We start from the raw sequence: 72,089 nt of genomic DNA, 5'->3' as shown, positions 1-72,089 counted from the left end.
TCTTCTGACGTACGCACTGGCTTTGTATGACAGTGGTGCTTTATTTCCGTTTGATCTTTCTCTTTTGCGAAGTATTATGGATTTGCTTTAAAGATAGGTGTTATTAGGTTTGCTATTGGAAAAAACTGTTTTTTTAAAAAGCAAATATTCATGCTTTTGTAAAATGCAAACATAATGTCACTAACCAAACACCTAAAACTCTTTATTAAAAAAAAACAAACATGAACATAAAAATAAGCAATCAAACACCTCCTTAATCTACTTAATTAATATCATTTAATACTATTGTAATTTATTGATATATAAATGTGCAATATTTAGAATGGCGAAGACAGCGAAAGAGCGAGAGAGAGGGCGAGATCGGGCTTCTGCGGCGCTGGTCGGTTTGGGCGGCGGATCGGAGCGTGGGCGGGTGGATCGATTGGATGGTAGGGTGCTGGTTGCAGATCTAAGGCCGGAAGGGGCTTTGGCGGAAGGCATCGGAAATTGTGAGGGCGTGGAGAAGGGAAGGCGTGGGAGCGGTGAAAGGCTCCGGGGCCGGTCAAGAGAGCGGATCCGGCCAGCTGTGTTGGGAGGTGTGGTGCCGGATCCGGCAGAGGGTATGGTGGGCGCCGGGGTTGCCTTAGCGGCTAGACCTAGGGGACGAGAATTAGGTGCTGTGGATGAGGGGGTTGTTGGGGGCGGGTTGGCGCTGCCTGGATCTCTTAGGAAGCCGGCGCCTGCGGTGAAAGGGCCGGAGGGGGATTCTGGATCCGGGGATTTGGGCGATATGGGGCCTGATCCTGGCGAAGCGCTGGCCTGTGCTGCGATAGGCAGCGCGCAGGCAGGGGAGCGCGGTAGTTGGGTGCCTCCTGGTGAGGCATTGGCCTGTGCTGGGAGGGGCAGCGCACAGGCAGGGGAGCCGGGCAGGAGGATGACTAGTGCTAGTGTAGCGGTGGGAGGCAACGCCTATGGTATACCGGCAGTGGTGGAGACTGATCCGTCTAAGGATCTGGCGGTATTCCCGGGCTTTAGGGAAATAAAGAAGGCCGAGGCGGCCCAGATGAGCGGGGCGGTGGCTTTGGACGCTACAGGCCAAAATGTTATCGGTTCTGCTAGAGGTCAGAGCCCGCTACAAGCAGGGGATAAAGTTGATAGTTTCGAAATAGAGCAAGGCTTGGGGCGATCTTCCTAGAGAGATAAAGTGTCGGGGATTGTTGAGGAGGAGCCCATGATGGAGGAGGATATTATCGAGGAGGAGTCGGAGGAGTTCTTTTCAGACTCTGATGTTGAGGATGGTGATCAAGAGGACTCACTGTGTCCTACGATCCATCTCTCCTCTGAAGACAAACGCGTCCGCAGATCGAAATGAAAATTAGCCTTAATTGTCACTGTTCTTGGGAAAAGGATTAGCTTTAACTACTTTGCGCAAAGGATCCAGGCACAATGGGCTAAGAAAGGGAAGGTTACCATTATGGACCTTGAAAATGACTATTATGTCATCAAGTTTACACGGGCATAAGATTTTAATGCTGTTGTTAATGGTGGACCTTATATCATCTCTAACCATGTTTTGGCGCTGAGGCCATGGGTCCCAAATTTTGATCCTCATGATTGCTCTGTTAATAGGATCCTTACTTGGGTTAGATTCCCAGGTTTGCCCATTGAATACTATAACGAAAGATTTCTGAATAAGATTGGTGGCTTGGTTGGGAAAGTTCACCATGTTGACAAAACTACCGTTGGGGCAGTAAGAGGCAAGTTTGCCAGGGTTTGTATTGACATTGATCTTGCTAAGCCGCTTCTGTCTAAATTCTCCGTTAAGAATAAGGTCTTTCATATTGAATACGAATGTATTCATAATATCTGCTACGAATGCGGTATGTTTGGCCATACCTATGATGGCTGCCCCAGAAGAAGGAAAGTGGTTGAGGAGGTGGTGGTGCCTATCATAGGCAGAGACGAAGGTAGCAAAGTTGAGGAGAAGAATTTTGGGCCATGGATGTTGGCCAAGAGGTCAGCCCGAAGGAAGCCACGTGCTTTTGCTACTCGGAATCAAGTTTCAGACATCAGCAATGAGATGACCTCTCTCCAAATAGCTCCTGAGATCAAGGATAGGCCTCCTGATACTAAGAGTGGTGTTGGTAGGGACTCAGCTTCCGATTTAGGATCTAGATTCGGAGCCCTGTCTGTTGAGGATGGTCAGGATTTGGAGTTACCAGCTGATCACTTGGAGTTGAGTATGCCAAGCCTGGAATCTGCTGAGCCAGCTACCATCCTTGGTGACTCTATTAATCCTTTCTTCGATCCCAAAGCTTATGCCAAAGGGAAATCCCAGATCACTGGCTCGTCAGGGAAAGCAAAGCTTAATGAGGTTAGTGTCCTGAATTCCCTTATAGACCCCCTAATTGGGAAGTCTATAGGAGTGAATAAGTCTCATTTGAAGAAACCTAAGGCTATCCTTAAAAAGAACCTTGGTTCTTTGGATTCTTGGGATAAAAGAGGGCCGGCTGGCACCTCTTCTAGGCTCTCAGGAGCCCCGAATAAATACCTGCTCTAGGGTGTGTGCCTGTGATCAGTTGTCGTCCTTCTGATGGACTTCTTTGTTTGGAATGTTAGAGGTGCGGCTAGCAAGGAAACCCGCATCCATGTTAATGATCTTATTAAGCAATTTAACCCTTCTTGTTTTGCTCTTCTTGAAACCAAGGTTAGTGGTTCTAAAGCAGATGAGGTGGTTAAAAAGTTTAAGAATTGGAAGTGTGTCAGGTCGGAGGCGACTGGTCGAGCAGGGGGGATCTGGCTTTTTTGGAAGCCAGGTCACGTGAGTATTGATATTATTACTATTGATAACCAATTCATTCATTGCAAGGTGTGTTATCCTGGCAACAAACCTTTCTTTATATCCTTTGTCTATGCCGATCCGATCCTGACGAACCGGAAGAGGCTTTGGGAGATCCTGTTCTCTATTAGTACGAATATGATGGATCCTTGGTTGGTCGCTGGTGATTTTAATGATATTGCCCGGATGAGTGATCAGAAAGGGGGGGGCAATCATTATATCAACCGGTGCCTTAACCATAAACAGAATATGGATCTTTGCGGGCTATCGGGCCTTGGTGCGGCTGGCCACAAGTTCACCTGGAAAAGGAACAACGTGTTTGTTCGGTTGGATAAAATGTATGCGAATGTAGTGGCGATCTATAGATTTCTTGAGGTAAACGTACTGAACCTCCCTTTTCGCCACTCGGACTATTGTCCTATCCTCGTTAAGCTGGTTAAAGGTCATCGGCCCAAAGGGAAAAGACCGTTTAGGTACCTTGTTGCTTGGGACACCCACCCTGAGTTCAGGAACTTTGTTAAGGATAATTGGCAACCCCATTCTAATGTTCTCCTTGCTGCTGAGGAGTTTAGAAGGAATGTGGTGGGATGGAATAAAAACATCTTTGGCCATATTATTCGAAGGAAAAATAAACTCTTAAGGAGGATGGAAGGCATTCAACGCAGTTTGGAGATCCGTTTTGACCACAGTATGAATTGTCATCTTAGATCTCTGATAGGGGTCAAAAACCCCTATCTTTGGGTACGGTTTTAGGACGGGTTTTAGAGTTATTTAGTTAATAAGCGAGCAATTCTCGCATTTAAATGCTTTTGTGTGAGTTAGTTACAAATTGGAAACGTTCTATTTACTTTTCGTCGTTTAGGCTCGTTTTGTGATCAATTTAGGCAAATACGGCCGAAATAGCATGCATAGTACAATTCCGTTATCTTTTGGAGCTAATTGGTCCGTCAAAAGTCGCACCAAACGAAGCGTTTGCTCAAAATAAGCGATTGACGGATCAATTTAGCTTTTGGACTAATGTTATCTGGAGTTTCTATACGTGCGCAGGTGTAATTTCGGGCGAAAAAGGACATCGAGGTTATTCGGCACGCTTCGAGAGCATGCCGGGCGAAAACGCTCGACGAGCAGGGCCCCGTGGGCCATTTCTGCTCGCCGAGCAGGCCGCCAGGCGCCTGCTCGTCGCGAGCAGCTCGCCCTGCTCGGCGAGCAGCCCTGCGGGAATTGGTCAAAAAGACCAATTCCGCCCCCACGAAGCCACGATTGGCCCCACGTCTTCCTACACCAACAAGGACACGAAAATAGGTCAAAACGAGGCCCGAGCCGCGTCTATAAATAGGATTTTTCCATTGTAATTCAGGATCTTTTTCCTTTGTAATTTTTTTAGCTTTTCACCTTGAGAAATCCTCTCCACCTCCTCCATATCCTTCAAACCTCCATTGAAGACACCTCCGAAGCTCCATTCACCGAGGATTGCTCAAGCTTCATCCTTAAATCCTAGAAAGACGCCTGCATTGGTAGACAGGTTCCCTGAAAGGGATTTTTCTTCTTTTACATTTTGTCTAGCCTCTGATACATGCTATGAATTCTAGGTTTATTGTAACTTCGTGACAATGTTTCCATCTTTGATATATATTATAGTTCCTGTTTATTCAATTGTTTTGATGTTTTAATCTTTGTCTTACGCTTTGTCTGATTGGTTTAACTCATTCGAAAATCCCAAAATTAGGTTGGCACATATTGCGAGCTGAATCTGACCTAGTCAGTGCCTATAGGATTGACGACCCTATAGAAGATTAAGCCCAAATTACTGAGCCTTAGAGCTAGTTTCGGCCTTACAAGGGAATCACGAACTAGGGACTTTAGGAGGATAGGTCGGGTTAATCGCCTTGGACACAAGTGACTTAGGTTCCAATTCAATTGTTTAAACATCCTATTTTCATATCATCGTATCCCTTCATGTTCCTTCGGTTAATTGCATTGGTAAAAGATCACTTAGGAGTAGTTTAACTTAATTAGGGGTAGAGTAACTTAGTTAGGCGTAGAATAACTTAGTTAGGCGTAGAATAACTTAGTTAGAATTAGATAACTTAGCTAGGATTAGCATAATTCAACCTAGGAGTAGATTAATTTAATCAAACAAACTCAAAACCCCCTAAGCCTAGATAACATCCGAGATCGAGTAGCTCGGTACTTGCAGAAATAAATCCTGTGGACGATAACCTGGACTTAAACCAGAAATTTATTACTTGATAACGACGGGGTACACTTATCCCTTAGTGAGTTCTCATCTAACCTTAGGTGGGGACGCATCAATCTCTCCAGAACGAGCTGGAAGCGGTCCTTAGACAGGTAGAGCTCCTCTGGTTCCAGAAATCTAGGAAGGCTTGGATTAAGGATGGTGACCGGAACACCAGATTCTTCCACCTTTCTACTATAATTAGAAGACAAAGGAACCATATCGATGCTATTAAAAATTCTAATGGTGACTGGATTTATGAGGAAGAAGATATTCGTCGCCTTGCTCTTGAGTTCTATAAAAACCTCTTTAAAGAGGAAGTTGTGGATCTGGACACTGCCCACTCTGGGGTCACCTTTCCTAGGCTGGAGGAGGAGGTTATTGTTGATGCCTTTCATCCCATCGACCGGAAAGAAATTAACCTTGCCTTCACCAGTATTGGAGCTACTAAAGCTCTAGGGATCGATGGTATTCCTGCTAGTTTCTACCATAAACACTGGGACTCGGTGAAGGAAGGTGTCTATAATTTTATCTTTGGAGTCTTCTGCGGTTCCAACGAGATTAGCCTGGTTAATAAAACCCTCCTGGTTCTGATCCCTAAGGTTGAAAAGCCCTCCTCCTTTTTATAAATGAGACCGATCAGCCTTTGTAATGTGTTATACAAAGCTATCATTAAGATTGTGGCTAATAGGATCCGACGGATCCTTCCTGAGATTATTAGCCAAAATTAAGGTAGCTTTGTTCCTGATAGGCAGATGATGGACAATGTGGTAATTGCCCAGGAGATGGTCCATTCCATGAAAATGAGGAAGGGTAAAAAAGGGATCGTGGCTCTCAAGCTTGATCTAGAGAAAGCTTATGATCGTTTAAACTGTAGCTTTCTTATGGATAGCTTAAGTAAAGCTGGTATTCCTGAGAACTGGAGGAATTTGATTAAGGATTGCGTGTCTTCTCCTGTTTTCTAGGTTCTGATCAATGGAGATATGTCTGATGAATTTTCTCCTTCTAGGGGTGTCCGTCAAGGAGATCCTATGAGCCCTTTCCTTTTTGTGATAGCAATGGAAAGGCTGGCTCACCTTATTCAAGAAGCTGTGAATAAGGGGAGTCTCCATCCTGTGTCCATTAACAGATTTTGCCCTCCTATTTCCCACTTGTTCTTCGCTGACGATGTGATGATCTTTGTAGAAGGGAATGAGGAGCAAATTAGTGTGGTCATGAATATCCTTGAGTGCTTTTGTGCTGCTTCTGGCCAGAAGATCAATGTCCATAAGTCCCGGATGCTTTGCTTTAAGAACATGGATAGGAGCCTCTGTAGTAAGCTTAGCGATCTTTCGGGTATTCCTCTTACCCAATCCTTGGGAAAGTATCTTGGGATCCCCCTCCATAGTGACAGAGTTTCCAAAGCCTCCTTTAAGGAGACTCTGGATAAAACTAATGGGTTGTGTGCTAGTTGGAAGGCCAATTCTCTTTCCTTGGCTGGCCGTCTAACCTTAATTCAGTCTGTCAACTGCGCAGCTCCCAATCATATCATGCAAGCTTGCAAGTTGCCTGAGCTGGTTCTCAATGAGCTTGATAAAATCAACCGACGTTTTCTTTGGGGTGAGTCTGGAGAGGGTAGGAAGATTCACCTTGTCCCTTGGAAGGAGGTCTGCCAGCCTAAAAGCATGGGGGCTTGGCATCAGACAAGCTAAAGATAACAATAAGGTCTTGTTGATGAAGCTCCTCTGGAGAATGTGGCAGAACCCTTCTTCTCTTTGGGCTCGCCTGCTTTGTGGCAAGTATCGAAAGGACAAAATCTTTGGGGGCCCTAAAGAGAGAATTGGCAATTGTTCTTTCCTTTGGAAAGGGCTCAGTGCTGTGTTTGCTGAGTTCCGCACGGGGGTTGGCCTGGAGGTGGGTAATGGTAAATCCATAAGCTTCTGGTATGACACCTGGATCGGAGATAAACCACTTATAGAGGTTTGCTGCTCTCCCCCGCCTAGCAATTTCCACAACTGGAGGATTGCTGATGTGGTGGACTCTGATGGGGAGTGGATTTGGTCTATGTTTGATTCCTTCTTGAGCCTTGACTCTCTCCTCAGAATCAGGGGAGTTAAGATTAGTAACCTTGAGGAGGACAAGGATAGGCATTGCTGGGCCCTGACAAACAATGGAGCTTACTCTTGCAAGTCTGCCTTTGAAGCCTTTACTCTTGATTGATCCGACCCTCTTTCGGACACTGGGAAATCCATTTAGGCTCTGAAAATCCCTTACCGAATGAGGAGCTTCCTGTGGCTTGGTGTCAAGGACAGGTTGTTGACTAATTCGGATAGACATAGACGACACTTGGCGGATTCAGGAGCTTGTAGTAGATGCAAAGGCCAAGTTGAATCTTTGTGCCACGCCCTTAGGGACTGCCCTAAGAGTAAGGAGGTTTGGCAGAAAGTTCTTCCGCACCACATTCTCCCCTCCTTCTTTGCCTATCCTGAGAATGACTGGTTCTCCAATGGGGTTAAAGGTAGGTTACTGGCTAGCATGGAGCAGGGAGACATTTTATTTGCTATTATCTGCCACCACCTTTGGAAGTGGAGGAACGAGGAGATCTTTGGTGAGAAGACTGTTTTTATTCAGAACTTATCCAAGTTCTTCTCTAAAAAGCTCCTTACCATTACGGGGAGCTTCAAAGGGGAGACCCTTGTCAATTCTACCCGAAATAAAGAGGTTCACCTCGTCGGTTGGTGTAGGCCGAAGGATGGTGTTAGATGAGGTGCCGCGGCCTAATCTCCCGGGCGGACCGGGGGGTGGACACCTCATGGCGACGTAAGCGGTGATTGGCGCCGAAAGCAAACAATCGTGGAATCAAGCTGCTCGGCAAGACCGGAGCTCGGAGTATGGAAGAGTCGCCACCCACGAATGGGAAAATGAACACAGATCCCTTGCGGGAGACCGGTGAGGGTTCGGGAAACTTAGGTACGAGCTGAGAAGGCTAGCTCCTTTCCGGAGAAAGGATACTAAGCACCCCGACATCGCCCGGTTATGAACCACCGGCCTCCTACTCAACGTGTTAGGCGATAACGGACTAATCGCATATTTCTTTAAGTTTAAAATTCATTTGAAACCTTTTCTTTCTCGTTTTGAAAACCATTTTGAGCATATATTATTGAAAGCCACTTTGGTAAAGAATCACCCATTTACATTGCTGCTAAATATATAAAAGAGAGAGGGGGAGAAGGAAGAATTAATTTATTTACAGTGTGCCTTATGCTTCGATTCGTATGTTAACTTTACACTAAACTCACTCCCTGAAAACGAGTTTATTTACATGGTTCGTACCTTAATCGCCGTTGGAACGATTTAGGTACGCTTCAAAACCCCGTTGATTTACATGACATCTACTCGAATCGCCGTTGGAACGATTCAAGTGTTTGAAAATGTGGAATAAAGAATTTCAATCCAAAAACGTGGTTAGGCATACAAGTCAATTTATTTTGTACAAACCGTTTAAGAAAACGATTCAAAAACTCTATTATTTACAATTAAAAACGATTTTAACTACAAGGTTCGCCTAATCCGTCGTTGGAACGGATTAAAGTTTCAACACGTGATATTTTGGAAATGGCTTAAAAGAGACAAGAAAACGTTTTATTTACATTAGAAATCTCTAAAAATCAAGTTTAAATAAACAAATTAAATTCTCTTTTTTGTGGTTTATCTTCCCCTTTTTCACTCAATTAACCCTTACTTGAACATAATTACACTAATGATCCAATTAAACCAAAATTCACCAAGTAAAATCCTTTTGGAATATATACATATATACAAGAATAAAATAGAAATACATATATGCATAGTTTTATCTAAAAATAGGGATATATCTATAGATGAAAATAAGTAAGAGATATTATACGATATAACAAAGAAAGTGAAAAAGAATACTAAATATAATATCTTTTTATTCTAATTCAAAACATGTAAAATTAAAGAACCAAATTCATAAATGGGAAGAATAACATTTAATATCTAAAATAGTTTTACCCAATGATAGCCAACATAATTCAAAGGAGCCAAAAACTATATATATATATACATATATACTACTTTATAATATTAAAATCCAAATGAATTAAATTTCAACATGAAATAAACAACTATATTGTACCTGATAAATAGTTATAGGACTTAAAAATAATTTTTATCAACATATTACATAATAATATACATATATATACAAGTAGAAATGTCAAAAAATTAAGAAAGAAGGGTAAAAATGGTGATTTTCTGTTTCCAGCAGATTACTGACGGAAAATCCGTCGCCAATCTGCTGTTAGTGACAGAAAAGGCAGAATTACAGCAGCACTTCAAGACTTTCCAGATTCGTTCAAAAGCTTTAAATTAAGTCTAATTCGATCGTTTTGGATCTCCGAACTACCAAAAATGGATCATAGTCTATAACGGAGTTTCCTAAAACGACGTTTTTATTTCAAAACGTTATTCGGAAATATCTTTTCAAAACTTATAATTACAACGTTCTTAATACCCGAACTACCTTTTAATCGGATCACGGTTCGTATTGGGATATTAAAACGAGGTTTTTTATTTTAAAACAAAACCAAATTTTTATTTAACACGGGATAAAAATAAATAAATACGAAGAATTAAATAAAACGTGATAAATAAATGAATAACTAGATAAATAAAATTATAACATAAAAATAAATAAAGAAAATAAAATAAATGAAATAAATAAAACGAGTATAGTCCTCGGATAATACCTCAAGATCGGTATCTGACAGTCGAAGCCGGTTGATTCCACGAGTCGTGATTTTCCGGTTTTTTTGTGTTTTTTAGTAAAAATTTAACTTTTGGGAAATTCGGAATTTTTGAGAAAAAAAATATTTTTCTCAAAAAAATCACTTTCTCTCTCTAAAAATGTCTAGAGTGAGAAAGGCTCCAAAAATCCTCCTCCTCTAAATGCATGAGGATCCGTGCCTTATATAGGCACCGGATCCCCGGAAACTTTGGGCGACGCCCGAATACAATTGGGGGTTGCCCAAAGTCGGTTGGGCGAACGCCCAACTTCAGTTGGGCGCGCGCCCAACTAACGTTGGGCGTCCGCCCAGCGGCTGCCGGGCGCGTCCGCCTAGCGGCTGCCGGGCGCGTTCGCCCAGCGGCCATCGGGAGTGCGCCATGAGCTGTCGGGCGCGCGCGCCCCACGGTCGTCGAGCGCGCGCTTCGCGTTGCCGGGTGGGCGCGCCTAATGGACGTCGAGCGTTCGCTTCGCGCTGCCGGGCGTGCGCGCCCAACTGTCGTCGGACACGCGTCGGCTGCCGCTAGGCACTCGCACCACGTCGCTGAGCACTCGCGAGCCGTCAACTTGACGATCGCGACTCACATTAATTTTTCTTCTCTTATTATATATTTTTGTTTTTAAAACTTCCGGAATCAACCACTTCGATCGTCTTGTTTATAGGTTTTCGTCACAGGTCCTCCGACTCGATGTCTACAGTTGCCCCTACTTTTCTATTTTGACAGTGATGTGTGTGTATTGAAAACGTTTTTTTGCTAACGCAACACATGCAATGTAAAACATATAAAAGTAAGAGACACGTAAAGAATAAGGGGAAGAATACCTGACCTTTGCGCTGCGCATTCCGATGTCGTTCTCGATTCTTTCCGTCCTCGCCTTTGAATCGGCTGTCGGCGGATGTTCTTCTTATGGACCCTAGCCTAAGTTGACTGCGGGTAAAAATGGCTCAAAAGCAACCTTGGTGCACGACCGTGAGTAAAAATGGCTCAAAAGCGACCCTAGTCTACGACTGTGGGTACAGTGGCTCAAAAGCGACCCCGGTCTACAACCGCGGGTAAAAATGGCTCAAAAGCAACCCTAGTCCACGACCGCAGGTAAAATGGCTCAAAAGCGACCCTGGTCCACGATCGGGGGGAAATGGCTCAAAAGCAACCCTGGTCTACGACCGTGGGTAAAATGGCTCAAAAGCAATCCCGATCTACGACCGGGGGTAGAATGGCTCAAAAGCGACCCCAGTTCACGACCGAGGTAAAATGGCTCAAAAGCAACCCTGGTCCACGACCGCGGGTAAAATGGCTCAAAAGCGACCCTAGTCTACAATTGTGGGTAAAATGGCTCAAAAGCGACCCTGGTTCACGACCGGGGTAAAATGGCTCAAAAGCAACCCTGGTCCACGACCGCGGGTAAAATGGCTCAAAAGCGACCCTAGTCTACGACTGCGGGTAAAAAGGCTCAAAAGCAACCCTGGTCCACGACCGCGGGTAAAACGGCTCAAAAGCAAAGGTTCTTTCTAACAATTCTGAATTCTTTTAAAATACCGTTGTCTGTATTTTCTTACTGGAGCTAGTGTCTTGGGGGTTTGAATGGTTCGATAGGAACGTCTTTTTAATCCGGAATGATTCAAACTAACAATTATTTTTCTGTTGACTGTCGTCTGTATTTTGACTGGTGCCGTTGTTCTGTAAAAATTGGCTGTCATCTGGAGTTCCATCTTGATATTATCGGTCACTGTCTGGCAGAAACATAGGCTGAAACGGATTGCAAATCGGAGGTCTGTGCACCTGGTAAATAATTATTTACTTTTTACCTTTATGTCACATCGTACCTTTTTCACTATTTACGGGAATGTCATTCCCTTTCCTTATATAAGGTGGTGGGGTTTCCTTTCAGCCCCACACCTTCTCTCTCTTCTCTCTCTCTCTAACTTTTTATTTGGATTATCCTCGGGATAGATTTGGATCAATATGATGGCACGAAGGGCATGGAGGAGGGTTTTGTGAACATTACTACAGTGGCCCCTTTCCAGGACCCCACCTCACATCTGAGCCGGACCCGCTGTAACCAGGTAAGTACTTTCTTACTTCCTCGTCTTTTGACTAAATTTCTAGGCTTTAGTATCCCTACTTTGAACATGATTTGCATGCTAACCTCTAGGTTGCAGAAAACTTTAGCTAGAAAACATGAATTTCTTTGCCCGCAAATAACACTTTATTTATCTTTTGAAAGAATGTGAATTATATGCATGTGAATAGTAAATATACGGACAATGCATGCCAACAGTAAAAACGTGAATAGCATATGAATAATGAAAACGTGAATAGTAAAAACGCGAATAGTGCACGTGAATAGTAAAAACATGAATAATGCATGTGAATAGTAAAACTTGACTAATGCACGGGAATAGTAAAAACTTGACTAATGCACGTGAATAGTAAAAACTTAACTAACGCACGTGAATAGTAAAAACTCGACTAATGCACGTGAATAGTAAAACTCGAATAATGCACGTGAATAGTAAAAACTTGACTAATGCACGTGAATAGTAAAAATTCGAATAATGCACGTGAATAGTAAAAACTTGACTAATGCACGTGAATAGTAAAACTTGACTAATGCGCGTGAATAGTAAAAACTTGAATAATTCTCTTTGCCAATGCGGACGAGAGTAAATCAAAGAATAATGAATTAATCAAATCCTATGCAAACAACCCTAAGGGAGAGATTTCACAAAATGACGGTCCAAATTGACAAGATATCTCTAGGTTAGATTTGACCGAAAGAACAGCTAGATTAACGTGCTTTCATGAGATGCGAGCCTAGGAACAACATTTAAACTTACCTGTTTCGTTCTTTCCAGTTCATCGACATTTCCGGGACTACGACAGATATTCATGTGTGGTATTCCATGCTAGGCGCCGCGACGAGAGCCCGTGTGCGAGAGTTGGGCTTCGAGCCCTTTATTTTAGCGCTACCCCGCGCCAACGGGTTGTGCGACCGTTTTGGCCTACGGGCCTTATGCGAGAGATGGGTAGACTCGACCCACACCTTCCACCTCCCGTTCGGGGAGATGATGATCTCGCCCCGCGACTTCTCTTTGCTAACTGGGCTGTGGGGGAGTGGTACTCCGATTCCCTTCTCCTTTGATACGATGCGTCCACGGGTTGACCGTGCTAGGTTGGCTGCTTTGATCGGGCCGGGAGTTTACACGGGTGTCAAATCCACCCCGGTGAAGTTCATCACTACTTCGAGGCTTTTGAGTCGTAGGGATTTTGTGGGACCGACGACACCGATCTGGCTGTCCGCAGCTTCCTAGTATATGCTTTAGGTGAGACGATCTTCTGCACCAAGAGCGGGATGATTCACGCGGGTCTTATTCAGGCCTTCAGTGATTTGGATACGGTGGCGTCCTATGATTGGGCAGGAGCGGGTCTAGCTTACCTGTACACTCGGCCCACGTATGTCAAGACGTTGCCGTTTTGAATGAAATTGCAACTCAGCAAACGGAAGGATCTAGAAGACCTTCGGGAACAACTTCAAGATGAAGCTGATGAGTAGTCTCGACAAAGCGTACAAGACAGCAGCTGGCAAAGGAAAACTTCCAGACAAAGTGTTTCCCCTTTTGGCAAAGTTCAGACGACACAGTATGTTGTCCAGTTGACCTTACCATAAAAGGAGAGACCATCTACTGAGCTGATCGAGGATAGAAGATACACAATTGTGATTGGCCGAGAGCTTTGTGCAAGTCAGGATGATAACGACACATAGGCGTTTCCCTCCAACGGTTATTTCGAAATTTGAAATGACTGACGACCCAGACGTCTCTATAAATAGTGTCATCACAAGCTTCACAACACACAGAACTTGATCAAGCAGTTACGCTGACCAAATTTCTACACAAGTTCTGCAAGCAAGAAGCAAAGCAAAATTCTTACACTACATTTCTCATATCTGTGTAAAAGTCTAGAGTGATTGTAAATCGTCTAAAGTGTCTTAGCACATCTTTGTATTAGGACAAAACACTTATCATTTCTAGAGATAGAAAGGAGAGACTGAGTACTCGGTTTTAAGTACTCAGCGAGAGATTAGGATTGAGTAGAAGTATAGAGGAGGGTACTCTTGTCATACTCAATTGCTGATATTGTAAAAGGTTTGAGGCTCTACCTTTAAAGAGCTCAGTAGAGTATTTGAAATCTCGGAACGTGTTCCGGGGACAGGACGTAGGCTTAGAAGAAGCCGAACCTGGATAAATCTGCTGAGTGAAGTATTTCTTACCTTAACACCTTATTTATATTGCTTGCTTTAAATAATCAAAACTGGCCAAGTAAAGAGGTCAAGTTGAGTTGTGCGCGTTGAACGTCTGAGCTCAGGAATAGACTCTAAGTGCTATCTCCTGACTCAAGCTAAGAAACTGACCTAGTTACCAGTTGACTAAGCCAGTATCTTGCTGTTTACTCAGCGCCGCTGTTCAAACCTTTTTCTTTAGAAAAAGAAGTCTGCCTTAATTGCAAAAAAGTTTAAATAGTTCCTAACCCCCCATTGGAACTATACTTGCAACTAAACAAGGGACCAACAAGTGGTATCAGAGCTTAAAAGCTCACTTTAAAAGGTCTAACAACCTTGAGCTGATCCCTACCATGGGCGAAAACAGCACTCGGTTTCTCCGTAGAAACCAAACAACTCAAATACTGCCTGAGGGGCTGTCCATTACTAGGCCCCCCTCTTCTTCGGGTCAAACTATACCTTCTGGAAGAATAGGATGAAAAACTTCATTCAGGCTACAAACATGAGTGCCTGGCTATCTATAGTCCAAGGCCCGTTTGTACCTGTCGAGGTTGTGGCTGGCCAAACAGTTATAAAAGCTGAGGCCAAATGGATAGAGGATGATCTTAAGAAGCTTCAAAACCATGCTTCGGCTATCAATATGCTTCACTGTGCACTCGATGCTGCAGAATATAACAAAATCTCAGGTTGTGAGTCGGCACAAGAGATCTGAAAAAAGCTGGAAGTCACCTACGAGGGAACAAACAAAGTAAAAGAATCCAAGGTGAATCAGCAGATGAGACTGTACGAGCTGTTCGAGATGAACAATGATGAGGGCATTTCAGACATGAACGCAAGGTTCACCAACATCATTAATGAGCTCAAGAGACTTGGGAAAATCTTCACTGAGGAAGAACAAGTCAAAAAGATACTCAGGAGTCTTCCGAAAGACTGGCAAGCAAAGAAGACAGCAGTTGAGGAAGCTCAGGATTTAACCACCTACAAATATAACGACCTCATCGGTTCATTGCTGACCCCTGAGATATCCATGAAAAACTTTGAGGTGAAGGAAAAATCTGATGACAAGAAGCAGAAGTCACTTGTCATGAAAGCTGACTCCACTGACGGGAGCTTAACTAATGATGAGGAGATGGCTATGTTCACAAGGAAGATGAAAAGGCTGTTCAGGAAGAACGAAAAATATTCTAAAAAGCCTTACAAAAAGTTTGATAAGTATAAGGCTGACTCAAGCGACAGCAAATACAGAAAGGACAGCTCAAAGCCCATTACATGCTTTGAGTTCCATCAAACTGGCCATATTAAGTCAAACTGCCCCACGCTGAGGAAAGACAAGAAGAGTGGAAAGAAGGCAATGGTGGCTACTTGGAGTGACAGTGATGAATCTTCATCAACAGAAACTGAGACCACCGAGTCAGCGAAGATATGCTTTATGGCTGACGAACTTGCTGAGCCATGCATCTCTGAGCATGCTGACCCATCCATCGCATCAGATGATGAAGAGCAATCAAATGAGGTAAGCCTGAGATGTGCCGAGAAGTCAAAAATATGGTATATTGACAGCGCATGCTCAAGGCATATGACGGGTGATGAAACTCAGTTCATCACGTTTGAGCATAAACGAGGAGGGAGCGTAAGTTTTGGAGACAACAAGAAGGGTAAGATAGTTGGGTCAGGAACCATCGGAGATACCAGCCGCTGACCGAAGATGATCCAAACTCAGTAACCATCGCTGACCCAAAACCAGCTACTGAGTCATTCACGAAAAGGCTGACCAAGAGTAAGAGTGAACCTAAGATTACTTTTACTGACCCATCTACTTCTGCAGAGATTGTTGAAACAGGAACAGCACAAGACATAAATCTACCCAAAGAAATAAGGATTTCAAGAGGGCACTCCGAAAGTGCAATCCTTGATTCTGCTGGGAATACCCTGATGACGAGGAATCAACTCAGCAAGTACCTCAGCAATGTTGCTTTCGTCTCAGTACAAGAACCGAAGAATTTCGCTGAAGCTGAGTATGATGAATTCTGGATGAACGCAATGCAAGAGGAGCTCGATCAATTTCGAAGAAATGATGTATGGGAGTTAGTGCCTCATCCAAAGAGTCAAAAGACCATCGGAACAAGATGGGTCTTCAGGAACAAGATGGACGAACAAGGAAACGTAGTCAGGAACAAAGCAAGGCTTGTAGCTCAGGGCTACAGTCAGCAAGAAGGTATAGACTACGGTGAGACCTTTGCCCCAGTGGCAAGGCTAGAGGCAATTAGAATACTATGTGCATATGCATCTTACATGAATTTTAAATTATTCCAAATTGATGTCAAAAGTGCATTTCTTAATGGAGTTATAAACGAGGAGATTTATGTAAATCAACCTCCAGGTTTTGAGGACCCTAAGTTCCCAAACCATGTTTACAAACTCAAAAAGGCTCTGTACGGCCTCAAGCAAGCACCACGTTCTTGGTATGAGAGGCTGACCAGTTTCCTGCTGACTAGAAATTACGTCAGGGGTAAAGCTGATACAACCTTATTCATTAAGAAAAAGGGTAAAGATACCCTGCTGGCCCAAATTTATGTTGATGATATAATATTTGGTGCAACTAACGAATCAATGTGCAAGGAGTTTAGCAAACAAATGCAGACTGAGTTTGAAATGTCTATGATGGGAGAACTCAATTTCTTCCTCGGTCTTCAAATTAAACAAGGAAAGAATGGCATCTTCATCAGTCAAGCCAAATATGCCAAGGAGATTTTAAAGAAATATGACTTGGAAAATTGCAAGCCAATATCCACTCCTATGGGCACTGACACTATCCTCTGTGCTGATGAGAATGGTAAGTCAGTAGACAGCAAGTTATATCGAGGTATGATAGGCTCTCTACTTTACTTAACAGCCAGTAGACCGGACATTGAGTTTTCAGTATGCTACTGTGCTAGATATCAATCTAACCCTAAGGAATCTCATTACATTGCTGTAAAAAGAATCCTTAGATATTTGCAAAGCTCAGTGAACGCAGGTTTGTGGTATCCAAATACTCATGATTTTACACTCATCGGATACACTGACGCTGACTATGGACGGGATAAGCTGGAACAAAAAAGCACCTCTGGAGGATGCCACTTCTTAGGAAGCTGTCTTGTATCCTGGTTCAGCAAAAAGCAGGCGTCAGTAGCCTTGTCTACCACTGAAGCTGAGTATATTGTTGCTGGTCATTGTGTTGCTCAAGTCCTATGGATCAAGCAACAACTTGAAGATTATGGTGTTCAAACGAAGACAATTGAAGTCAAATGTGACAACAGAAGTGCAATTGATCTTTCCAAAAACCCAATTCAACACAGCAGAATAAAGCATGTCAGCATCAGACATCACTTCATTAGAGACCATGTACTCAAGGGTGAGATCAAGCTGACCTTTGTCCCAACGGACGAACAGCTTGCGGATATCTTCACGAAGCCACTGGCCCGTGAGCAGTTCAGCATACTAAGAGAAGCAATTGGTATGTTTAATCCTCTTCAGTAAATTCCTATGCTAAATGAATATGAATGCTGAGTGAATTACATGCTTATTGATCTATTGTTTGCTGAGTAACTCATCGAAACTGATTGAATATACAATACTGAGTGAACTTGCACACTGAGTAAATTAGTTTAGAACTTGAACTTAAAATCATCCTTAAATACTACACTGACCACTCAGAATATCAAACGCTTGACATTCTAAATACTGAGTGATTGATCCGTTAGCATAAATGCAAAGCACACGTATAGCCTAGGATGACGTATTCGCCGTAATGTGTCATAAATGCCAGGATCGTTGTCGGTACATGATCCCAAGGCAAAACTGACACATGGATTCGATTAAGATCCACACCGTTCATTCCGTCCATAAATTATGGGTATTTCCCCATCTTTTATTCTTTACGCTTAATCAATTCTAAAGGCAAAGAAATCACTTAGAACTTCTTCTCTCTCAAATTTCTCTAAGTTTCCCATCTTCTAAAAATGACTAAGATATCCTACAATGTCTCCGGTGCCGGCCACCAAAAGTCCAGCTCCGATGAACCTTCACGAAACCCTCCTACACCGAGCAAGGGTAAAACTGGCCAAAGTTCTAGCCAAGGGAAAGCTGTTAAGATCAGGACCTACTCCAAGATCTTCAAAAATGTCCGTGATTGGAAGGTTGAGCCCTCCAGATGGGTCTCTAAGCATTTCGTGCAACATGAACAGCCATTTGCCGAATGGATTTCTAAGAACGAATGGACTGGGTTGTTCTCGGTCAGGGATGAGACATATCCTGACCTAGTGAGGGAGTTTTACCACAACCTCAAGGTTGCCAGTGACTCCGTCGACTACCTATGCACTGAAGTAAGAGGGAAAGCCATCTTCATCAACCCTCTGTACATAGGAAATCTCCTCCAGCTCAAAACTGAGGGAGTAAGGCTGAGGAAGTCAGGTGATCAGGAGAAATCCAACTATGTCCATACCTTCTGCAAGCCTGATGGTTACTCAGGAGAAGTCTCAGCTTCTTCAATGGGTCAGCATCAGAAAATGGCTCACTACCTGCTGAGCTATTTTATCTACCCGAAGATCAACTGCACTACATCAGCAACGAACTTCGAGCAGTGCTTCATATGGCACATGCTGACATACACCCCCATCAACATGCCCGTTTTCTTAGTTGCTAGGTTCCTACGCAGCACGGGTACACTGAGGTTAGGGTCAATTATCACCAGGATCCTCATCGATCACAAGATTGACCTCGAAGGTGAAGAATCCTTCAAAGGAACTGAAATCACAGCTGCCTCGCTGAGGGCACTAAAGTTTGGACAGCCTTTGAAGAAAGGAAAAGCTGCTGCTGCTGCCGCTGGCCAAGCTGATCAGACTGAGGAGACTGTTGCTGAGCCTAAGAAAGGGCGAAGAACTAAGGCCCCAGCTTCTCGCAAGAGAAAATCTGCTGAGTCACCAAATGCTGAGTCTCCTGCAAAGAGGCAGAGGTCAGCTGGAAAGTCAGCTGAGAAGAGAAGCAGGCAAGATGAGCCTGGCACTGAGGAAGCTGCTGAGCTACCTCAGAAGAAGCAAAAGCCTTCAACACTGGCACCTCTGGACGTCATGCCAACTGATTTTATTGTACCGAGTGATTCTCATTTCACTCAATGCCAAGGTACTGATGCTGAGGAACCTGAGGTCCAGTTAGATGACCACTTCATCGCCCAAGTTGAGGAAGAACTTGATGGAGATAATACTGAGGAGGATGAGGCAGATGATGAAACCAGTGGTCAGGATGACGCTGAGGATTCAGAAGAAACTGCCAGCGAAATTGAAGCTGAGGATGCTAACACTGGGTTAGCAAGTGGAGCTGTGCAGACTGACACTGAGTTGGCAGCTAGAGTTGAGCAAGTTGAGCAAGTTGATCAAGCTGACCAGACCCATACTGAGCAAAAGGAACCTACTCCTACTCACTCAGAAGAAGCTGCTCCTACTTTCACTCCACCACGTAGAAGGCGGAAGCTGGTTAAGGCCAGTGAGGTGATGGTCAGTGAACCTCCTGTGCAATCACCATCTATTCCTGAACTTGTCCTCTCCAAGACAACAAAGGATCCTTCTACTGTCAAACTGACGTTTTTCAAGCGGCAATCCACGACAACTACCTCCGCGTCGTTAAAAAAACAAGCCTCTATTTCTTCTCAACAGGAACATGCCGACCACAACACTTCCACTACTTCAACCAGTCAGGTTGAACCGTCTACTGTCCATGCAGTTTCCTCTAGCATGGTGCTGACTCCCCATCATTCTGCCGTCAGCACTGACAGTATTCGGATAATGACCTCCACAACTAAACTCTCTGCCGATCAACCAACATTACCTCCAACTTAAGTCCAGATTGAGCCAAGTCATCCAGTCACTGACCAGGGCACTCCCTTCACTCCACTTTCTTCTGGTCATACTAATATACATCGGGATGCCACTGAGTCTGGTAAGAAGCTCATTGACTCAGTGCAAGCACTCATCCACGATCTTCAACATTCCGCTTCGCCTGCTGCTGGATCTTCAATTCCTGAGACAACTCAGCTCTCCCAGGTCACTCTACTTCTAAACGAAGTCAAGGGACTCAAGGATCTGCTGAATGTAGTCTTATCCTTCCAAGCTTAGCAAGCTAAGCAGGATTCACTTGCCAAGTTGGCAGAGATACAGTTGACAACAATTCAACATCTGAACTCTCTCCATCAGCAAGTTCAGAAGTTGTTTGTTGTGAACACTGACTACGCCACTTCCTCAGAACTCAAAATGCTTTTTGCTCAGCTTCATACTGAGCAACTTAAGACAAATGAGCAAATGGTGTCCTATAGTCAGTGCTCCGTCGAGCAAATCGGTGAGGCCATCAGGCTACTTAACCTCAACAAATAAGAGATGGATACTGACGCGTTGAAGCAGAATGAGTTGCTGTCTCTCGCACAATAATCTTTCAACCACATCCGTCATAATAATATCCAGCGTCATCATTATGACTCAGCTCTCTTGAAAACATTCCACCAAGTCTTTGCTGGCCTCTCTGAAGGTCTCATCTGGCAAGCTAAAGCTCAAGCATTCAGCATTAATATGCTCAGTGCTGCTGATCTTCGAGTACCAGTAGAAGTATCAGCTGATGGAGTTGCCATTTTTTATGGCGTCAATGATAGTGCTGACAAGCTAAAAGAGCTTTCACAAGAACTGACTCGCGATGTCTTAACCGATGCGTTCAAGCTCCCTAAAGTTGACAAAACGGGGGAGAAAGCGCAAGCTGCTAGAGCTCAGCATGAGCGACGTCAGTACAAGCGAAGTCAGTCACAGGGCAAGAAAAAGAAATAGATAGGCTAGCTTAGCTTAGGCCATAACAGTTGTAATCTATTTGTCTAGTTTATTTCTTTTGTTGTGTAATTGCTGACTTCTATCAATATATATATCATACTTACTTTTCTTATTCATATCCTGAGTTATGACATATGTTATTTAGTATTAAGTCATTATGTATCTTCAATTAAATCAGCTATGTTTAACACTTAGAACATTTATTGACTAAATGATATGCTGATAACATGTTTGATATAAACCTATGTACCTATGAAACATTCTGATAAGAACTCATTGAACAACAAATTACTCAGCACGCTCTATATGTTTAAACCTTCCGCTTAACACTGAGTAAATAGAATATGTGATATAGCTGACCTATATCTGAAAACTGACCTTAGACTTACTCATTTAAACCCTTAAATGTTTTAAGTAAAACTAAGTCAGTAGCTCAACCCTTACGGGGGAGTTTGCTAAATTATACTAGGTCAACTATCATGGGGGAGCTCATACTAAGTTCCTTGCTGAATAGTTTTGCCAACATCAAAATGGGGGAGTTTGTTGAAACACATTTCCACATAATTTTGATTTGACAAAATTGTTTAAGTATAATTAAAATACATATTCTAAACACACTAAGTTTAAATGCTTTGATTTATTTCTACTAATGTGTTTGTTCAATGTTGAGTTAAAATGTTATAAGACATAAGAATCAAAAGGCCCAAGCCCAATACGGAATCCAAGGCCCATGTCAAATAACTCAGTACACTCGGCCCGTGTATGTCAAGACGTTGCCGTTTTGAATGAAATCGCAACTCAGCAAACGGAAGGATCTAGAAGACCTTCGGGAACAACTTCAAGATGAAGCTGCTGAGTAGTCTAGACAAAGCGTACAAGACAGCAGCTGGCAAAGGAAAACTTCCAGACAAAGTGTTTCCCCTTTTGGCAAAGTTCAGACGACACAGTATGCTGTCCAGTTGACCTTACCATAAAAGGAGAGACCATCTGCTGAGCTGACCGAGGACAGAAAATACACGATTGTGATTGGCCGAGAGCTCTGTGCAAGTCAGGATGACAACGACACATAGCCGTTTCCCTCCAACGGTTATTTCGAAATTCGAAATGACCGACGACCCAGACGTCTCTATAAATAGTGCCATCACAAGCTTCACAACACACAGAACTTGATCAAGCAGTTACGCTGACCAAATTTCTACACAAGTTCTGCAAGCAAGAAGCAAAGAAAAATTCTTACACTAAATTTCTCATATCTGTGTAAAAGTCTAGAGTGATTGTAAATCGTCTAAAGTGTCTTAGCACATCTTTGTATTAGGACAAAACACTTATCATTTCTAGAGATAGAAAGGAGAGGCTGAGTACTCGGTTTTAAGTACTCAGCGAGAGATTAGGATTGAGTAGAAGTATAGAGGAGGGTACTCTTGTCACACTCAATTGTTGATATTGTAAAAGGTTTGAGGCTCTACCTTTAAAGAGCTCAGTAGAGTATTTGAAATCTGGGAATGTGTTCCGGGGACAGGACATAGGCTTAGAAGAAGCCGAACCTGGATAAATCTGCTGAGTGAAGTATTTCTTACCTTAACTCCTTATTTATATTGCTTGCTTTAAATAATCAAAACTGACCAAGTAAAGAGGTCAAGTTGAGTTGTGCGCGTTGAACGTCTGAGCTCATGAATAGACTCTAAGTGCTATCTCCTGACTCAAGCTAAGAAACTGACCTAGTCATCAGTTGACTAAGCCAGTATCTTGCTGTTTACTCAGCGCCGCTGTTCAAACCTTTTTCTTTAGAAAAAGAAGTTTGCCTTAATTGCAAAAAAGTTTAAATAGTTCCTAACCCCCTTTGGAACTATACTTGCAACTAAACAAGGGACCAACAACCCTATCTGTGGAGCGGGCGTCATATCTAAGGGACTTTGAGGCCCACTGGGATGTCCCTCCTTATTAGGCTTATCATGTATAGCTTTATAGTTTTTATTAGAATTACCCCGATGTATAGCTGGTGTATAGGGAGTGGGGTGGATAATATGTAGGCTTTTTATTGTGAAAAGTAAGGTAAGAAATGTATAACTCATGATTCGTATTACCATGCATTCAGTAGATTATGATGATTCCAATCATTCTCTTCAAATATATTCATGCCTTTATTTATTTACAAACAACAGAAATACTTAACCGCTTACACATTACTTTTGTAATTGCTCAAGATATAACTATTGTTACCAGGACTCGCCTTTTTTCGGTTTTCAGATCCCATCTATTTTTCATCTCTCCTTTTACTATCCCGAAATTTTCAAATGAGTGCCCTTTCAGGTTTTCACCCATTGGGATGTCCCTGATTGTTGCATAGGTCGCCCTTTGCGGGTTTTCAACCTATTGGGAATTTTTTTTTCTTTTTTTTCACGAAAAGTATTTCTTAAGCCTATCCAGATTGGTAGGTTCGGAGAACTCCATGCCGTCCATGGTGGTAAGCTTCACCGCCCCTTTGCTTAGGATCTTCTTCACGAAGAACGGACCTTCCCAGTTAGGCTTAAACTTGCCCTTAGGGTCGGTGTGCGTCATTCGGATCTGTTTCAGCACCAAATCTCCCTCTTTGATAGGGCTGACCTTGACCTTTTTGTTGAAGGCTCGGGCCATCCTTCTTTGATATAACTGCACATGGTAAAGGGCTTCCATCCTTTTCTCGTCTACTAACGCTAACTGTTCACATCGCTTCTTCACCCATTCCGTCTCGGGAATCTCTGCTTCCACTGCGATTCTCAACGATCGCTTTTCGATCTCAATCGGGAGAACAGTTTCTGCACCGTATACCAAGGAGAACGGCGTTGCCCCAGTCGAGGTTCTAACTGTCGTGCGACAAGCCCATAACGCGAGTGGGAGCTGCTCATGCCAATTCCGATGTGATTCTACTGTTTTTACGAGAATCCTTTTAAGGTTCTTATTAGCTGCTTCTACTGCACCATTAGCTTGTGGTCGATAAGGAGAAGATATATGATGCTCAATCCCGTACTTCTGGAAGAGACTTCTTACCTCCCCCTGAAATTGGACCCCATTATCCGTAATCATGTGATGAGGCACTCCGAACCTGGTGATCAAGTGTTTTTCAATGAACTTTCTCATCTGCTTGGATCCCAATTTGCTAAACGACTCTGCCTCTACCCACTTGGTGAAGTAATCAATGGCGACTGCAATAAATTTGTGCCCATTTGAAGCATTAGGTCTTACCTCTCCGATGATATCAATGCCCCAAGCCGCAAATGGCCAGATAGGTGCCAATACATGCAATTCCATGGCTGGTAAATGACTACAATCTCCGTGGATTTGACAATCGTGGCATTTCTTCGCATATTCGTTACAATCTCTTTCCATGGTGAGCCAATAGAAGCCTTGCCTTATGATTTTCTTTGCTAACACCGCTCCTCCCATATGGGCCCCACAAATTCCCGAGTGTACTGATTCCATTGCCTCGCGGGCTTCTCCCGCATCCAAGCACCTCAGTTGTAACCCATCGATGTGCCTTTTGTAAAGCAAGTCGTTGTGGATGACGAACTGCTGAGCTAACCTTCTAATCACAGCTTGATCCCTAAGTTCCGACTCTGCCGGGTATGTTCCACTCTTCATGAAGTTTACGATATCGAAATACCACGGCTTTTCATCTGCCCCTAACAGTATTACATCTTCGTAGCATGGCTTGTGAGATCTCTTCAATACCAAAGGCTAAAAGGCCAGGTTCCGAGGGTTGTCCCAAACTGACACCAAAGTGGCCAAAGCATCCGCTGCCTGGTTCTATGCTCGAGGAATATGATAAAAATGACATTCCTTAAATCTTTGTGCCAACCCTTCTAGCTGGTCTAGGTATGGACGTAACCTTTCTTCCCTCACTTCCCAGTTTCCTTGTGCCTGTTCGATGATCAGCTTTGAGTCGCCCCAAATTGCAACATATGATGCTCCTAGTGCTGCTAATGACTCCAACCCATAGATGCACGCTTCGTATTCGGCCATATTATTGGTGAGAGGGAAGGATAACTTCTTCGCCATCGGGATCCTTTCTCCCTCTGGTGAGATAAGTAGCACTCCTACACCGGCTCCATTCGAATTAACTGCTCCGTCGAAGAACATTTTCCACGGTATAACCTCTATTGCGTTCAAGTTCTCATCGGGGAAATCGTAGTTTATCTCCTCCTCTTCTGCATTCAGAGGTTGGTTGGCCAGAAATTCTGCTATGGCCCTCCCTTTGATAACCTTCTTTGTTACATATTCAATATCAAACTTGGACAAAAGCAACAACCATCGGGCTAACTTCCCAGTTAAAGACGGATTTCGGTATAGATACTTCACGGGATCCATCCGGGAAATAATGATCACTTTATATGATTGAAAATAGTGTCGTAGTTTCTTTGTCAACCATACTATTGCCACGCACGTATTTTCGATCATATTATACTTAAGCTCGTATTCCAGGAACTTCTTACTCAGATAATACACCGCGTGCTCCACATCGGTGTCTCCTTCTTGGGCCAACATTGCCCCAATAGATCGCTCCTCGATCGCCACATAGAGGAGAAGCAGTTTTCCCAGTTTAGGCGGTCTCATAACTGGCGGATTAGACAAGTAGTTTCGGACGTTCTCCAAAGCTTGCTGACACTTATCATTCCAAATCGTGGGTTGATCTTTCCGCAGCAGCTTAAAGATCGGCTCGCAGATTGCAGTGAGTCTTGCTATGAACCGACTGATATACTGAACCTGCCCCAAAAATCCTCTCACCTCTTTCTCACTTTTTGGCATCGGCATTTCCCGTATGGCCTTCACTTTGTCGGGATCTACCTCAATTCCCTTATTTCTGATTACACAGCCTAAGATTTTCCCCGATGAAACGCCGAAGAAGCACTTCTTCGGATTCAACCTTAGTTTGAATTCCGCAATTCGGGCCAAAAACTTCTCGAGTGCAGCGAAATGCCCCTCTTTCGTTTCTGATTTGACCATCATGTCGTCCACATACACCTCTACTTCCTTGTGTATCATATCATGGAACAATGTCGTAGCCATTCGCTGGTAAGTTGCCCCAGCATTTTTCAAACCAAAAGGCATCACCCTATAGCAGTATGTTCCCCACTCAGTTGTGAACGAGGTTTTTGCTTTGTGTTTCTCAGCCATCTGAACTTGCATGTAGCCCATGAAACCATCCACATTCATGTGTAAGATGCTTGATGCTGCACTGTCGATCAACACGTCAATATGAGGCAACGCGAATTCATCTTTGGGGCACGCTTTGTTAAGATCTCTATAATCGACGCACATTCTCACTTTGCCGTCCTTCTTTGCGATTGGCACTACGTTTGCGACCCAAGGGGGATAGTCGATTACTTCGATGAACCCTGCTTCTAACTGCTTCTTCACTTCTTCTCTGATCTTATCTGCCCATTTCAGTCTCATGCGTCGGAGCTTCTGCTTTATGGGTTTAGCATCGGGGTATGTTGGAATACGGTGAGTTATAATTGATTGATCAATTCCTAGCATGTCTTCGTATGTCCAAGCAAACACTATTTCATATTTTTTAATTATTCTCTCAAATTCTTTCATCTCTTCAATAGTTAATTCTTGAGCAATTTGTATAAGTTTAGGATTTTCATCCGTGCCAAGATTGAAAGTTGACATTTCTATTGTATTGATTTCAAATGTAGGCATGTTATATGAATGAGAATGCATGGAATGATCACGATCAACATCAAGCAAGTAAGCAAAATCAGAATTCATTTTATTGATAGTGTTGGCGAGTACATCGTCAGATTCAAATAAAGCAGTAATACAATTTTCATCATCAGGGTTCTCGGGTTTCTCATAAGCTTTGGAGGTACTGGGCTCGTCCACCGCTCCTGCAGTTGCTTCAATAGTAACGACCTTCTCCTCAGCATTCAAATCTAACATCATGATCTCCTCGATGAAGCAGCTTGCCTTTCCTTTGCCCCAGTCAGTAACATCATTGAAGATCTCAAAACCTGGCAAAATCTTTCCTTCGATGCTAACAGCCACTTCCGACTCATCATCAGACTCATCCTAGATGTTGATTGGAACCCTCTGATTAATACCTTCCTCGTCGGAGGAACTTCTCCAAATGTCCACAACCATCATATCCATTATGTGAGGGACATTCGGATTTATGTAGGAAGGGTCCGACGATCCATACCGAGCCCAACCTATCAGTTCTTCATAGTCCTTGAGGAACACTCCCTTCATTCTTCTAGCCACAAGTGGAATAGCACCCTTTCGGATGAGCATGAGTTGCTCCTGATCACTCAGGGTGACCCGACATGAGGCATACTTGAACCTCCATCTCCTAGCATAATCCACGAATGCTTCCTCGGGAAATTGCTTGATCCTTTATAAATCTTCCAACGACCCAGTCCAGGGGATGTACATTTTATATCTCCGCACAAAAGCCTCCATGAGGGACCCCCAGTCCGTTTTTGCCTTTGCCGAGAGCATTCGATGCCACATCAAAGCTTCTCCTACGAGTGTCTTTGAAAAATGCTGAACCAGCTCACTTCGATAGAGTCCTGCGTCAAACATGTAAGCATGGAAACAGTTTACGTGGTCGATAGGGTTCTCACCTCCTTTGTACTTAGCCATGGTTAACACTGTCTCAGGTGTCTCCTCATCAGGTAACATCGGCACTTCCCCTGAGTATTCCACTGTGGTGTACTTCTTGATGAATCTCTTAGTTATTTCAGCCCAATTCACTTTAACGTTCATCGGAAGAGACATGTACCACACCAGTGACTCTCCTGCCAATGAGTTACAAAACAAGTTCGTAATCTCCTCCTCTTTGAAACCTAGAGGACCCATAGCCGACAGATAAAAATGCAGGTGCTCCATGGGGTCCTTCCCTTCATTATATTTGCTGACAGTCAGAAGCGGACGTTTGATAGGCCTAATTTGCATCGCGCTGTGTTCCCCTGCTTGTGTTTTATCTCTTCGATACTTTATCAAAAACAAGCTCGATATTAGTGACCAATCATGCTTAGTCGAGTCAGGTAGCGATTGAAACCACTTCAAAGGTTCGCCTACCAGCGAAAGATAGAACCATAGAGCGACTTTTTCCACTTCGTATGGCTACCCAAACATAGCACATACGTATCCATACAAATGAGCTTCGGGGTCTTCTACCCCACTAAACAATTTCAACACAGGCATGATCCTCCGAGATGATACTTCCTTGGTTTCCTCAGTTTTAGTTCTATCATCCATCACCTCCTCCATTGGCTCTTCCTCCAAAACCGACACGTATAAACCATTCCCCACATTGCTCTTCTCCTCGGAGTCCAACAACTCCTCTTCATTTTCCTCGAAGGATTCCATCACTACACTTTCTTTCAGACCGACTCCGATCATGCTCACTCTATGATTAGGCAATGGATCACGCCTAGTGGAAGGGTTCGCTGACGAAGGATCAGCTATCTTCTTCTCCTCGATCAAATCTTGGATCTCGTGCTTCAACCGCTCACAGTTCTCAATAGTATGCCAATAACTGCTGTGGAACTCGCAATATCCTCTAGCCTGTATCTGCGGAGTGGGCGAAGCCTTATTATAAGGAGTAAGGGCTTTCAATAATCCTTTCTTCTGCAATCATTCGAAAACTTTTGCGTAGGTCTGATCAAATTTGGCGAACCGCCTCTTTTCGATAGCATTAAGATCAAGCACTTTCACTGCTGCAGATTCTGTACTCGCACTTGGCCCTCTGGCACTATATCCAGACTTCGTCCACTTGGTATAAGCTTTCTTTGGTTCTCTGTCCCCCTCAACTGTCAAGGCACAACTATACATTTGATTGAAATCGGTGAAAGGCATATACCACATCTCATTCTTAATATACGGCAATGTGTTACCGACTACCATTCGGATCTGATCCTGCTCAAGCGGCTTCTGTTTCATGATCGAGGCCTTGGCCCTCCATCTTCTTACAAAATCGGAAAAAGATTCCCCAGTCTGCTGCTTAGTGCTCTCAAGCTCCTTCAAAGTGACCTCAAGCATGGTGTTGAAGCTATACTGAGCGATGAATGACTTCGCTAACTCTTTCCAATCCTTCTTTGTCACCATTGGCAACGCATGAAACCATGTGAGGGCAGCCCCCTCTAGATAAGTGTTAAACAGCCCCAGGACTTGATCCTCAGTCAGGATCGTGTGCTTCATCACAGCAACATACTGATTCATGTGGGCAGTGGGATCCCCAGTTCCATCGAACTTTTTCATGTCAGGGAGCCAGAATTTCAAAGGCAAAGCAGTTGCCGATAAACAATTCTTCAAGTTATAAAAGTCCTGACTCCCGGAACTTCCCCCACGTAGATCCTGCACCTCCTGAGTGATGTGTTGCTTCCACTCCTCTTCCTTAGCTTTCTCTTTCTCAAGCTGTTTCCGGATATAATCCTGATAGTCATCCTCATTCCCAAAGCGAGGACCATCGGTCACCTCATTCTCAGCGTGCTTACTGCCACTCTTGTCGTCCTTCATGGCCAGCTTAGCTATCTGGGCCACTATCGCAGCTAACTGCTCATTAATGTTGTTCACAGAGTTTTCCAATCCGGCCACTTTTTCGTCGGTCGCAGACATACTGACGGAAGAACGAGTATACCCGAATGAAGACGAATCAGAAGCCACAATTGCCGATTCGAAACTGTCAATCTGTAACTGATCAAACTGCCTAACTAGCCGACTGCTCTCGCGGAACCACAACCGCTTAATGATGACGTCTGCGCGAACAGTATCCATTAGTATGTATGCATGGTTTTATATGCATGATTTGTGGTGTGTGCATTTATTTACGGATATATAAGATAAGAAGAACAAACATCAGTCTAATTACATGTATCACAGCATCTCTCTTCCACCCTTATTCCTCCACACACTCGATGGTCTAAGTCTCTTTCCTAGGATTTTGGTTTGGGGCTCACATTGCGGTCCGGGGGACGCGTGATGCCGATGATTATTGCGGAAAAAGTAAATCATTCATCAGACAATACAGTTCGTTTTTGACGTATCAACGTCCAGTGACTAAGATATCGACCAAGTTGGATTGTCCGTTCGGAATAACTCGTCTTTTGTCATTTTGCGAGACGCATTAGTTCAGGTTTTGACTCCCTTCGAGCGCATCTCGTTTTTTTAGACGTGGTACGAGTTACTCTTTCAGTCCAATCATTCGTTATTGACAATGACTCGTTCCCTTTTATTCGTGTGGGTTCGTGTCTCGATTTTTGGATTATGACGGGATCTTTTGGATCTATCGAGAAACGTAACCACGTGTTCATTCAGTGATGGAATCACTTTTTATTTTAAGGAACGAACTCATCGCGTAACGTGTTTGTTTCTAGCGTTAAGAATCCGTTTGCTCGTTTTGGCTACGTAAAAAGACGGCTTGTCAAACCCGACCTAAAATAAGATCAGATAAGACGGTGAGACATTACCACTGACTTATTATATAAACCAGTAGCAGTATCTCTCAAATAAGAAGAAAAATCAAATCAAAAACCAAATTCTGGTTTTAAGCTAAAATGACCAACATATGTCATTTCCAGCATAACTTTTTCATACGGAGTCCGATTAAGTCGATTCAAAAACCCCTGGAAACGTAAGATAATAATAAAGAACTTTCATTTAGGACTCCATGACAGATTCGGCCTATATCTGGTCGAAAAATGCATTACAAGATTCTGATATGAATCTGATTTTTCCGCATCACCTATATAGATAATTCTTTATTATATCTAGCTCAAAGTTATGACTTAATCATAACCGATATCACACTATTCCACAAGTTCTCAACTTTTACTAATTATATATATACTTGTAGATAATACAAACCAAACAAAAGGACACTGCCAAAAACAAGTTCTTCAAGTGTCCGTATACTATCCACATATATGTACATGAACAAAATGGATGCAATACCCTAGAGACGACTTGCACCCCGTAGCTGTAACCGAACCTCGCCCTAGGATCGAGTACCCCTCTCGGTACCTTGCACTTCTTCGCCTAAAACAAAACATTAAAAACATTTGGAAAACATGAGATAAAAATCTCAATAATAAACTATCAGCTATAAAAATCATCTTTACTTAATATAACTACATATATATACATTTATAAAGGAGTTAATCAAAACCTTGTAAAATATACTAAAAAAAACTATATAATCTTGTATCCATTCTTGAGTTCATCCCCTTATAATTCAAATCACAATTCACAACATATACGAGACGTCTCTTAACATTGCCTATCCCATATGGTCTTACCCAACACTTCTCTGCCATACCCAATAGGTCTTCAGACTGTGTACACAGGCCATATTTCTCACTAAATATGGTCTTTGAAAATTAAATCCATCATACCGGACTACTCTCAAGGGATACCAAACATTTAATTCCATATATATATATAGATTGAAACCAAAAACATATACGTATATATGTATATACTTCACTTGATCATAATCAAGTTCACAAGTGTTCAATTCTCCAAAATATCAATCGTTAATCAAATAAAATTCTAAAATTTATCAACCAACGAAACCTCAAATCAATATAACCTCGTAAAATCTGTAATTCATATTTAAACATAGTCAATAGTTCATTTGAACTATAATTTCACAATAAAAAGCAAGATTGTGAAAAACCTCAATTTTACAAAATTCCAGCATAACCCTAAAATATCAATTTCTGGAAATTCTTTGATTATATATATATATATATCTATATACATAAAACTCAAAATATAGTTGATAGTGACTTACCTTGACTGCTAATTGAAGAAAACAACTCGTTCAATTCGCCTCTAAATCCTGTCTAAGACGTTTTCTCTCCAAACGCTTCCAAAATTCAAAAACTCTTCGGTTAGGATTTAGATCTATGCCTAAGGATGCTATAGTTTAAATTTCAAGTGATTTGGACGGTCGAATCTCCGTAAATCAAAGAAACGGTGGAGAAACGATCGATGAACGATTTGATAAGAAAAAGAAACAGAGGAGAAGAGAAAAGAATTAAAAGAAGAAGACGATGCAATGTCCTGGAAGATTCAGGATTGATATCCAAAATTTGACAAATATCCATTTTGGTCCTCCGTCTTTATATAATCTTTTAATAATTACCCTAAACTTTTAATTTGCACATCAACCCATCAAATTAACTCCAAATTTTTCCTATAACACCAAATAAAAATCACATACCCCATAATAAGAATATATATTAATATCTAGGTATAAATTCTAGAAATTTGGACACAGACGTGACAATCCTCCCCACCTTAAGAAATTTCGTCCACGAAATTATACTTACCCGTCTAGGTGAATAAATGGGGATATTGTTGTCTCATATCCTCCTCTCTTTCCCAGGTTGCTTCCTCACGAGAGTGTCTGTGCCACATAACTTTAACAAGTGGTATGGTTTTGTTCCTGAGGACTTTCTGTTCTCTAGCTAGGATAGCTACTGGTTCCTCTTTATAGGACAAGTCTTCAGACAATTCAATTGGCTGCTCTTGAATAATGTGATTCGGATCACTCCTATACCTCCGTAGCATTGAAACATGGAATACATCATGTATATTAGAGAGATTCTGAGGCAATTGTAATCGATATGCAACTGGCCCAACTCTTTCCACAACTTCATATGGACCAATGAACCTAGGACTCAACTTCCCTTTCTTGCCAAACCGAAGTAAACCCTTCCACGGTGATACTTTCAGAAATACTCTATCTCCCACATCATATTCAATTGGTCTTCGTTTCAGATCTGCATAACTCTTTTGTCTGTCTTGTGCTTCTTTTAACTTCTGTTGTATGATTTGCACCTTTTCTGTTGTCAACTGCACTATCTCAGGCCCTAATAACTGTCTCTCGCCTACTTCAGACCAACATAATGGAGTTCTACATCTTCTTCCATATAAGGCTTCATAAGGTGCCATATCAATACTAGATTGATAACTGTTATTATATGCAAACTCCATTAAAGGCAAATGTACATCCCAACTACTTTGAAAATTCAAAATGCTAGCTCTTAGCATATCTTCCAAAGTTTGAATGGTACGTTCACTTTGACCGTCAGTCTGTGGATGGAAAGTTGTACTGAAATTCAATCTTGTGCCTAATGCATCCTGAAAACTAGGCCAAAACCTTGATGTAAAGCGAGGATCCCTATCAGAAACAATAGAAACTGGTACACCATGAAGTCTAACAATCTCCTTGATATACAACTGTGCCAGCTTCTCTAAAGAAAAAGTCACTTTCACCGGAAGAAAGTGGGATGATTTTGTTAATCTATCCACAATTACCCATATAGAATCATTACCATGTTGTGTACGAGGTAATCCACTGACAAAATCCATTGTAATATGTTCCCACTTCCATTCAGGAATAGGAAGTGGTTGTAAAGTACCAGCAGGTCGTTGATGTTCTGCTTTGACTTGTTGACAACTTAAACATCTACCCACATATTCAGCTATCTCCCTTTTCATTCCTTTCCACCAGAAATGCTCTCGAAGATTTCTGTACATTTTAGTACTCCCAGGGTGCATTGCATATGATGAATCATGAGCTTCTTCTAATATCTCCTTCTTGATATCATTAACATTCGGAACACACATTCTGTCTCCAAACCTTAACATGCCATCTCCTATTACCTTATATTCAATCTTCTTCCCCTCGCTAACGTCTTTTCTGATTTGTTCTAAAAATTCATCTTGATTTTGAGCTTCTTTAATTCTGTCTCGAAGAATCGGTCTCACCTTTAGCATTGCACATAATACTGCCCCATCTCCACAAATCAGTTCAACATTCAAAGCTCTCATATCAAGCAATAAAGACATTCTCACTGATTGTATATAACTCAAACTTCCAACGTTTTTGCGACTCAAAGCATCAGCTACAACATTAGCTTTACCAGGATGATATTCAATAGTCAGGTCATAGTCTTTCAATAACTCAATCCATCTCCTTTGCCTCAAATTCAATTCCTTATGTGTCATTATATATTTCAGACTTTTATGATCAGTGAAAATTAGACACTTTTCACCATAAAGATAATGTCTCCAAATCTTTAAAGCAAACACCACGGCAGCTAATTCAAGATCATGTGTCGGGTAATTCAATTCGTGTGGCCTTAATTGTCGTGACGCATAAGCAATAACGTTATCATTCTGCATCAATACAATCCCGAGACCTTGCTTTGATGCATCACTGTACACTGTATAACCTTCACCCACTATAGGTAGTGCTAACACAGGAGCACTGATAAGTCTTGTCTTTAATATATCAAAACTTTCTTGACATTCAGGGGTCCACTCAAATTTAACACCCTTCCGCAGTAATCGTGTGATCGGACAAGCTATAAGTGAGAATCCTTTTACAAATCTTCTGTAATAACCCGCTAAACCAAAAAAACTACGTACTTCATGTACATTCGACGGTGCTTCCCAATTAGCTACAGCTTCAACTTTCTTAGGATCAACTAAAATTCCCCTAGCTGATACCACATGACCTAAGAACATCATTTCATCAAGCCAAAACTCACATTTGCTAAATTTTGCATACAATTGTTTCTCCATTAGAATCTGCAAAACTGTTCTCAAATGTTTACTGTGATTTTCCTTATCCTTAGAATACACAAGAATATCATCGATAAACACAATCACAAACGTATCTAAGTAAGGTTTAAAAATCCAATTCATAAGGTCCATAAAAGCAGTAGGTGCATTAGTTAATCCAAATGGCATAACCAAAAATTCATAATGCCCGTATCGAGTTCTAAAAGCTGTTTTCTGAACATCCTCTTCCCTGACCTTCAATTGATGATACCCAGTTCTCAAGTCAATTTTTGAAAATATGGCTGCTCCTTGCAATTGATCAAACAAATCGTCAATTCTAGGTAATGGATACTTGTTACGAATAGTAACCTTGTTTAGTTGACGATAATCAATGCATAACCGCATTGTACCATCCTTCTTTTTTACAAACAAAACTGGAGCTCCCCATGGTGATACACTAGGTCGAATATATCCCTTATCCAATAACTCTTGCAACTGCACTTTCAATTCATTCATTTCTGCTGGTGCCATTCTATATGGTGCAAGTGATATAGGAGCAGTACCAGGCTGCAAATCAATTGTAAACTCTACTTCTCTTACTGGTGGTAACCCTGGTATTTCATCTGGAAAGACATCTGGATATTCATTCACAATTGGCACATCTTCTAATTTAGGAGATTCTTTATTACTATCTACCATATATGCCAAGAAAGCGTCACATCCTTTCCTTAGCATTTTCATAGCTGTCATAACTGTGACTATACTTCTATGTACACCTCTCTCACCATGAAACACATATCCCTCTCCACTAGCTAATACTAGATTAACTTTCTTTTTCGAACAATCTACCATTGCTTGATATTTAGATAAGGAATCCATGCCTAAGATGACATCAAATGTTTGCACCATCAAAGGTATCAAATTCACATCTATAAAAGACTCTCCTAACTTCACTTCACAATTAGGATACACATGTGTACATACTAAAGATTCTCCCATAGGCATGCTAACAGTTAAACGTTCTGGCATAAGTTTTGACTCCCAAATTATATCAGACATAAATAATGGAGACACAAAAGAATGTGTAGCACCAGGATCAATAAGCAGATAAGCATCTTTTCCAAATAAAGAAATCGTACCAGTGATAACTTCTGCAGATGCAACAGCTTCTTATGGAGTCATAGCAAAAGCTCGAGGTTGAGTTGCAGCTCTATCTGACTGATTACCCTGATTCCTAGCTCCTTGAGAAGTATTACCAGCTCCTCTTCCCATATTAGTACCTCTACCATTACCCCGATTATTTCCTCTCCCAAACAAATTACCTCTACTTCCTCTGTCAGTCTGTAATCCTCTACCCCTTCCAGCTCTATTCAGTTTAGGACAACTAGTACGTACATGTCCTTCCTCACCACACTCATAACAAACAATTCGTCTCTGTGGTTCAGTTGTCCTCCCTGAAGGACAATCCCTCCTTAAGTGACCACTTCCGCCACACTGAAAACACTGTAATGTTCTCTTTCTGCATTCACCTGAATGAAATTGCCCACACTGACTACACTTTAAAACATTACCACTGCTAGCAATTGAAGGACTGTGTGAAGCTTGGCTAAAAGTATCAGGTGCTCGAAAAGTACTACGATTCACAAATGCTCCTCTTGAAGCCTGACTTTGTATCTGACTACCCCGAAACTGAGATGGTCCTCCTCTAGCAAACTTTGATCTCCCAAACTCCTCTGACTGCTTCTGACTAGTCTCAGATTCTAACTTCCCCTTTAACTTTTCTTTCTGTAATGCTTTCTCTACCCAGCCACGATAATGTACACCCTCGTATAAACTCAGTTCATTCTGATAAAATGCACTCAATCCGTCCTTAAATCTCTCACATTTCACTTCCTCGGTAGGAAACCACTGACTAGCATAACGATATAAATCATCAAACTTGTCCACATACTCTTTCACAGCCATAGTCCCCTGTTTCAAATTAAAGAACTCATTTCTCTTCGCCTTCTGGAATGTTTCAGTCAGATATTCTCTTATGAACTCACGTTTGAAAACTCCCCAATTCAAACCTTCAGGATACAAACCCCTGACTCGAGTTAACCATGCATCTGCTGGTCCATGTAATAAACCAAACACAACCCTGACTTTATCCTCATCACGTAACTGCATAGTACTAAAGGCCTTTTCTGTAGCTTTTAACCAATTATCAGCTTCCTCAGAGTCAATTGTACCTTTGAAATCAAATGCCCCACAATTTTTGGCATCCTCAATCAGCTCACTGGGCCTTCTATGTGCTTCCCGTGTTTCCATCATGGTAACAAAAGCTTCAACTAAAGCTCGGGGTTCAAGTTGTACTACTTGTGGCATTGCAGTTTGTGGAGCCATATACGGTGCAGGTTGTTCAGCTGGAAGATTAACAGGTCGACGTGGAGGCAATGGTTGTTGTTGTCTTTGAGGTTGGTTAATGGGTGGAACTCTTGCATCAGAGGCTTCACTATCCCCTATGCCCTCAAGACCCCATCCTAACTCTCTTCTTTCCTCATCTCTACCTCTACCTCTACCTCTACCTCTATTTAGAGGCGGTCGGCCACGCGGTCGTCTCGGATGCATCTATATGATAAAGACACAATTATAATTATATGTAGATATATGATATGCATGAATGTCATGTGTGCAACACAAGAAATAAAAGAATCACATTATATTACCTATATATCCACTCATAGATATGGATTAAACCTATTCTCTGATACCAAAATGTCAAACCCGACCTAAAATAAGATCAGATAAGACGGTGAGACATTACCACTGACTTATTATATAAACCAGTAGCAGTATCTCTCAAATAAGAAGAAAAATCAAATCAAAAACCAAATTCTGGTTTTAAGCTAAAATGATCAACATATGTCATTTCCAGCATAACTTTTTCATACGGAGTCCGATTAAGTCGATTCAAAAACCCCTGGAAACGTAAGATAATAATAAAGAACTTTCATTTAGGACTCCATGACAGATTCGGCCTATATCTGGTCGAAAAATGCATTACAAGATTCTGATATGAATCTGATTTTTCCGCATCACCTATATAGACAATTCTTTATTATATCTAGCTCAAAGTTATGACTTAATCATAACCGATATCACACTATTCCACAAGTTCTCAACTTTTACTAATTATATATATACCTGTAGATAATACAAACCAAACAAAAGGACACTGCCAAAAACAAGTTCTTCAAGTGTCCGTATACTATCCACATATATGTACATGAACAAAATGGATGCAATACCCTAGAGACGACTTGCACCCCGTAGCTGTAACCGAACCTCGCCCTAGGATCGAGTACCCCTCTCGGTACCTTGCACTTCTTCGCCTAAAACAAAACATTAAAAACATTTGGAAAACATGAGATAAAAATCTCAATAATAAACTATCAGCTATAAAAATCATCTTTACTTAATATAACTACATATATATACATTTATAAAGGAGTTAATCAAAACCTTGTAAAATATACTCAAAAAAACTATATAATCTTGTATCCATTCTTGAGTTCATCCCCTTATAATTCAAATCACAATTCACAACATATACGAGACGTCTCTTAACATTGCCTATCCCATATGATCTTACCCAACACTTCTCTGCCATACCCAATAGGTCTTCAGACTGTGTACACAGGCCATATTTCTCACTAAATATGGTATTTGAAAATTAAATCCATCATACCGGACTACTCTCAAGGGATACCAAACATTTAATTCCATATATATATATATAGATTGAAACCAAAAACATATACGTATATATGAATATACTTCACTTGATCATAATCAAGTTCACAAGTGTTCAATTCTCCAAAATATCAATCGTTAATCAAATAAAATTCCAAAATTTATCAACCAACGAAACCTCAAATCAATATAACCTCGTAAAATCTGTAATTCATATTTAAACATAGTCAATAGTTCATTTGAACTATAATTTCACAATAAAAAGCAAGATTGTGAAAAACCTCAATTTTATAAAATTCCAGCATAACCCTAAAATATCAATTTCTGAAAATTCTTTGATTATATATATATATCTATATACATAAAACTCAAAATATAGTTGATAGTGACTTACCTTGACTGCTAATTGAAGAAAACAACTCGTTCAATTCGCCTCTAAATCCTGTCTAAGACGTTTTCCCTCCAAACGCTTCCAAAACTCAAAAACTCTTCGGTTAGGATTTAGATCTATGCCTAAGGATGCTATAGTTTAAATTTCAAGTGATTTGGACAGTCGAATCTCCATAAATCAAAGAAACGGTGGAGAAACGGTCGATGAACGATTTGATAAGAAAAAGAAACAGAGGAGAAGAGAAAAGTATTAAAAGAAGAAGACGATGCAATGTCCTGGAAGATTCAGGATTTATATCCAAAATTTGACAAATATCCATTTTGATCCTCCGTCTTTATATAATATTTTAATAATTACCCTAAACTTTTAATTTGCACATCAACCCATCAAATTAACTCCAAATTTTTTCTATAACACCAAATAAAAATCACATACCCCATAATAAGAATATATATTAATATCTAGGTATAAATTCTAGAAATTTGGACACGGACGTGACACGACGAGTCTTATTTGAGCACACGGTAATCTTTCGGCTAGCTACAATTCTTTATTCCTTCCAATCTACGGGATATATCACCTTAGCGTGGTTATAGAAAATTAACGTTTCGTTGAATCGCATGTTTATTCGAAGCAGGGATATTACCGTTCTTTTTCAGTTAGGCACGAGTTAAGCAAAAGCGCATATCGGGCCATATTTCTTATAGTTTTGATAACGGTCGAAATGATCGAGTCGTTAGTCAAACCCACAGTCTCGTCCATATGGCACAATTATGTGGTTTAGCTTAATTTGGCTTTGTGATTTTAAACGGCGTATACACTCGTTCGAGGCACGTATTCAACGACATTGGTTCATTTTCTTTAACTACTCTTGGGATTAACATATATCGTAGATACGGAATGACTTTGATTGTTTGTTTATTTTTGCTTTTCTTTAACTTTCTTAGCCACTTTTGCGGACACGTCCATTTCTCTTAAGAACAACACAAGGCGTAACGTAAGAGTTCTTTTTTATTCAGAAGGGACGGGCCACGTTTATGAAACTCTTTACGTTACAACGAGGTCGTTCAAAGCAGAAATGTTCTTTGTTTTCGTTTCGTCATAATCTCGTTTCATCCCAACCTATTTAAAGAATATGAATAACGGCTACCGTTAATATAATCTTTTGAATCGAGATATAACTATCCTTGATGTCAAAGCGACTTGAACTAATACGTGCTTACGTCATAACACATTTCCTGAACACGTGCCTTCTTCGGGCCTTATGCATCCAAGCACTACCTAAAGCGATACCACATCATTAGAGAGATTGTGGCTAGAGGAGATGTGAGAATAGAAAGAGTACCTACAGAGGACAACGTTACAGATCCGTTAACAAAGCCTTTAACCCAGAAAGTACATGATCGTCATTTAACTTCTACTGGGATAACTTTTAGAAACAATTGGCTTTAGTCCAAGTGGGAGTATGTTGGGGTTTTGTGTCCTATAGTCAATTGTTGCAGGATACAAACTTATTGTAAATGAATTGTTCTTTATATCATTTGTTTTAATGAGATATATGTTTTATAACTATATAAAGGCAATCCCTTTTAAGCACTAAATAAAGTCTAATAAAAGGAAATCCGTAAGTTTGTTTAAAGTGATTATAAAGTGTTCATACAAGCATGAAGTGAGACAAAACTTTATAATAAACTAATAAACTTAAAACCACCCCAAGTCAAGTGATATATTTAGGATTGATATATCACAGTTGAGACTTGTATGTAACAATGTCTTCTGTCCGACAGAAAGCTGATCTCACAAGCTTCACATATATAGATATCTGGACAGTTACATAGATCCGATGAAACGTTGTTCATTAGGATTGGGGATCCGACTTGAGATAACAGGATGGGTAGATTCATCCTTGTCAACTGTTCATCTCATTGGTATTAATAGGTATAACTAATCCTCAGACTCAAAGGAATGTTAATTGGTCATCCTGAATTACTGAATGTGAGACTTTGATCGCGTGGTCCCACGATCCTTAACAGAGATGACTCTGGGGTGTGAACTGCAAAGGTTGTGTGTCACAGGAAGTAATTTCAGGGTAGTTATACATTGGATTGAGCATTTATCACTCCCGATTAATGGGAGATACATCCAAGGATCGCTTGTGGAAGACTCGACTCTAAACCCTTGCAAGGTGATAGCTTAAGAGTAGAAATTCGGATTTCACTTAACCTATCTTTTGAGTTGACTCGGCCAATAACAAGTAAAATGAACGTCTCGCTATATGTGACTTGACATTACCCATAGTCATAAGATTCAGTTCAAGGATGTAGTTGATAAAGGATCGTATTATACCGTAACTAATACGGAAGGGTTAACGACAGAATCAACCTGTCTTCTTAACGGACTCTGGGGGAATGATTACGGACTTGCCAATAACATACTCTGTACATCATTCTGTTATGCAAGGGATTAAATACAATTCTTGAAGAAATTAATTTAATAGGTTGCATACGGCCAGAAGTAGTAAGGACCTAATGGATCACACATAAGACTTGGAACCAAAAGAGAGATGGATATGATTAATAGATGGAAGCCCGATTAAGCCCAGTAAGGCCCAAATACTAGGAGGGGGCCGAAATTTATATATGTTAGGAAGGAATTAATTTTATTCCATTAATCCTAATTAGATTAGGATTGTGAATTAAATTAATTAAGAGATAATTTAATTAGGAGTTTTAATTAGATTAATACACTCCTATTATTATCCAATTAGGTTATTTATTATTATCCTAAATGTATTTGATATATTATAAGATAATAATTAGGAATCCTATTCCGAATGGAATTCCTATTAAGTAACCTATTCCTATCTAACTAGGGTTTAGATACAAGCTAATATATATACCCCCTATAGTGAATTTCGACCAAGCCTCTATCCTCCCCTATAGTGATTTTCGAAATTACTAATTAGAGAGAGAAAAGAATTCCCATCCCCTAGTTCGTGGACAAGAATTCATACGGCATTCCATCGATTGATTAATCTTATTCATCCCTCTTTCTCTTTGATCTTGTGTTGGTTTATTAGAGGCAATCTATTTTGGTTGCATCTCATAAGGGTTGATTCTAACTTAATCTCACCGTGTTCACGAAAGAAGGAAAAACAATCAAAAGGGAGAAATTCATTTTTCTTCGCCTACATCAGGTCAGTTCACTATTTCGAGGATTCCCGGAGATTGAATCGTCGGATCGTCGTGATTTTTGGACAGTAGCTTCTAGACATATTCTTCCACGGTTCCACCGAAGGGATTGTCGTTCGGAGGTCTGGAAGGTCTGTTTCAGATAGGGGCAGATTGGTAAACAGTTTACATCTCCTTTGAAGTTGTGGGCACTTCGTTTGCAACGGTAGATTGATCATCGAAAGGTATTTCTTCTTATCCCTCTTTATATGAAATAACGATTAACGGATCCTATGGTTAAAAGGAAGTAGGCTAAAATTTTTATATTTCCGCTGCTATACCTTAGCCTTAATTTCCATCAAGTGGCTCGACCTATTTACCTTTATTTACGAGATAGTTAGTGGTATTTATTGTGTCTCTATGTGCAGGAAGGTTCCTGGAGGAGTGCTCACCTGTCAGATTTATTCGATGGTGCCCGAGCTCAGACGTCTGTGAGCGAGCCGCCATATTATGTCGGTGAGTCCTCCAGCGTTGCCCGACCGGAGAGGTCCCCTCTAGGCGTACCCGTCCCGAATTTTGGGAGGGATTTCGCGACTGTTTGCTATGACGAGTCCGGGGTGGCCTATGCCGGTGTCGAGATGGCTCCTCCTATCTTTACGTCGAGGATACCGTTTGATCCCTCAGACGCTCTTCATACTTCGAGGGAGACATGCACCGACTATGTGGGGCTGTCTGGTTTCTTTAGAGATCGACTCAACTTGCGTTGCGCCGACCATCTGGTAAGTATCCTCATTTTATTTTAGTGTAGTGGAATGTATGCATATATGTATGTATGATTTCTGTTCTTGCCAGTATTTCTTCTCTTTTTTTTTAATCTGTTTTTTCTTTTTTTTCAGAGTGATCTTCACACACATGAGCAAAGACGGAGCGAGTCGGTGCGGGAGGCCGATGCCAGGGTGGGCCAGGTCTACCGGGAGAGGAACAACTACTGGTCAGGAGTGATGCGGACAGAGACCGCGGGACGTCTTGCTGTTGAGGAGAGGGCACAGGAGGAGACTACCGGATGCCTTGCCGTTGAGGAGAGAGCGCGAGTTGCCGAGGAGAGACTTCGAGTCGCCGAGGAGACCCTATCTGCGGAGCGGGCGTCATATCTGAGGGACTTTAAGGCCCACTGGGATGTCCCTCCTTATTAGGCTTATCATGTATAGCTTTGTAGTTTTTATTAGAATTACCCCGATGTATAGCTGGTGTATAGGGAGTGGGGTGGATAATATGTAGGCTTTTTATTGTGAAAAGTAAGGTAGGAAATGTATAACTCATGATTCGTATTACCATGTATTCAGTAAATTATGATGATTCCAATCATTCTCTTCAAATATATTCATGCCTTTATTTATTTACAAACAACAGAAATACTTAGCCGCTTACACATTACTTTTGTAATTGCTCAAGATATAACTATTGTTACCAGGACCCGCCTTTTTTCGGTTTTCAGATCCTATCTATTTTTCATCTCTCCTTTTACTATCCCAGAATTTTCAAATGAGTGCCCTTTCAGGTTTTCACCCATTGGGATGTCCCTGATTGTTGCATAGGTCGCCCTTTGCCGGTTTTCAACCTATCGGGAATTTTTCTTTTTTTTTTCACGAAAAGTATTTCTTAAGCCTATCCAGATTGGTAGGTTCGGAGAACTCCATGCCGTCCACGGTGGTAAGCTTCAGCGCCCCTTTGCTTAGGATCTTTTTCACGAAGAATGGTCCTTCCCAGTTAGGCTTAAACTTGCCCCTAGGGTCGGTGTGCGTCATTCGGATCTGTTTCAGCACCAAATCTCCCTCTTTGATAGGGCTGACCTTGACCTTTTTGTTGAAGGCTCGGGCCATCCTTCTTTGATATAACTGCATATGGTAAAGGGCTTCCATCCTTTTCTCGTCTACTAACGCTAACTGTTCACATCGCTTCTTCACCCATTCCGTCTCGGGAATCTCTGCTTCCACTGCGATTCTCAACGATCGCTTTTCGATCTCAATCGGGAGAATGGCTTCTGCACCGTATACCAAGGAGAACGGCGTTGCCCCAGTCGAGGTTCTAACTGTCGTGCGATAAGCCCATAACGCGAGTGGGAGCTGCTCATGCCAATTCCGATGTGATTCTACTGTTTTTACGAGAATCCTTTTAAGGTTCTTATTAGCTGCTTCTACTGCACCATTAGCTTGTGGTCAATAAGGAGAAGATCTATGATGCTCAATCTCGTACTCCTGGAAGAGACTTCTTACCTCCCCCTGAAACTGGACCCCGTTATCCATAATCATGTGATGAGGCACTCCGAACCTGGTGATCAAGTGTTTTTCAATGAACTTTCTCATCTGCTTGGATCCCAATTTGCTAAACGACTCTGCCTCTACCCACTTGGTGAAGTAATCAATGGCGACTGCAATAAATTTGTGCCCATTCGAAGCATTAGGCCTCACCTCTCCGATGATATCAATGCCCCAAGCCGCAAATGGCCAGATAGGTGCCAATACATGCAATTCCATGGCTGGTAAATGACTACAATCTCCGTGGATTTGACAATCGTGGCATTTCTTCGCATATTCGTTACAATCTCTTTCCATGGTGAGCCAATAGAAGCCTTGCCTTATGATTTTCTTTGCTAACACCGCTCCTCCCATATGGGCCCCACAAATTCCCGAGTGTACTGATTCCATTGCCTCGCGGGCTTCTCCTGCATCCAAGCACCTCAGTTGTAACCCATCGATGTGCCTTTTGTAAAGCAAGTCGTTGTGGATGACGAACTGCTGAGCTAACCTTCTAATCACAGCTTGATCCCTAAGTTCCGACTCTGCCGGGTATGTTCCACTCTTCATGAAGTTTACGATATCGAAATACCACGGCTTTTCATCTGCCCCTAACAGCATTACATCTTCGTAGCATGGCTTGTGAGATCTCTTCAATACCAAAGGCTTCGAGGCCAGGTTCCGAGGGTTGTCCCAAACTGACACCAAAGTGGCCAAAGCATCCGCTACCTGGTTCTGTGCTCGAGGAATATGATAAAAATGACATTCCTTGAATCTTTGTGCCAACCCTTCTAGCTGGTCTAGGTATGGACGTAACCTTTCTTCCCTCACTTCCCAGTTTCCTTGTGCCTGTTCGATGATCAGCTTTGAGTCGCCCTAAATTTCAACATATGATGCTCCTAGTGCTGCTAATGACTCCAACCCATAGATGCACGCTTCGTATTCGGCCATATTATTGGTGAGAGGGAAGGATAACTTCTTCGCCATCGGGATCCTTTCTCCCTCTGGTGAGATAAGTAGCACTCCTACACCGGCTCCATTCGAATTAACTGCTCCGTCGAAGAACATTTTCCACGGTATAACCTCTATTGCGTTCAAGTGCTCATCGGGGAAATCGTAGTTTATCTCCTCCTCTTCTGCATTTAGAGGTTGGTTGGCCAGAAATTCTGCTACGGCCCTCCCTTTGATAACCTTCTTTGTTACATATTCAATATCAAACTTGGACAAAAGCAACAACCATCGGGCTAACTTCCCTGTTAAAGACGGAGTTCGGTACAGATACTTCACGGGATCCATCCGGGAAATAATGATCACTTTATACGATTGAAAATAGTGCCGTAGTTTCTTTGTCAACCATACTACAGCCACACACGTCTTTTCGATCATATTATACTTAAGCTCGTATTCCAGGAACTTCTTACTCAGATAATACACCGCGTGCTCCACACCGGTGTCTCCTTCTTGGGCCAACATTGCCCCAATAGATCACTCCTCGATCGCCACATAGAGGAGAACCGGTTTTCCCAGTTTAGGCGGTCTCATAACTGGCGGATTAGACAAGTAGTTTTGGACGTTCTCCAAAGCTTGCTGACACTTATCATTCCAAATCGTGGGTTGATCTTTCCGCAGCAGCTTAAAGATCGGCTCGCAGATTGCAGTGAGTCTTGCTATGAACCGACTGATATACTGAACCTGCCCCAAAAATCCTCTCACCTCTTTCTCACTTCTTGGCATCGGCATTTCCCGTATGGCCTTCACTTTGTCGGGATCTACCTCAATTCCCTTATTTTCGATTACATAGCCTAAGATTTTCCCCGATGAAATGCCGAAGAAGCACTTCTTCGGATTCAACCTTAGTTTGAATTCCGCAATTCGGGCCAAAAACTTCTCGAGTGTAGCGAAATGCCCCTCTCTCGTTTCCGATTTGACCATCATGTCGTCCATATACACCTCTACTTCCTTGTGTATCATATCATGGAACAATGCCGTAACCATTCGCTGGTAAGTTGCCCTAGCATTTTTCAAACCAAACGGCATCACCCTATAGCAGTATGTTCCCCACTCAGTTGTGAACGAGGTTTTTGCTTTGTGTTTCTTAGCCATCTGAACTTGCATGTAGCCCATGAAACCGTCCACATTCGTGTGTAAGACGCTTGATGTTGCACTGTCGATTAACACGTCAATATGAGGCAACGCGAATTCATCTTTGGGGCACGCTTTGTTAAGATCTCTATAATCGACGCACATTCTCACTTTGCCGTCCTTCTTTGCGATTGGCACTACGTTTGCGACCCAAGGGGGATAGTCGATTACTTCGATGAACCCTGCTTCTAACTGCTTCTTCACTTCTTCTCTGATCTTATCTGCCCATTTCAGTCTCATGCGTCGGAGCTTCTGCTTTATGGGTTTAGCATCGGGGTATGTTGGAATACGGTGAGTTATAATTGATTGATCAATTCCTGGCATGTCTTCGTATGTCCAAGCAAACACTATTTCGTATTTTTTAATTATTCTCTCAAATTCTTTCCTCTCTTCAATAGTTAATTCTTGAGCAATTTGTATAAGTTTAGGATTTTCATCCATGCCAAGATTGAAAGTTGACATTTCTATTGTATTGATTTCAAATGTAGGCATGTTATATGAATGAGAATGCATGGAATGATCACGATCAACATCAAGCAAGTAAGCAAAATCAGAATTCATTTCATTGATAGTGTTGGCGAGTACATCGTCAGATTCAAATAAAGCAATAATACAATTTTCATCATCAGGGTTCTCAGGTTTCTCATAAGCTTTGGAGGTACTGGGCTTGTCCACCGCTCCTACAGTTGCTTCAATAGTAACGACCTGCTCCTCGGCATTCAAATCTAACATCATGATCTCCTCAACGAAGCAGCTTGCCTTTCCTTTGCCCCAGTCAGTAACATCATTGAAGATCTCAAAACCTGGTAAAATCTTTCCTTCGGTGCTAACAGCCACTTCCGACTCATCATCAGACTCATCCTAGATGTTGATTGGAACCCTCTGATTAATACCTTCCTCGTCGGAGGAACTTCCCCAAATGTCCACAACCATCAGATCCATTATGTGAGGGACATTCGGATTTATGTAGGAAGGGTCTGACGATCCATACCGAGCCCAACCTATCAGTTCTTCATAGTCCTTGAGGAACACTCCCTTCATTCTTCTAGCCACAAGTGGAATAGCACCCTTCCGGATGAGCATGAGTTGCTCCTGATCACTCAGGGTGACCCGACATGAGGCATACTTGAACCTCCATCTCCTAGCATAATCCACGAATGCTTCCTCGGGAAATTGCTTGATCCTTTCTAAATCTTCCAACGACCCAGTCCAGGGGATGTACATTTCATATCTCTACACAAAAGCCTCCATGAGGGACCCCCAGTCCATTTTTGCCTTTGCCGAGAGCATTCGGTGCCACATCAAAGCTTCTCCTACGAGTGTCTTTGAAAAATGCTGAACCAGCTCACTTCGATAGAGTCCTGCGTCAAACATGTAGGCACGGAAACAGTTTACGTGGTCGATAGGGTTCTCACCTCCTTTGTACTTAGCCATGGTTAACACTGCCTCAGGTGTCTCCTCATCAGGTAACATCGGCACTTCCCCTGAGTATTCCCCTGTGGTGTACTTCTTGATGAATCTCTTAGTCATTTCAGCCCAATTCACTTTAACGTTCATCGGAAGAGACATGTACCACACCAGTGACTCTCCTGCCGATGAGTTGCAAAACAAGCTCGTAATCTCCTCCTCTTTGAAACCTAGAGGACCCATAGCCGACAGATACAAATGCACGTGCTCCATGGGGTCCTTCCCTTCATTATATTTGTTGACAGTCGGAAGCGGACGTTTGATAGGCCCAATTTGCATCGCGCTGTGTTCCCCTGCTTGTGTTTTGTCTCTTCGATACTTTATCAAAAACAAGTTCGATATTAGTGACCAATCATGCTTAGTCGAGTCAGGTAGCGATTGAAACCACTTCAAAGGTTCGCCTACCAGTGAAAGATAGAACCATGGAGCGACTTTTTCCACTTCGTATGGCTCCCCAAACATAGCACATACGTATCTATACAAATGAGCTTCGGGGTCTTCTACCCCACTAAACAATTTCAACACAGGCATGATCCTCCGAGATGATACTTCCTTGGTTTCCTCAGTTTTAGTTCTATCGTCCATCACCTCCTCCGTTGGCTCTTCCTCCAAAACCGACACGTATAAACCATTCCCCACATTGCTCATCTCCTTGGAGTCCAACAACTCCTCTTCATTTTCCTCGAAGGATTCCATCACTACACTTTCTTTAAGACCGACTCCGATCATGCTTACTCTATGATTAGGCAATGGATCACGCCTAGTGGAAGGGTTCGCTGACGAAGGATCAGCTATCTTCTTCTCCTCGATCAAATCTTGGATCTCGTGCTTCAACCGCTCACAGTTCTCAATAGTATGCCCATAACTGCTGTGGAACTCGCAATATCCTCTAGCCTGAATCTGCAGAGTGGGCGAAGCCTTATTATAAGGAGTAAGGGCTTTCAACAATCCTTTCTTCTGTAATCGTTCGAAAACTTTTGCGTAGGTCTGATCAAATTTGGCGAACCGCCTCTTTTTGATAGCATTAAGATCAAGCACTTTCACTGCTGCAGATTCTGTACTCGCACTTGGCCCTCCGGCACTATATCCAGACTTCGTCCACTTGGTATAAGCTTTCTTTGGTTCTCCGTCCCCCTCAACTGTCAAGGCACAACTATACATTTGATTGAAATCGGTAAAAGGCATATACCGCAACTCATTCTTAATTTACGGCAATGTGTTACCGACTACCATTCGGATCTGATCCTGCTCAAGCGGCTTCTGTTTCATGATCGCGGCCTTGGCCCTCCATCTTCTTACAAAATCGGAAAAAGATTCCCCAGTCTGCTGCTTAGTGCTTTCAAGCTCCTTCAAAGTGACCTCAAGCATGTTGTTGAAGCTATACTGAGCGATGAATGACTTCGCTAACTCTTTCCAATCCTTCTTTGTCACCATTGGCAACGCATGAAACCATGTGAGGGCAACCCCCTCTAGATAAGTGTTAAACAGCCCCAGGACTTGATCCTCAGTCAGGATCGTATGCTTCATCACAGCAACATACTGATTCATGTAGGAAGTGGGATCCCCAGTTCCATCGAACTTTTTCATGTCAGGGAGCCAGAATTTCAAAGGCAAAGCAGTTGCCGATAAACAATTCTTCAAGTTATAAAAGTCCTGACTCCCGGAACTTCCCCCACGTAGATCCTGCACCTCCTGAGTGATGTGTTGCTTCCACTCCTCTTCCTTAGCTTTCTCTTTCTCAAGCTGTTTCCGGATATAATCCTGATAGTCATCCTCATTCCCAAAGCGAGGACCATCGGTCACCTCATTCTCAGCGTGCTTACTGCCACTCTTGTCGTCCTTCATGGCCAGCTTAGCTATCTGGGCCACTATCGCAGCTAACTGCTCATTAATGTTGTTCACAGAGTTTTCCAATCCGGCCACTTTTTCGTCGGTCGCAAACATACTGACGGAAGAAGGAGTATACCCGGATGAAGACGAATCAGAAGCCACAATTGCCGATTCGGAACTGTCAATCTGTAACTGATCAAACTGCCTAACTAGCCGACTGCTCTCGCAGAACCACAACCGCTTAATGATGACGTCTGCGCGAACAGTATCCATTAGTATGTATGAATGGTTTTATATGCATGATTTGTGGTGTGTGCGTTTATTTACGGATATATAAGATAAGAAGAACAAACATCAGTCTAATTACATGTATCACAGCATCTCTCTTCCGCCCTTATTCCTCCACACACTCGATGGTCTAAGTCTCTTTCCTAGGATTTTGGTTTGGGGCTCACATTGCGGTCCGGGGGACGCGTGATGCCGACGATTATTGCGGAAAAAGTAAATCATTCATCAGACAATACAGTTCGTTTTTGACGTATCAACGTCCAGTGACTAAGATATCGACCAAGTTGGATTGTCCGTTCGGAATAACTCGTCTTTTGTCATTTTGCGAGGCGCATTAGTTCAGGTTTTGACTCCCTTCGAGCACATCTCGGTTTTTTAGACGTGGTACGAGTTACTCTTTCAGTCCAATCATTCGTTATTGACAATGACTCGTTCCCTTTTATTCGTGTGGGTTCGTGTCTCGATTTTTGGATTACGACGGGATCTTTTGGATCTATCGAGAAACGTAACCACGTGTTCATTCAGTGATGGAATCACTTTTTATTTTAAGGAACAGACTCATCGCGTAACGTGTTTGTTTCTAGCATTAAGAATCCGTTTGCTCGTTTTGGCTACGTAAAAAGATGGCGACTCTTATTTGAGCGCACGGTAATCTTTCGGCTAGCTACAATTCTTTATTCCTTCCAATCTACGGGATATATCACCTTAGCGTGGTTATAGAAAATTAACGTTTCGTTGAATCGCATGTTTATTCGAAGCAGGGATATTACCTTTCTTTTTCAGTTAGGCACGAATTAAGCAAACGCGCATATCAGACCATATTTCTTGTAGTTTTGATAACGGTCAAAATGATCGAGTCGTTAGTCAAACCCACAGTCTCGTCCATATGGCGCAATTATGTGGTTTAGCTTAATTTGGCTTTGTGATTTTAAACGGCGTATACACTCGTTCGAGGCACGTATTCAACGATATTGGTTCATTTTCTTTAACTACTCTTGGGATTAACATATATCGTAGATATGGAATGACTTTGGTCGTTTGTTTATTTTTGCTTTTCTTTTACTTTCTTAGTCACTTTTGCGGACACGTCCATTTCTCTTAAGAACAACACAAGGCGTAACGTAAGAGTTATTTTTTATTCAGAAGGGACAAGCCACGTTTATGAAACTCTTTACGTTACAACGAGGTCGTTCAAAGCAGAAATGTTCTTTGTTTTCGTTTCGTCATAATCTCGTTTCATCCCAACCTATTTAAAGAATATGAATAACGGCTACCGTTAATATAATCTTTTGAATCGAGATATAACTATCCTTGATATCAAAGCGACTTGAACTAATACGTGCTTACGTCATAACGCATTTCCTGAACACGTGCCTTCTTCGGGACACGGAAAGGGACCAGTCGGGTCGCACGAGTTCATTCATACGAGATGACTAAGTCGTATTTAGTTCGAATCGTTTCGACGTTTTTGGGGTAGTTTGTATATCGGTTTAAGAGTATATATTAACGTATCGTTTCATTTTCTTTACATATTTTAGGATTAGACACGTATCATGGCAATTTGAAAACACGGACTGATTCATTTATCACATCAAAAATAGTAACGGGTAATCCTATGGCAACTTCTAAGGCTACTATATGCTGACACGGCTGATCGCGGGACCTCACAGGACCGCACAAATTCGCCCCTAACGAATGGATGGGGACCCTTTGGCGCCTTACTGTCAGGGGGAACTTACACTAGCCTCTTTCGAGCGACGAATGGACTCTCGCTAGAGGTTTCGCGGAAATTACCCAAAAGGTTTGCAATAATGCTTATGAATGCATACGAAAAGAAATAATACGATCCGTCCCCGTTAAGGGCTTAATACACGCCTTCCGGAATCAAATTTCTCGCTTCCCCAGCAGAGTCGCCACTTGTTAGACGAGGTGCCACGACCTAATCTCCCGGGCAGACCGGGGGGTGGACACCTCATGGCGACGTAAGCGGTGATTGGCGCCGAAAGCAACCAATCGTGGAATCAAGCTGCTCGGCAGGACCGGAGCTCGGAGTATGGAAGAGTCGCCACCCACGAATGGGAAAATGAACACCGATCCCTTGCGGGAGACCGATGAGGGTTCGAGAAACTTAGGTACGAGCCGAGAAGGCTAGCTCCTTTCCGGAGAAAGGCTACTAGGCACCCCGACATCGCCCGGTTATGAACCACCGGCCTCCTACTCAGCGTGTTAGGCGATAACAGACTAATCGCATATTTCTTTAAGTTTAAAATTCATTTGAAACCTTTTCTTTCTCGTTTTGAAAACCATTTTGAGCATATATTATTGAAAGCCACTTTGGTAAAGAATCACCCATTTACATTGATGCTAAATATATAAAAGAGAGAGGGGGAGAAGGAAGAATTAATTTATTTACAGTGTGCCTTATGCTTCGATTCGTATGTTAACTTTACACTAAACTCACTCCCCGAAAACGAGTTTATTTACATGGTTCGTACCTTAATCGCCGTTGGAACGATTTAGGTACGCTTCAAAACCCCGTTGATTTACATGACATCTACTCGAATCGTCGTTGGAACGATTCGAGTGTTTGAAAATGTGGAATAAAGAATTTCAATCCAAAAACGTGGTTAGGCATACAAGTCAATTTATTTTGTACAAACCGTTTAAGAAAACGATTCAAAAACTCTATTATTTACAATTAAAAACGATTTTAACTACAAGATTCGCCTAATCCGTCGTTGGAACGGATTAAGGTTTCAACACGTGATATTTTGGAAATGGCTTAAAAGAGACAAGAAAACGTTTTATTTATATTAGAAACCTCTAAAAATCAAGTTTAAATAAGCAAATTAAATTCTCTTTTTTGTGGTTTATCTTCCCCTTTTTCACTCAATTAACCCTTACTTGAACATAATTACACTAATGATCCAATTAAACCAAAATTCACCAAGTAAAATCCTTTTGGAATATATACATATATACAAGAATAAAATAGAAATACATATATGCATAGTTTTATCTAAAAATAGGGATATATCTATAGATGAAAATAAGTAAGAGATATTATACGATATAACAAAGAAAGTGAAAAAGAATACTAAATATAATATCTTTTTATTCTAATTCAAAACATGTAAAATTAAAGAACCAAATTCATAAATGGGAAGAATAACATTTAATATCTAAAATAGTTTTACCCAATGATAACCAACATAATTCAAAGGAGCCAAAAACTATATATATATATACATATATACTATTTTATAATATTAAATCCAAATGAATTAAATTTCAACATGAAATAAACAACTATATTGTACCTAATAAATAGTTATAGGACTTAAAAATAATTTTTATCAACATATTACATAATAATATACATATATATACAAGTAGAAATGTCAAAAAGTTGAGAAAGAAGGGTAAAAATGGTGATTTTCGGTTTCCAGCAGATTACCGACGGAAATTCGTCGCCAATCTGCTGTTAGTGACAGAAAAGGCAGAATTACAGCAGCACTCCAAAACTTTCCAGATTCGTTCAAAAGCTTTAAATTAAGTCTAATTCGATCGTTTTGGATCTCCGAACTACCAAAAATGGATCATAGTCTATAACGGAGTTTCCTAAAACGACGTTTTTATTTCAAAACGTTATTCGGAAATATCTTTTCAAAACTTATAATTACAACGTTCTTAATACCCGAACTACCTTTTAATCGGATCACGGTTCGTATTGGGATATTAAAACGAGGTTTTTTTATTTTAAAACAAAACCGAATTTTTATTTAACACGGGATAAAAATAAATAAATACGAAGAATTAAATAAAACGTGATAAATAAATGAATAACTAGATAAATAAAATTATAACATAAAAATAAATAAAGAAAATAAAATAAATGAAATAAATAAAACGAGTCTAGTCCTCGAATAATACCTCAAGATCGGTATCTGACAGTCGAAGCCGGTTGATTCCACGAGTCGTGATTTTCTGGTTTTTTTGTGTTTTTTAGTAAAAATTTAACTATTGGGAAATTCAGAATTTTTGAGAAAAAAAATATTTTTCTCAAAAAAATCACTTTCTCTCTCTAAAAATGTCTAGAGTGAGAAAGGCTCCAAAAATACTCCTCCTCTAAATGCATGGGGATCCGTGCCTTATATAGGCACCGGATCCCCGGAAACTTTGGGTGACGCCCGAAGACAATTGGGCGTCGCCCAAAGTCGGTTGGGCGAACGCCCAACTTTCGTTGGGCGAACGCCCAACTTCAGTTGGGCACGCGCGCCCAACAGACGTTGGGCGTTCGCCCAACGACCGTTGGGCGTCCGCCCAGCGGCTGCCGGACGCGTTCGCCCAGCGGCCATCGGGCGTGCGCCACGAGCTGTCGGGCGCGCGCGCCCCACGGTTGTCGAGCGCGCGCTTCGCGCTGCCGGGCGTGCGCGTCCAACGGACGTCGAGCGTGCGCTTCGCGCTGCCGGGCGTGCGCCCCGCGCTGCCGGTCGTGCGTCCAACTGTCGTCGGACACGCGTCGGCTGCCGCTAGGCGCTCGCACCACGTCGCTGAGCACTCGCGATCCGTCAACTTGACGATCGCGACTCACATTAATTTTTCTTCTCTTATTATATATTTTTGTTTTTAAAACTTCCGGAATCAACCGCTTCGATCGTCTTGTTTACAGGTTTTCGTCACAGGTCCTCCGACTCGGTGTCTATAGATGGGTTGGTTAAGTTGAACACGGATGACTCCTGTCTCAATAATGGAAAGATCGCGGCTGGGGGCGTGCTCAGGGACGCGGGAGGTGCCTGGTTGTCTGGATTCACCCATGACCTGGGTTTGGGCTCATCTTTTTCAGCGGAACTTTGGGGTATTCTTTCTGGAGTCAAGCTTGCCAGAAATCTGGGTATTAAAAGGCTTGCTGTGGAGTTTGATAATATGGAGGCTATTAGTATGATCTCTAATAATCATGTTATTTGTCTTAGTAGCCATAACCTTATCAAAGCAATAAGAAGTCTTGGATCCTCCTTTGAGTCCTTAGAGTTCAGCCACATCTACAGAGAGCAAAATCGAATTGCAGATCGCTTGGCGGCAGCTGGGCACGAGGGGATGTTAGGTGTTACCACCCTTTCTGATCCTCCTATCTATCTTTCTTCTCTCCTTTTAGAGGACAGAGTTGGGGTTAGCTTTCCTAGGCTGATCCCTGGTTAGCTTTTTGTTTCGGTGTTTGTTTGTTTTTTTCTTTCATGTTCTACCAAAAAAAAATAATTTATTAATATATTTTCTTCTTTTTAATCATTTTGCATGTATGAGTTTTATTCGTTTTTTTGGTTGTATTTAATATATGCTTTTATATAAAAAAACATTATTATATAATTTATTACAAATGCTTTTATATATATATATATATAGTTTGTTCTGATTTTTTTAGTTCGAGATTCATCAGGCTTAAGATCTAACTTAAGCAATTTGAAACCCTTAACCATTCAAACCAATCTTTATTCGTATGTATTACAAATTTTAATTGTTATTATTTTGACAAAACCCTATTAAGGCTCTGGTTGTCATTATTTTTCCAGACCTTAAAAACGGCGTTTATTAAATATAAAATTGATTTTCTTAAAAATTAAAAAAAGTTGGGAAAGTGTATAAAATTCTAGAAAAATAGCTTTCACAGTTTAACGAGAAAAATTAATATTAATTTTTTTTATAAAAATAGTTATAACTTTTAAGGTAACATAATATATATATATATATATATATATATTTTTTTATAATACCCTTATTAATGGCCCGTTTGATTTACCTACTGTTTGCTATTGCTGTTTGCTGTTACGGTTTACTGTTTGCTGTTGGAAAAAGCTGCTTTTCCAAAAAGCAGAGATTCTCTGCTTTTGTAAAAGGCTGCTTTTCAGGTGTGAAATGCAAACAGGAGGTCACTAACCAAACATCCAATGCTGTTTTTCAGATTTAAAATACAAACATGAGGTCACTAATCAAACACCTAAAACTCTTCCTTTCGAAATGAAAAGGCAAATATGAACATGAAAATGAGCAACCAAACGCACTCTAAATACTTATTAACTTTTTCTCACCCCACTTTTTTTCATAACGGGTGTTTTTTACCACAACAATGTCAAACTGGTGTTAATGGTATAGTTGATCTCTTGAATCCCCAATTGATTTATTTTCTTTGTATTTAGATTAAATTTAATTTGCGTCATAATATCTGTATCCAATAATTAAACTAACTGCAAAGGAATATTTGATGATTGGATTATGAGTTGGCTAAGCTGTATTCAGCTCAGCATTTACATTTGTTTCAATTAATTGTATATCTTATATATTTGTATCCAGTCCCTACTAACAACGAGATTTTTATTTTCTAATTTTAGTATTTCAATTATATAAATTTTACTATTTTTAAATTATTATTTTAACAAGATAAAACAATTTAAATGTATGAGTGTAACAACGAACAAAAAAAATGTTTAATTTAATGAAAAGATATTCTTTTATGCTAGTAGTAGTGGATTCCTAGTGAGCATTATTATGCTCCTTTAGGCATTGTTCATCGTGCATTCAATAATCCTCCGAGTATTATGATCCGTTTGTTTTATCTGTTGTTTGCTGTTTCCTGTTACGGTTTGCTGTTTGCTGTTTGCTATTTGAAAAGGCTGCTGTTCCAAAAAGCAGGGAGTCTCTGCTTTTATAAAAAGCTACTTTTCGGCTGCAAAAGGCAAACAGGAGGTGTCTAACCAAACACCTTAAACTCTCATTTTTAAAGTGAAAAGGCAAACATGAGATTGAAAAGCAGCTACCAAACACTCCCTTACACACATCAACCTTAATTCACTAAACTTGATATATTTATCCCTAAAATCCCGTGGAGTAAAAAAAATGTTTTTAACATCTATGCCCATTTAACTTTGGGCATTTTACTATTGAATTTTACAGTTATTATATTCATAACTACTGTTACCTTGACCCACCATTTTAACATTCGACTTTCTCTCTTTTTTCTGGTAGGATGACTTTCTCTTTAATAATGCTCATATTTGACAAATAATGTTAGTGGATTACCTTTTTTATTTGCAAATTATATAAACTTATTTGATAAAACTTAGTTAATTGCTAATAACTGAAGGATATGTATCGGTTTGGTTTAAATCGCATACTGAACCGATTGAATTCGATTTTTTAACACTTTGGTTCGGTGCTGGTTTTATTTTTCAATACATTACGGTTCGGTTTGATAAAAAAATGTAAAGAAACCTAACTGCACTGAATTACACATATTTTATATTATTTTATATATACACACATATATTTGATTTTACAAGTTTAATTTTCTTTATTATTGTGGTGCTAATAAGGTAATATAAATATATTTTGGAAGTATTTCAATTTCTTTTTTGTTCTTGAAGTAAATTTAATGATGAAATATAGTGACTTTTATTCGTTTTTTCATTTTTTTTTACTAAATTCGTGTTGTTCGGTTTAAAACCGAACCAAACTGAATATTTTGGTTTCACATGTTATTCGGTTTTTTCGGTTCGGTTTTGAACCGATGCACATCCCTAACTGTTTGTGTAAAATGACAAATAAAGAGGTTAAAAAGTAATAATCAGGGGTAAAAGTTTCATTCAAAAGAGATGAAGCAATAAGTTAATTGAAAAATAGCTTTTTCCAAATTAACTTTTTGGACCGAATAAGCTTTTTTAAGCATCTCTTCACCAAATACCATTATTAGAATTTTAAAGTGGTTCAAACCTATAATTTTAGCTCAAAAAACTCTTTACACTACTCAGGGTAAGAAAAGGACGAAGGGTGTGAAGAAGGTCTCTCAGGGAAAGGCGGCTAATGTGCTTAAAAAAACCCAAAGAATGGATGGATTGACTTGTTTTATGATGATGTGATGCTATATGAGACTTGGAAAAGTATAGTCGATCCAAAATCGACCAAAGTGTTGAGAGGGACAAGTTTTCTACAACCAGACATGGTGTGGTTTGTACAAGTTAAGACATCTAGGGCCTATTGGGACGGGGAGGTAAGATTGTTTTCAAATTAGATATCTTATTTATGTTTTTGTGAATAAGATCTATATTTATGTTTTTTTCTTGACCTAGCACATCCATGCATTCCTTTGGCTATTGAGGCGTCAGTTGATGGAATCTGAATTATCGTCGGATTGGACTATGTGTGATAGCCAATTCATCGGATGGCTGCAGCGTCCCGACGCTAATATGGGCTACTTTTTGACAACGATCAATGGAAATAGGGAAATGTATATACATCCTTGGAAGGAGGTAAAATTTGTATTCATGCCTATTTGTGTCAAAGGAAATCACTGGATATTAGGAATACTTGATACGACGAATATACATATACATCTGCACGATAGTTGTATTCTTAACGACAGTAAAGAGAAACTTAAATTCGTAGCCCAACTCATCTCTAACCTTACCAAGGCCGTTGCTAAGGCATTTTCTTGGAGTACTCACACATCATGAAACCCATCACTTGGTATAGGTTAGAGGATACTCCACAACAGTTGACAGGATCTAACGACTATAGGTTATTCGTATGCATTTTCAGTCAATTTTTATCTGCTAGTAGGCTATAGACAAAATTACGTCTAAATTATGGAGATTTCTATAGATATCATATTGTGTTAGAGATGTTTCATAAAAAAAACTATATCCATCATAAAAATTTTATGATTTTGTTATTCTGATGATTTTGTATGTATTGGTATTGGATTGTATATATTGTTTTTTTTTTTTTTTGTATTTGATGTATTTATTTTGTTATTGGATGTAGTGTTATTAGCATGGTTTTTAAAACTGGATCGGACCGACCGATTGAACCAGTTCGACTGTGAACCAGCCCAGCTTTCGGTCCGGTTATGATGCTTTGGGGTCACTACTAGTGACCCCAGATAAACCGGGGGAAACCGGTGAACCGGGAGCCACCCGGTGAAGGGGTTCACCCCGGTTTATATTAAAAAAAAAGTTTTACAATTTCAACCGGAAAAGAAGGAGACACGGCTATATCAACCGCCACCAAGATGGAAGAAAAACGCTATTAGAGCAGCATCAGAAGGGAAATGAAGTAGAACCAGACAAAGAAAAATCATCTCCGGCGACGTAGAAACCATCTCCGGCAACATATGATAAATCAATAAGTTAGTAGCATTTTGTGTGGAAAAATGTAGAAACACCTTTTTATTCCCTTTTGGAAGAGAGTTTGAATTAATGAATAGAGGTGAGGATTAAATGCACCTGTTCAAGAGACTGTCAGTGTAATGATTATAAAAAATTCAAAATTACCATCAAACCCTCTAATTGTCAATCGGTGGAATTTGAGGGGTTTGAAGGATTGAATTTTTTCAGCTAGTCTTGTGTTTGATAAGTGGGTAGAAAATGAAAAATGGGAATATATATGAGGGTATAATGTTAAAAAGACATTGATCTTGGTAGTTGTGATTCACAAATACTCTGTCTTATATACATTGATTTTTCTTTAAGGTTGCTTTACAATATAGAAAAGGGTAAATTATAAAAATGGGTAAAATGAGATGCTCATTTATATATTTAACCCATTTACTCGACCTATTACATATTTAGATTGATTTTGTGTGACTTTTCTATAATACCCTTAATATTTACGCGTGTCTGTCTCCCTCCCGTCTGACTTCGAAGACATTATCAAAATTTATAACAAGATTGCCACAATAAACTCCTAACAAATCACTTCATAATACATAGACTCCTATTCAATACCGATGGATGGATGTGTCTTACGGTGCAGAATAAGATTGCCACAATAAACTCCTAACAAATCATTTCATTATACATAGACTATTATTCACCACCGATGGATGGATGTCTCATGATACATAGGCTCTTATTCACCACAGGGATGGATGTGTCCCACGGTGTAAGCTCTTATTCACGACCGATTATTAGAAGTCCAGGTCTTTTGGAATGGATGTCTCTCATGGCACCCTAACACGCCGGCTTCTAGGAATGAATATTATGTATTCAACTACCTTTAGAAAAATTTAATCGTGTTAGTCAGAAAAAAGGAAGATTTGGCTTCGCGAAACGATGATTCTCTAAGTATACGAACATAAATGTGCAAGGAAGATGATGATTTTACTTAGCGAAACAATGATTTCGCGACGTCTGCGAGGAGGAATGCGATGCTCTGACTTCGTGAAACGATGATTTCACGGAGTCTGCAAGAGAAATTTATTGAATTACCTCACAAGCTTCGCGTAATCGATAAATTTCTCCCCACAGACCTCACGAAAATCGCACATGCTAAGTGGGTTTATGGGAAAAACGCAGATATACTTATATTTTTCGACGAAACCAATATGATAAACTGGGAAAAACGATGAAAATAACGTAGAATCACCATTTCTTCAAACGAGAAGGAAATGGAAGATGAAGAACCATGACTTCGTTTTCTAGGATTAGGAAGTTGCAAAATCAAGAGATGAAGAGAGGAAGAAGAGAAACACATTGTGATTTGGAGAAATGGTGCATATTTCGTGCAATTTAAAGGAAGATAGGAAGATCAAAAGTCTTGGAATCATTAATGAAGGAGCTGCCAACCGTTTCGCGCAACCAAGGAGAAGAGGGGAGAGACCGTTCACGTTTGGGGAAGTGAGAAGGTTAGAGGTATTATGGAAAAGTCATACAAAATCAGTCTAGATATGTAGTAGGTTGAGTAAATGAGTTAAATATGTAAATAGACCTCCCATTTGACATAGTTTTGTAATTTTCCCAATAAAAAATAAATTAGGAAATATTAGGTTGTGAATAAACCATTCTTGAATGATGCTTAGACATAAAAACTATGATAGAAATACAAACATGTAAATAGAAAAATTCAAAGTAATTTTTTATATTTGGATGTAATTTATTAGAATTTTATTATATATATGTTTAATATATATATATATAATTTGTTAATAATGTCATTCAGTTCAACCAATCCGAGTCAATTGGTTGAACCCATTAACCCCTGAACCTTTTATCACATCGGTTCAATGTCTGGTTCGGTTACATGTTTTTTGGTATTGGATGTATGTATGTATTTTGGATTGGATTGTATACATGTTTTTTGATGTATGTATTTTGGATTGGATTGTATACCCGTGCATACTATGTTTTTACGTACTTTTAGAGAGAGAAAATAGAAAGGGCGAGTGGGTGTGTTTAGAGAGAGAATGAATTAAAGAGGAAAAATTACAAAACTGGGTCAAATGGAAGACCCATTTACATATTTAGACCAATTACGTAAGTCATTACATATCTAAACTATATATTTGTGACTTTTTCAAAATACCTCAAACCTTTCATCTTCTCCATTCTTTTCTATCGGTTTCATCTCCCCCTTCCCGTCTATCGTGTCGTCTTTCCCTTTCATTTATATTGTGCGAATCACATCCATTTTTTCATCATCATGTCTCTTCTTTCTTTCATTGTCTCGCTGTTTTTGTGAAGGCATAGTTCTTCATCTTCCTGTTTCTTCTTCGTCTCTTTGTTTCTTTCTTATTGTGCGAATCAAAAGCATCGTTATTCGATGTTCTTCTGTATTTATCAAATGTTTATTATCGATTTCAATGGAAAAAGACAGAAATAAGGTAAGTATCTACTCTATTTCTCCTATTTCATCTTTCTCTCTTTCTAGAAAATGGGTTACAGGACGAGTTTGCTTCACATTTTGTGAAGCCTGCGAAGCAAAATCATTATCTAAAGTAGTATTTTCTCCAGAAAATAACTTCACAGAATGATTTTGCTTTATATTTTTATCGAAGCATGCGAAGCAAAATCATCATTTTTAGCTTGTTTTTCTTTTCACAGACTTTGCATATTCGCTTCCTACGAAGCAGAATCATCATTTTCAAGTGTATTTCTCTTCGCAGACTTCGCATATTCGCTTTCTGCGAAGCATTTCTTTCATTATTTCCCTAAAATGACTTAATTTTTGTGAAGGTTGGATACAAATGCATCAATCATATTGATCCGTTTAGCTTGAATACAAAGGCATCAATCACAATGAGGGGTGATTGAGATGTGATGAAGATGGTGGAGACCAAGACATCAAATTCAAGTATCCGTTTAGATTGAATACAAAGACATCAATCACAAAGAGGGGTTGATTGGGATGTGATGAAGATGGTGAAAACCAAATGTTCTAGTTCCTTTTGCTTCTGAACTTCTTAGCAAATGTTCTGAAGTACACTAGGGAGAAAGCGTGCTTTCAGAACATTTTGCTAATCATTCTATTCTGGAAGCACACTTCATCCATCACTGAGGTTTAGAGTTTAATGTTTGAATTATTATTGCAATCTTGTTGTAAATTTTGATAATGCTATAATTTTAATCTTTTAATTATTGTTGCAATCTTGTTGTTATGATTTTGATAATGTTATGATTTTAATGTAATATATCACTTCGCATTTTTCACAAACTGCGAAGTTTGTGAAAGTAAATACCACTTCAGTACATGATTTTACTTTGCAGTTTGTGGAAACTGCGAAGAAAAACTCATTCTATGAAGTAGTATTTATTTTGGTAATTTTCCAATTAAAGAGAGATGAGAGAAGGAGAAAATAGTGAATTTGATATTTTGTTTCTGTTTTTTACTTTTTACTTTCTCCTCCTAATCAAGAAAGTTATTTTATTTAGAGTAAATTTTAAATAAAACCCTTCTGGTTTCACTAATTTTCAAAAAAAGGATTGTGGTTTACTTTTTTGTCAAAACGAGGATTGAAGTTTTCAACTTTAGCAAAATAAGGACTTTTTCGATTGATACTATTAAAATCACCCTTGACGATTTCAAAAATGACATATTTTAAGAACTATTAATATTCTAAACAACTTTAATTCTTCAATTTTTTATTTTGAGATTGTTTAGATAATGTTTGGTAAAAAGAGAGAAAGTTAATGTTTAGAGAGAAAGTTCTAAAAAAGATGATTTTTGAAAATCGAAAATGTAGTTCCATAAAAAAATATGATATTGAACAACTTTAATTCTTGAAAATTTTCATTTTCAGATCGTTAAAGATAGTTTTAATAGCATTAATCCAAGTGCGAAACCTCAACCCTCATTTTGACAAAAAAGTAAACCACAATCTTTTATCTGAAAATTAGTAAAACTATAGCAGTTTTATTTGAAATTTACTCTTTTATTTATTTATTTACAGTAAATGAAAATGTCCATTCAAAATCTAGTGTTATCCAAACTCTGACATAAAAGTTAAATAAAGATTGAATTTGATAATCTTATCAACTCAATACTTTTTTTTTTTTCCATATATAATTGACCAAGTTGAATTTAACCAAGAAGTTTTTAATCATTCTCAACCAGTACATCGCCTCTCGACCCATCCATCACCGTCCAAAGGTACATCGTCGGCGTTCCAGTCTTTCAAACGTTTATCGCCGTTGCTCTAAAGATACCTAACTACAGCCGCGTTATTCGTCTCTTCTGTGCAATCTTCTGTTCACATCTGGTTTTTTTTGATGCTCTTGTGCTTTGCTACTGTTACACGATCTAGTTTTGCAAAATGAAGCCATCGAATCGCATTTCCGAGGAAGCTGAACTTTGCTGAGCACTCTAGTGTATTAGAAGCAGAAGCTGAACAAAAACAAGTCCATCAAAATCCCAGGTAAATTCTTAAAATTAAAATTGAGTATTTGGCAGTGAATGATTCGCATTTGATTTATATAATGCACGCGAAAAGAAAATTGTTAATGCAAATGAAATAAGAAATTTATGATTCTCTTTTTTTTTTTTTAAAATTTAAATGAATGAAATAAGAAATTTATCAGTAGCAGCAAATAATCCATAGTTAATGCAAATGGCATAATTGACGACTTACAGGTCTGTTAAGCATCAAATGGCAAGACAGATTATAGATGAGAATGGTGGCTTAGCTCTTCAAGTCGACTTATGTCTTTTGATTTGTAGCAATATGTTTCCTGAAGGCTCTAACATACCAATTGAAGATTTAGCTATAATTGGGATGGGCCTGAAGTTGTTTGAAGATGTGCAAGATATGATTGGAGCGAGACAACGAGTCCTTCTTCTCATTGAAATTATCCGTTACCGTCATGGAATTAATGAGCTCCGTGTTGAGAAAGATGAGTATGAGAATCAGTATGTCAAAATGCTGGTTGGGACACGTAATTCGAAAAGGTTGATTGCCTTAAGAAATCAATTTATGTTTGATCGTGAGACTATAATGGAAAAGTTGCTGCAGACAACTAGGTTTGCAACTAAGTTTGAATCTTGCCGTGGACTTTCACTTCTGCTTAAAAGAATCAGTGAGTATCCTGTTAATTTGAATTGTCCAAAACTTGCTCTGCTCCAAATTAGATATGGGGAAGATTCAACAATCCTTCCAGCTGACTTTTTTCAAGGAATGAAAGAGCTCCGGGTTTTATCTTTGGATGTGCCATCACTTCCATATCCACTTGATGTGCTAAGGAATCTTCGGACATTGTATCTTAAAGTAGTTAAGTTGAAATATATGTCTGTGATTGGAGGTCTGATAAATCTGGAATTTCTTTCAATTTCTACCTTGAGTTCAGCAGGTATTCCTGAAGTGATGGGACAACTAGAAAATTTGAGGTTGCTTGATGTGAGAAAAATGAACCTTGCATACATTTCACCAGGTGTATTTTCAAGAATGTCAAAACTAGAGGAGTTATATCTGCCATCAAGCTTCAAAAGGTGGGGATGTAGGGAAAAAGAAGAATATAATGATTATGATGAATGCGAATCAGGGGGAGAAGATCACTATGGAAATGAGGAGAGAATCAATGCAAGCCTTAGTGAGATACTATCTCTTTCGCTAAATGCATTACAAATTTGCATACCAAATGCTTCTCTTTTGCCTATAGCATCACCGACCTTCAAAAACATTCGGCAATTTAAAATTCTTGTGCCGAATAATCTTATCTATCGACCATTTGACAAAGGTTCAATGAATATGTTGCAACTAGCAGGTGATGCATGTGACATCAAAGAGAGCGGTGTATGTAATTTGATGAGGCGAACAGGGCACTTGAGTTTGACAAGAGTGAAAAATCTGAAGAATCTTGTGCACCAGCTGGAAGACTATCATTTTCCATGGTTGAATGAGATGATTATTACTGAATGTGATGAACTAGAATACTTAATTGATATTAGAGAAAATTGTATTCCTTTTAGTTTGTTCTGGGAGTTGAAGACTCTCCATCTGTCAATGTTATCTAGTTTGAAAGAAATTTGGCGTGGACCACATATTGGATGGTTTCAGAACTTGAGACAGATAAACATAAGGTTCTGTCATAAATTGAAATATGTGTTTCCTATGTCAATGGCTAGTGAATTGAGAAATCTCCATAGCATAGAGATACTTGATTGTGATGAAATGGAGGGAATTTTCAAGACGGAAGTGGATGATTACTTAAACGGATTTTATTGTCTTGAAGAATTATATTTGTATTCGCTTCCAAAGCTGGTTGGTTTTCTAGTAGAGAAGGATTGTACAAAAGTTGGGGCTTATGAAGACACCAAGCAATCTTTGACAATGAATGAGGTAAAAGCACTTATACTTATGTTGTATTTTCTTTTTCATTTTAGATTGTTAGTTTGGTCTAGAAAGATTAGGCCTCTATAAGTCTTGAATGTTAATATTCCATAAAACAAATACCTTTTTTATATGCAGAATATATTTGGATTGGCATATATGTATATATTTTAATTTTTTTAATGTTACTCGAACGGTATCTCTCTCATAGGTGGTGTCGAATGGTAGGAACTTGGAGGGACAAATTAGTAGATTTGGTGTCAATTCGCGACCAACCTCAATAAGTAAATGGAAAAATAAGCTGCTATTATCTACCCAAAATAAACAGGTATGCAGTTAATTATTTGATTATTATAATTATATTATGCGTGCATTGCTTTAGTTAATTTGTTTTTGAAGTCAAATTAATATTAGGCGGAAATTCTAAAGGAAGCCTGAGATGTTGGATTCAAAATTTAGCTCCTTCACTGTGTTAATTTTTACCTTTAATATTTTCTCCGTGGCCTGTCACTACCACTAACAGCAGCTAATGGTTGATAATTTTAGAATTTTGGTTGCCTGATGTTGTTTTATCTCCGTTATGCTTCTTATAATAAGTAATCATGGAACCATGTCTGATTTGTGCAATTTTCATACTTATATGGAATATTTTGTGTTAGACTTTTTACACTTTTCAAAATTTTTTTCTAGAAAGAGAGAAATGATTTTCAATTCAAGGAAAAAAGAACTTATAAATTGCTGCATGAACATAATTTTATAAAGAATTGGATTAGCACAGTTAAAACTATAAACAGTGAGAAGAATATTTTTCTTAAATACATTTTTTTTTATCTTAATTCTTATATGTAGGTATAAAATGCATTTTTAATTTATTTTCTTCCATATTATAAAGTAGATTCGTGAATTTAAGAGAGATGAACGATACGAATGGCAGTTTGTGAAGTTAATAGGAGAAATTGAGAACTCTTTTAAATCTAATATGGGGTAATTATGGAATTTCTTGCTTAAGATTCATTTACTTATAGATATAATAATAGATGCCAAATAGTAATTTATTTATCATTTGCCTTGTTTGATTTGAAGGTTTCACTTATCAAGAACACAGATGTAATTAGCCATATGGAGATGAATTGTGCATTTTCATCCAAGTTATTGGTGAAGAAAAGATTAGAAAATTTGAAAAAACTCAAAATAGCATTTTGTGATGCAATAAAAGTTATATTCTCGTGTAAGGATAAGCATGGAGCTATTGGGGTGCTTAATTCATTGAAAGAGCTAGAGTTGTTTGGTCTACGAAATTTGGTACATATATGGTTTCAGGTTCCTTCAGAAACCACAGCTTTTTGGAACTTACAACTTCTGGTTTTAGTAGATTGTCACAACTTATATCTTTTCTCACCTGGAGTAGCCAACCTTTTGGTTCAATTACAAGAAGTACAGATTAGTCGTTGTGAGAAGATGGAAGAAATTGTTCTAAATGAGAACAAGAGAAATTGTTCTACGGATAAAATTATATTTCATCAATTAAGGGCTTTGGAACTTCAATATATGTCAAGTCTTAGGATTTTCTATGGTGGGATTTGCGCAATTGAATTGCCTTTGTTAGAATCTTTGAAGCTTAATCAATGCAATAAGATGGAATCTTTCTCTTATGGATCATTGTATACGCCAAAGCTTGACGGAATACAAATAAATGGGAGATCATATTCATCAGGAAGAGATCTTAATGCTACTATGGAGTGGTAAACTCTCATATCTATACTTCCTACGACATTAATGATACAATGTTATTCCACTTGCTGTGGATGATACTAAGTGCATGGCTTTTTTAGTATATAACTTTTGCAATATTTATTTAATTCATGACATTTTGAACTATATGATTGTAAAACTTTTACTAATTTTTTTTTTTAAATATGTTTGAATGGAGCATTCTGAGGGCGAGCCTTGGCGCAACGGTAAACGTTGTTGTCGTGTGACCGAGAGGTCACGGGTTCGAGTCTTAGGAGCGGTCTCTTGCCAAAAAAAAAAAAAAATTGGCAGGGGAAGGCTTGTCCCCAATACACCCTTGTGGTGGGACCCCTCCCCGGACCCTCGCCTAGCGGGAACGCGTAGTGCACCGGGCCGCCCTTTTATATGTTTGAATGGAGCATTCTAGATGTTGGCAAGATTTATTTATTTATTTATTACATGAATGACCCCAAGTGATTTTACATTGCTATTCTCTTCTAAGACTCGGGTACGAGTCTTAGGAGCGGCCTCTTGCCAAAAAAATTGGCAAGGGAAGGCTTGCCCCCAGTACACCCTTGTGATGGGACCCCTCCCCGGACCCTCGCTTAGCGAGGACGCGTAATGCACCGGGCCGCCCTTTTTAGTAGGAGATATCTGTAGACATAAGCAAATTTACCAGACCTCAAAAAATATTTTGTCCTTTTTTATCTACTTTATATGTCCAAATATTTTTGTTAAATTTATCTATCAAAGCTAAAAACATTAAAAAACTTGATAATATTTATAAAAATGAAAGATAAAATTATTTTTCTTGTTCTAACTCTAATTGATTGAATCCTTTTCATATCTTCGAAAAGAACATACTTGGTATTACAGTTAAGATTCTTTTATTCTTTTTCAGGTTGAAGAAATGAGACTCTGAAAACGTTATCAAGATTACTGGTGCATATTCTGTTCAATACCTCAACCCATTTAAAGAGTAATCAATTTTTATCTTTACTATGATATGAAGATTGAGGTTTTCCATTTGTTTGGTGTGCAATTGAAAGGGAGCATCAAGTGTTCATATTTATCTAGATGTTACAACTCCATAAATGTCGGAACTTCATTTTCTCATCGGTGTCTATATTATCTAGTGGCGTCTATTATTAATATGATATATAGTGGTCGTTTGCAATTTGTTTTCAGTTTCTAGGATTGGATTTGTTGATGCAGTCTTAAGATGGCCAAGGAAAAGAGTTGCTTTGTCTTTCCATTTACCTTTTCTAACTCACAGACATACACATATATTATATATATGCTTTTGCATTTGGAGAAAGCATGGAACCTAATTTGAAACAAAGCGGAAGTTTTGGAGATCATCTTTCTTTTCATTGATAAAAAAATATAAATGTGCACCAATTAATTTAGCTTTATTTGGATTTCTTATGTGCCAATAAATGTGGAATATTGGATATAACTATCTGATAGAGAGTTTCTTATTCCTATGTTGCACAATGTGAATTCTTCCTTTTTATCATTTTGCTTACTCATATGTTTTTAAAGCTCTTCATATCCTCTAAACTTATTTTTTTTCTGGATCTTTTGAAATTCTTTCACAAATTTGACGTACCAATACCCTACATGTAGCACCTTCATCCACGAAAGTGCAACACTTTATTTCTCACTTAGGACTCTGTATATTGTTGACTTCTCCTTGTAAGTTGTAACTGCCGAATCAGGAAAACACACAGCAGGCTTTCCTGATTCATTAAAACATTTCATTGATTGAGGGTATATTAGGAAAATGTCAACAATATTTAATGTTATCTTGTTCAGCGTGAAATCATTTTTGTGCCTATCTTTGTAGGACAGAGGGAGTATAATTAAGAGAAATGTTCTGTCACACAAGTGATTCCTGATAGTTCTTTTGCAGGTGGAAAGAAAACATATACAAGCAGGTGAATTTGTTCGGCTCAGATAAGATATGAAATATTATCTAAAAAGTCAACTGTGTGGTTTTGTGAGGAAGATTAAGATTAGCATGTCTGATGGAGAGAGTGATGTTTTCAACTGTCCAGAATTAAGGAGATGTTGAGATAGTTGCTGTTTCAAAATCTCAGCAAAACAGGGAACATGAAAAAGAAGGTAAAATTTCTAAGAAAAATTGCCAACTTTGTGTGTGTTTGTCCATGTTCCAATCATTTTAGCTCAAAACCTAACAGACATACATTATGAATTTACGTGTAAAACTTGTTTTTAATTATGTAGGCATCAAAATGAATTGGGAAAGTGAAAGGTGCAATATTCCATATGAATTGGGGAAGTGAAGGACGCACTCTTCCATACACAGACTGGTCAGAAGTGTTTCCAATGAAGAGAATACTATCACTTCCTTGATATTCAATGTGGCGAGATATGCAGGTTTGGTGTCTTATAATTCCATGTTTATATAATTTTAAGCCCAAACCTAAAATTTGTTCTTAAAGCCTAAGATCAATGTTTTAAAAACAGGATCGGAAGTCGAACCATATTGACAACTGGGTCAGGGTTAATGGGTTCAACCGGTTGATTGTGATTGGGGGTGGGGGTGGTGCGCGTGTGTGACACGTTGGAACTATGAAGAAGGTAACTTTGGTCTATAACTTTTGTTTTTAACTTGACATTAGTCCATGTGTATTTGGTGCTATGAACTAGCATTCCTCAAATTAGAAATATCACACGTTTGCAATTTTTGGGGTGCATCATAGAAGGTATTTGGTCTATAACTTTTGTTTTTAACTCGATATTCATCCATGTATATTTGGTTCCATGTAAATAATTAAGTCATGTTTGTTTGTTGTGTTTAGAAAACATAAAACCTTGAAAAATTTCTTATATGGTTGTTTTTTCTGATAATGGACTAAAATTGAAAAGTTCATTGTGTTTGAGGACCATTATGTGCTTATAGAGTTGTTTTGATTAGTAATAGACTGCTTTTTCAAGAACAATTGCAATTAGGTCTAGTGGCGAATACAAGATTGGTCAAAAAAATTGCGATTGGTCAAAAAAATTGCAATTAGGTCTAGTGGCGAATACAAGATTTGTCCATTGGGGGGCCAATTTTACACTTGCATGCTTAATATTTTTATTTATTTTGGCTGAATCGAACTTATGAATTTTTTTTTTTTTTCTGAATATATACGTGAACCAATTTTTACGTACCAATATAAAATTTCTCAAAGCTAGATTTGGACTACAAAAACATGTTAACTTTGGAAAATTTATCGCTTATTATATGTTAATCTAGTTGAATTTTGTAATTAAGTACAAACTCAATTAGTTAATTAACCGCCCGTAATTAAATATAAAACCTCAATGAGTTAATTTTTATTAATCATATAACAATCCTCAATTTATGGAATTCCCAATTTATCAAATACACAATCAAAGTTCTAAGTCAAATCACCAATTTATTAAATACCCAATTAAAGTTCTATCAAATCCTCAATTTTATCAAATGCCCAATCAAAAGTTCTAGATCAAATCTTCATTTTATCAAATACCCAATCAAAGTTTAATCAAATTAATAATTTAGCACCCCCATAGCCTCAAACTTTGTGGAGACAGGGGCCGGAAGCCCTCCTGGTCACGGTGGTTTCGGTAGCCGGAGGGAAACTAAGCTTAGAGTAAGCTCACAATCCTGCCACGTAGAAGCTCTACAATCTATGAATAAAGTAAGCTCAGGTTGAGGTAAACAACTAAGTTTACGTTACAGCTTTATTTACTTATTGCGATCCTCATCTTACAGTCCTTTCATAATCTGACTTAGGCATCAGAGCAGATTTACCGTATAAACACCCCTTTTTGACCTTGTTTTCGTACAATTGCAGATTGACACATGGGCTCTATAGATTCAACACGTAAAATATGAGCGATGACATTGCTTAGGATATTTTTTATGAACATTGATGCAGCATAAACAACTATTACATCTAATGCATTTTCCATTATCTTGAAAAATGATATGTTAATTTTCATCCTCTCATGGAGCGTTTCATATTCTAAAACATGAAGACGAAATAGATATCATATTCTAAAACTTAAAATTTAAAATAGAAATTTGGACTTATTTTAGGTATAAAATATCATATTATTTGGTCCTTTTTTTAGACCAATATATATATATATATAAAACAAATGGGCCCCTTTTGACTCTGGACGACCGTACTTCTAGTCAATGTCCAGGGCTAGCCTTGTGTACTTTTCTTTTTCTTTCTCTTATCTATAATATGAGATAGATCTACAGGACATATTCTATGGAGAAATTAAAAAACTAGCAAACTAAAATTAGAGAGAAGAAATTTCATCGGATATAATTTATGAAAACACGCAAATATAACTCCTTTTTACTCTTAGGGGCGAAGTAGAAGACTACTCTCAATCAAAATTAGGATCCTAATTGTGACCATGATAGGAATTGAAAAGCTTGAAGTTGAATGCTCGACATGCCAAATTGCTTTCCTACTTGCAAGAATTCACTTTTGTCAAGTGCCTGCGAACTAGGCCATTTCAATTCCCCAAACTCTACTAGTAAAACTTAACGAATAAAGAGTCTCCCAAATTTCAGCAACACTAAACATCAAGGTCTTGCAACTTCCTCCTGCATTTCAGGTTCTAACTGAAAGAAAAAACATCTCATGATCGGTGATGAACCATCCAATGATAATGATAATAGTAGGTGATTCTAAAAGTACAATATATGATTAGAATCTTTTACCTTAATAATAGGTTCACCCATAGAGCTCCACAACATACGCGAGAGTTTTGAATCTCTGACTTCCATGTGCAAAAGGTCACCTTTAGCTACAAGTTGACATTTTGTATGTGGAAGTAAGGGATTCAATGCTCACCCGTATGCTCCAAAGCTCAATGGTGAGCATATCATTGAGATAAGAAATTTTAAGCATA

General features: G+C 39.8%; 1 protein-coding gene across 2 annotated transcripts; it reads left to right on the top strand.

Annotated features, from left to right (window-relative positions):
* Positions 1–63,184: 63,184 nt before the first annotated feature.
* Positions 63,185–69,983, top strand: LOC136205644 (uncharacterized). 2 transcript variants are annotated; one of them, XM_065996327.1, is made up of 8 exons: positions 63,185–63,521; positions 63,737–65,438; positions 65,641–65,757; positions 66,513–67,171; positions 68,062–68,102; positions 69,076–69,287; positions 69,411–69,563; positions 69,654–69,983. In XM_065996327.1, the coding sequence occupies exons 2-5, from the start codon at positions 63,753–63,755 to the stop codon at positions 68,072–68,074; spliced, it is 2,475 nt and encodes an 824-aa protein (XP_065852399.1). In that variant the 5' UTR covers positions 63,185–63,521; positions 63,737–63,752; the 3' UTR covers positions 68,075–68,102; positions 69,076–69,287; positions 69,411–69,563; positions 69,654–69,983. The 2 variants fall into 2 exon arrangements, with proteins under 2 accessions (XP_065852399.1, XP_065852398.1); XM_065996326.1 differs by having other exon boundaries at positions 63,186–63,521; positions 68,062–68,139.
* Positions 69,984–72,089: the final 2,106 nt, after the last annotated feature.

The sequence above is a fragment of the Euphorbia lathyris genome, chromosome 9 (assembly GCF_963576675.1).
Source record: "Euphorbia lathyris chromosome 9, ddEupLath1.1, whole genome shotgun sequence".
Lineage (NCBI taxonomy): Eukaryota > Viridiplantae > Streptophyta > Magnoliopsida > Malpighiales > Euphorbiaceae > Euphorbia > Euphorbia lathyris.
Note: the sequence above shows the minus strand (reverse complement) of the source record. Positions and strands in the feature narration are given on the sequence as shown.

Coding starts and splice junctions, on each gene's coding strand:
- LOC136205644 (XM_065996327.1), top strand. CDS start 63,753: ATGGCAAGACAGATTATAGATGAGAATGGTGGCTTAGCTCTTCAAGTC. Junction 65,439..65,640: donor AATCTTTGACAATGAATGAG/GTAAAAGCACTT, acceptor TCTCTCTCATAG/GTGGTGTCGAATGGTAGGAA. Junction 65,758..66,512: donor TATCTACCCAAAATAAACAG/GTATGCAGTTAA, acceptor TTTGATTTGAAG/GTTTCACTTATCAAGAACAC.